The 72,089-nt window shown below is 39.1% G+C and overlaps 1 protein-coding gene across 2 annotated transcripts; it reads left to right on the top strand.

The window, feature by feature from the left end:
• The first annotated feature begins 41,715 nt into the window (after positions 1 to 41,715).
• On the top strand, positions 41,716 to 53,068 carry HS3ST1 (heparan sulfate-glucosamine 3-sulfotransferase 1). 2 transcript variants are annotated; one of them, XM_057426691.1, is made up of 2 exons: positions 41,716 to 41,862; positions 50,346 to 53,068. In XM_057426691.1, exon 2 carries the CDS (start codon positions 50,468 to 50,470, stop codon positions 51,428 to 51,430), a length of 963 nt encoding a protein of 320 aa, XP_057282674.1. In that variant the 5' UTR covers positions 41,716 to 41,862; positions 50,346 to 50,467; the 3' UTR covers positions 51,431 to 53,068. The 2 variants fall into 2 exon arrangements, with proteins under 2 accessions (XP_057282674.1, XP_057282673.1); XM_057426690.1 differs by having other exon boundaries at positions 50,343 to 53,068.
• Positions 53,069 to 72,089: the final 19,021 nt, after the last annotated feature.

Below are 72,089 nucleotides of genomic sequence, written 5' to 3'. Positions count from 1 at the left end.
AAACTTTCAGATTTATCAGAATGGAATTAATATGATGGAATAAATTAAGAAAATCCATTAACTAAATAAATCTAACAACTGTTCTTCTCAAGCTCCCTTTGCTTTTGCTTCTATTCAAGTATTTCTAGTACAGATTACCTTTTAGAGTAGTTTTTATATCAATATTTATGCATATACATGTAGAAACTTATATTTCTAGGAAGATGATATTGAATTTTAAAAAGTGAGTCAAGTGAACAATGTTTTCTGCAATAGAAGGCTGGGTGACAAAAGGTGGAGACTCCCTCTAGAACAATTACTGGGAGTTTATTTGAAATTATTTTAGAATATTTTGGGAAAAAAAGTAAAATAGAAGGAGATGTTTATTATTACTGGCATTTTTCACATCTAAGCTGTGAAGGTGTAAGCTAACTGGTTTCATTACTGGTTAAAGCTTTACTTCAATTATTATGCCAAAAAATACGTTTAGTAGTAGTAAAATACCTTAATATATTCCAAACTATGCTTTCTAGAGTTTTAAAATACTGAGAAGCTAAGAAACTGACCAATTAATAGGTTCTGAAAAGTTATAAAATCTAGAAACTTGAAAATGCTTAACACGTCATAGTAATATGAGCTGATTAGGTCATCAGAAAGAATCCAGTGAGGCTTTGTACCACTAGATATGCCAAATAGAAGGGACAAAAATCCACAAAACCAGCCAGTGGGGTCAGGAAGACAAAATAAATTCAAAGGCTTAGTGATATTGCAGCCTTGCAGGTTAAATCTAACCTCGGAAAAGCACATATAATTTAGCATTAAGCAGAAGATGGGTAAAATACTGGCTAATTAGCAGCCAAGCTGTTGAAACCGCAAGTCCATGAAAGATAGAATTGTGTGCTGAAAGTTTAATTAAGGTTAGAGTTGTAGACATAAAAAATTACAGACCAGAGCCATTGAGAGAACCTTGTTTAAATCTCCTTGATCAATTGCCATGTTCAGAGCTAAAAAAACAAGCATTGCATAGCTCCCTCTAACAGTGGGGGATGTGATCCATGCATGTTGGAGCAAAGCCAGCTCATAACCAAATTAGGCAGAGAGCTGAAGTCACAACAGTGTTGAAACCTGCTGTAGGTGTCATGCTGCCTTACTTGAAAAGCAAGAGTGTCCAGCGAAGGAGCTGCAAACTAAGCCAAAAGCAAGAGTATATAGCAGAAGCGGATGTCTCAGAGGGAACATCCAAGGCTAGAAAGGATTAGCAGATACCACTTAAAAGGAAAAGAACAAGAAGGTAAAACATAATCTGATTCATCAGTTTAACACAGTGTGGGAGTCACAGCAGCACAGTGTACCATGATCAGTAAAAATGCACTAAACGCAACCTGAAAAACTAACAAAAAAAAAAGCACAGCCTTGTTACAAACAGGTATCTGAGACAGGACATAAAAAGAATTCTTTCGAGGAAGCAGCATAAGTTTGTAATTGTAAAAAGCTGCATAGATCCGAATTTTCAGCTGGTTTAAAATAGTCCCTGTTCAGGGGTTTTAATTTTCTTAGTCTGGATGAGATTTAATTAGATCAATCTGAGAATCAGGTGGGTGGGTTGTAGTTGTTTTTTTTTGATTGGTTGGTTCTTTACAATAAGGGTGGTGAGGCACTGGAATGGGTTGCCCAAAGACGTTGTGAATGCTCCATCCCTGGTGGTGTTTAAGGCCAGGTTGGACAAAGCCTTGGGTGAGATGGTTTAGTGTGAGATGTCCCTGTCCATGGCAGGGGGGTTGGAACTAGGTGATCTTAAGGTCCTTTCCAACCCTAACTATTCTATGATTCCATGATTCTAAAATGCTGAGTTCACATTTCCCTAATAGGAAGAGATGACAATGAAAAAAATAGAGCCCTTGTTGATGCTAAGCATTGGTATATGTTGCAAAGTCCTGTGAGATCCTTGTCCCTAGCTGTCCAGATTAAGGACTGAGTTAAAGTGAGCCATGGTTATTTCTGGCATATGCATACAGGTTTCCTTTCTGTGGAAACAGGTTCACTTCTCATCCCTGTTTGAGGCTGGAAAGAGATCAGAGTGCGTATCCATGTCCTAACCAGCACTTCAGGAACATTCCCAGGTCAAATGGTTTAGTTAGTGACAAAGTCATACTGGGTTTACACTAATGTAATGGAAATCAGAATATGTCTTTTCTTAGTTCCTTTTTCCATGATTAACTCAAACCCCAAATTCAGTACCTGCAAGAGAAGAAAATATAGTCACCCTCTGGCTAGTTCTTCATAATTACCCACTCAGTCTATAAAGACTCATTTTATTGAGATCTGACTGTCATTCAGCTCTGCGTTTACACAGCAAAAGAGTGTTACATTCATATATATACAGCTTTTCCTGCAACTGAAAGAGGAATTTGCATCTTTCCCTCATAACTCCTCACCAGCACAGCCTTTTCCCTGTGCCATGTGTCAACATCTTATTGCTGTGTGACTTTCAGCTGGCCATATTCCAACTGTGCTGGCATGAGTCCAGTAATCTGCTGATCTAACAAATAAAAGTTGCAGCAGAATTCAACCTCAAACAGTTCTTGGTACTTCTCAAATGTGCCCATTAACATTTATTTTTCCAATCATTCAACTCCCTTGTCAGTAAAGCACTTTGGAAGTTTCCCTACTTTTTCTTAAGGCATAACTTCCTTCTTCGTCTGAATTCTTTCTCCATGATTAAAACCACAACTATTTACTTATTTACCTGGCTTATTCACAGAGAACAATAGATTCGGTATTATCCACTTCCTGCTCAAAGTCAGGGAAACACATCCCAAGTATGAGCAGCTCTCCCACTTTAGTGACATCAACAGAAAAGAATTGATTCTGTCCAAAGTTCTGCTGATGTGCAAAATCTGACCCCAGCAGCAAAATGCATTATAAGAACAACTATGAAAGTGAACACTCTTTTCAATGTTATCAAAAGTGCTGAAAAATGTATTCGTTAAATTATAACCTTTCCTGCTTTCTTTCCCCCACTACCTCCCCACTCTGGTAGAACAGGCTATAGTGAAAGAATACTGGCGGGTAATTAGTTTTGGCTGTTTTCAATGAATTATAATGTGGTACAGTTCAACTCTTAAATTAGTCACTCTCAGATAACTGATACAGAAACTCACAGACTCACCACGTTCTTCCCTACAGAGGTAATAACACTCATCTGTTAAGATGACCACTACAATCAGAGGCAAAGAGAAGACAAAGATGCAGATCAGTTGTAGCTGTCTGTGCCTTTCAAACTTTTGTCTTTAACTGATAAAAGAGAAATCTGAAATCAAGCAGCTACTGGCCATGGAAGTACAAGCTGTGGGTTATTTTCCCTCCTAAAAAAATACATTTTTAACTGTTCTAAGGTACGCTGTTTCACTAATTTTACCTGCATACCAATTTCAAAAGCATGGCCTGTACTTAATCTTTCTATGTGCAGTGCTCTGTAAATGACCTGTTATAGTAATTTACATCTAAGTCTGCCTATGCCAATGAGTTCCTGAGGCATTGCCGCGCCATTATTGCAGTTCTCCTATTTATTTATTATGGCTTGGCCTGCATGCGGTACTAATTCTCCACCTTAAAATATGCCTACTTTGCTATTGCAGTTAGCATAGATCAATTGTATGACATACGGTATATTACTTATCTGCGTACAGATCTGTAGTACATAAACCAGCAAGACAGAACTACAAAGCCTACACTTGCAGTCTCATGCCAGATTTTGGTTAGTTCTGGTGGCAGACTTAGCTTTTCTTACCTGTGCTACTGCAAAGAAAAAAAAACAACTCTAAAATGATAGCGTATGCAAACCTATGGTGTCTCTGTACCTAAATTTCCTACAGCAAGGTTGACAGACAAAGGCAGAATCTGAATTTAAGCAAAAAGAAGTAAATCCATTTTCTGCTCCAGCCTAAGGATACAAAAAAGTAAATAAGGCTACCATAAAAAAAAAACAAAAGAAGACTGAAAGATTTTCATTCAGTGCTGCCACATTCTTACTTACTTAGACTCAAAGATCTGGGCCTTTTTGCACAGTTTCATACAAAGACGGGGAGACCGGCTTGTCTCGAGTGTAGCATCCAGGCTGCAGTTGGTGTCTTTTTAATGACTTCAACAGCAGGGATTGAGACCTCAGACAACATTAGTATGAACTTAGAGTAACTCCACTAAAGTCAGTGGAAGAGTCTGGAATGCTTCTGGAAGCAAGCCAACATCTGGCACTCCAGGATCAAAACAGAAAATGAGTCTTCTCATCAAGTGCTGGTAGACCACAATCGCTTTAATTTACAAGTGATATAAGCTTGGTGAAGTTGTCGGCAGGTTTGGCTCTGAGAGTGCTGTGCAGAGGCTTCTCAGCTACCATCATCCACTTTGCAGAGGCTTTGTTGAATTGTGCCTGTTAGCTGAAAAGGTTTACAGAGTACTTGTGTTTACACTGTGGCCAATGCAGTGTTTACCAGCATGAAACCCCTGGAGATTTATTAATTCTTATCTCTGAAAAAAGTTCCTTATTTCTTCTGTAACAAAAGGATTTGTTGTATGCCATAAAGGCTTTCAGAATTACAGAGAAAACTCAATTCTGGGAAACTGCAAAGACGTAAATATAAAGTAAATACACAAATATATGTTATCATAAATAAAACCCTATTTATTCTTTGTTTTTCCTGAGAAAGTGCAACTAATGCAGATTAAATATTGTGGCATGTAATACTGCAATGTACCAAAAAACCTGAACATTCCACTATTTACATTACACCCACACAGAGACAATGGTAAAAAAAATAAGCCACTCATGTAAGGCTGTAAGGTAAGGCTGTGCAGTCAAGTAATGCAAAAAAATGCAATTTGAGCATTTTGCTAAATTATTCACATCCTTTACGATACAGTGTTTAGTGACATGATCACAGACTGTATTCTGAAAGACCTGCTTCATACAAGAAACCCAGGAAATGCTGGTGCTCCTTCAGAGGGCTTGTGCTTTGCCCATTTTTATTTGCACAGCAGTGAACAAACACCAACCTTCTCCCCTGGTGTCCATCAGCAGGTAGGTGGGGATTGCCCTGTTCTTAACTGCGCTGAATGGAGAATTATTATTTTCCTCCATAGCTTGTTATCTGTTCTCACCATATTTTAGACCTGTTTTGAAGTATATTAAGAAAAAATCTGTTCTGCTCTAGGGGCGTCACATATCCTATCCAGTGACTATGCAGGAGTTATATGACCTTAAAGAGTGCTCAGTCTAGGGGAATCTTCAGAACATCCCACTACCCCCCTGTCCTGGACTCTGCTCAGCGTGTAAGAAATCAAACTCTTTTTAGATTCTCGGAAACCAAGACAACTTTTCACAGATGGCAAACACATCTGTCTACTGTAATGACAACAAATATCCTGAATAATTAAACTGATTGACAGCACTTCTCAGCAAACAAGTTCAGAGACTTTTTTGTCTTATGCGAAGGAGAAACAATGATATTTTCCCTTAACTTCTTCCTTAGTAATGGCAAACCATTAAAAAAATAATTTCTGGAGTCAAACATTCAGGATGACAAATGTGTGCCTAAACACTTTTAAATTTAACAAAGTTAGACCTATAAACATGCCCTTGCAGCATAAATGCATTTATTTTGATAAATATGTTTACACTGCTGGATATAAAAGGGCTAAGATATGGATTGGATTTGGAATTATCTACAAAACTCGTAAACAGCATTGAAAAGAAATAATTTTTTATGTATGCTTATTATATTATACCTAATCTCTGACTATAATTTTACCTACAGAAAATAGCCTATTTTATATCTATGACACAGATAGATATACCTGTGTGGTTTAAGGACCAACTTAATCTTTGTATGGAAGGGTACCCAACATCACACAGTCCCATCTGATGTTCTTGGATTCCCCTCCTTCCCCCCCCCCCCCCCAGTCTGGGACTAAGAAAAGAAAGGGGGACAGTTGCAGTATTTCTTTTCCAAGTGGTGATACTTCCATCTGGTGTGACAGGTAGATGATGTCTAGCTCTTCCTAAAGAGAATATCTTCTGATAGGCAGTGATGTAGTAGCACAAGAGAGGAGCTGCTCAAAGAAAAGGAAGGCATGGAAAAAAAGGAGAGCAGATGCTAGCAGTGGATAAACACTTTTTCCCTGATAAGCTTTTTCTTAAGTCAGTACATCAAAATCTCCATTCAGGACAAATCTCTTATTATATTTTTAAAATTCAACATATAGTACTAGCTTTAGAACTTAGGTATGTTTAGATAAATGTCACCTCTTCACATTCCTTGAAGATATTTGGGTTTAAATTATTGTGCTGATTTCTAATTCTGCATGGAGTTTTCTAACTCTTGCATTGGTAGGTTTCGAACTTCCAAAAAATTGCTGAGAGTGGAAAAGAAGTCAAACTCCTGTAATTGCCAGATGGCACCATCCTGCCCTTGTGAGGTTAAAGCAAGACAACATGTCTTCTTTTTTTTCTTACCCTTTTCCAACACATGAGCCAGGAGCAGACAGTCAGTCGAAACACTGATGATTACAAATGACAACTTGTAGCATGTGTTATCACAGCCACTGTATAAAGTAATTCCGCTAACAATGTACTTTGCTAACAACCATAGGGATTCAAGGAAAATAGTTTTTTTTCTGGAGGAAAGTAGCTGCAGACACATTATTACAGTTTGCCTTTCCCAGGATCTGTATTGAACAAGCAGACTAGATGCAAGGTTACTTTGAAAGGACATTGGCAGACATTGGGTGAAAACCTGGCCCCTTTGAAGTTAGTCACTGAATGTGTGTAGATACTAGCGAGGCTGTTGTAATTAATCACACAACTATTGGACTGTCAAATATTTTAGGTTCAATTCTGCCTGTTCCTAGTCTAAGAGAAGCCTTTTCTCTCAATGGTCTTCTCAGTTATTCAAATCAAATAAATTACTTTGCGGGCTTACAGTCAGGCAGGGATGTGGCACGTCCTTGAAGGTGTCGGGCATGAACCTTGCTGAGCTTGAAGTTTTGCTGAGGTAACTGTAAATTCTAAAATCATCTCTTGAAGGACACAGTTTTCCCCTGGATGACACTTCAAACTTATTAACTGAGGGTCATTAAGGAACAGCTGCACTTGACGGGCTTGTAGGAAGAAAGTGATTAGGTGGAATTACCCAGTTTAAAGTATGCCTGGACTAAAGCTTTAGACATGTTTGGACAAAGGCATAGCACGACCACATAAGCTGAAATTTAAGGGACTGTGATTAGATAAAATCAACATTCCCATACAGAATATTAAAGAATGAGGAAATAAGAAGCCATGGGACAACTCTGCCTATGTCTTAGTGGCAGCCTTCTCCTGAGAGTGACAGACAACATAGCAAGGACTTTCAGCAGCTACCGCAACAGGGGATAAAATGGCTGTCCTACAGTCTGCTCTGACACCTTAATGACAGCTTCAGCCAAATTACCGTCCAGTCAAAATAGCCTAGGTTCACAGGTTAAGTGTGCTAGTGTCATTAAGCTAAGTATAAGGAATAAACATAATCAAACTCCATAAATAACAAATGCTGAGCAGGAAGCAGCTTTTGAAAACCAGAAAATGGAAACACAGTGAAAAAATCAAAGAGGGGAGTAATTTATGTTACTGTGAAAGCTGAAGGCATAGTTCAGAAGAAAAGGTATACATTTACAGCTTGAAGACTTCTAACAATATTTTTACCTATTAGGGAAGAATTTTAAAATCTTTGGGTCAGATTCTTCAGGTTCACTGATGCAAATCCTTTTGGAGTAGTTTGATGATTTTTCATTATTGTCGTGTTCTGCAGTTACTTAAAATCTATTCAACTAAGCACTCAAAGATGCCTTTCCCAGCATGTCAGGTACTTCTCCACCCTGTAGAAGCAATGCCAAAGACAAAAAGCACCAAAAATTTCAAAAGCACTACATTTTCTCTTTACATTGGTAAATATGTTCCTAAGTTTATCAAACTATGTGGTATCAGCTCACAAAAGATGAAGTCACAGCTGTCCCATCATGCCTCAGCCTGTGAAATGAATAAAAAGCACTTTCAGCAAGTAGCAGAAGAAAAAAATCTCTGTTATTCAATGTCCAGAAGAATATTTAACTGTACACTTAAGAGTGCAACCTCATTTCAGTGGGATGTCCATTCATGTGAACAGAATGCCAGGAAGTGACAAATCCCACCTGCTGCTTTGGATAACCAAATCAGCTGCCAATATTTTTATATGAACAAATAATGCAACAAAATTTTACTAATATAATATTCTCAGCAATCTCAATTAGATAATTAATAGCAGAAAATTCACCTTTCATTATAAGCTCCTCAGCCTGCAGAACAGGGAGTGTGTTTGCATTGTCAGGATAATAGGAACAATCAGGGAGCCCAGAGAGCTTTTTTTGCTGGTCCTCTCTGCCTCTTTCCCCTTCTCTGGTTGCACATAGAATTGTGAAGCCATGAGAAGAAAAATCCTGATTCCTTGTATCTCCACATAACTCTACTGCCCAGCCACTTCTCTCAGAGTCTAATGTCATTTATCTGGGAAAATGGTATATTTCAGTATCATTCACTGAGACAGAGATGACAGAATATCCTGGCAATTATCATTTATATTTTCCAATTCATCAGCAGTTTTTCTTGCAAATATTTTAAACAACTTCTAAAAAATAGTGTCATGGAAACCCCACGAATCTGGAAACCCATCATGCAGTACTTCTCAGACACTTGTGAAGATGCAGTCCTCTTGACACTGGCTGTTACATGTTCTCCCCCAAATTAGGGACATTAAAAAGAAATATAAAGCCAGAAAGGTCAGAACTGGAGACTCTCTGATGCAGACCCAAGCAGACTCACACCAGGGAAATCAGGGCATGAATGGTAGGGTTACCAAATCTGAACAATAGCACTTCAGATCTCTTTGCAAGAGTGTTAATGACTGTGCAAGGTTGCAAAAGGAGAGGATAATCAGATCTAAAATTGGAAACTCTCTTCCTCACATTCAAATTTTCCCCTTATTCCCAGAGGAAGGCCACTCTCATTTCCTTGAAATGCAAAAATGCATTTCTTATTTTTAACCTACCCATTGTCATCTAGGTCATTATATAGTGATAATTATTCAAAAATTTCCTCTTACTTTAGTGACCTGAAATTAATTTAGCTCTCTGTGCTGCACATGAACTCAGTGTAGCACACCCAGTGACAGGACATTTTCAAACAGCCTTCAGTTGTATGATTCATTTCCCTATGGTTATTTTACGGGTGTACTAATATACTCAGAACTTCCCCGCCAACAAGGATTGGCTTCTTGACTTACTTGTTTGGTGAAGGTACCTTCCCTTAGGCATTTATCTCATTATATCCAATTAGCAGTTACCATTTTGCCATTGGAGTTCACTGCCTAACTGTGCTGTGCCAAGTGATATGCTCTTTCTCCCCTGCACAGATACTACTGGCCTTTTCTGGCACTCCATCGCAAGTTTGGTCCTTGTATCAGGATCATATGTACAGACTTGATGTAGCCCTTAGGCCCTTCATGGTGGACATGACAGTGTTAAGGGTTGGACTTGATGATCTTAAAGGTCTTTTGCAACCCAACTGACTCTATGATTCTGTGATTCTGTGATTCTGTGATTCTGTGATTCTATGATTCTGTGATTCTGTGTATAGCTGTATAGAGAAACACTTAACAAGATTCATTGTTCCTGCCCGTGGCAGGGGGGGTTGGAGCTAGACGATCTAGTCTAGAAGGTCCTTTCCAACCCTAACTATTCTATGATCAGGCAAGTACCAGAGACAACCATACAATCCCCCATATGCCCCTGCTTTCCACAATTCTTGTGTTCAAATCCAATTTAGTTGTGAAGCCAAACAATACTTGTCCTGATAGTAGAAAGACTAGTATCAGGCAATTCAAAAAGGACAAAGGGAGCCAATACACCCCATACACTGTGCAAGTTGACAAGTATATACACAAGATTGCAGTGTTCCTGTTCCAGTCCTCAGAGACAAGACAGCAGTCCCAGCATAGGGAGATCTTGCTTGAATTAGTGGCTTAGCACTTAGCTGGCTCTTTGCTAACATCTCCTGAGACTGAGAGAGTTACACTGTTGTTGGACATGTTCTAGTTGAGAAATGAGCAGCTAGAAGCACTGTTCCATATGTGCACTGGCAGAGTTGGGAGATGACTTTACAGGTCAGCTGTTTTCCTCTGAACAGGTGGATACAAGTCAGAGCAAGATGATACCATCACACAGCATCTGCTATGTGGCACTGATTAACACTGACCATAACTTGCCAGAAATGATTAGCACTGTAGAATGAGTCAATTTACCTCAACATATTACAAGGATAAAGAAGCCAACCTTATCTTAAGGTACCTACGTCAGGTTGAAATGAGTTAGTTTAATCTGCAAAGGTAGCCATGTTAGCACAGTATGACAGTTGCCTCTCGATAGAGCTAATTAATCTGTACAAAGTGCAGCAATAATGCAGCTGTATTGTTTCTGGCAGCAACACAACATGGGCTTTCGCACATATCTTTCCTTAAGGAACATCAGCCCCACATAGCCACCACTTCCCAAGAACTAGTTTCACTAAAGTGGAAGCAAGTTCTACTGCCTATTGGGAAATACAATAGATTTTTTTAAACGTGAAAAACAGAAATATAACACTCAAGTACACTTTCCATGTCACAGTCCCTCTGAGAAAACTCCTCTGCAGAATCACAAGCTGAGTATTGCAGCACAAAACAATGGGTGAAGAGGAGAACTTAGAAGAAAGAGGTATTAGGAGATAGTTTAGTGTCATCCATGGCAGGGAAAGAAGAGGATTCTTTGTAATCTACACCTTCTCCTGAACACTGAGACATCCATCTGATAGTAGTGGTAACATTTCAATTGATTGCCATGGAAATAATTCATTTGATATAAATCAAATTTTCTTTATATGGGAAAAAATATATATACATTTTATCAGTAAAATATTTTGTATGCTTCAGAAGCATCTATTTGATAAGCTCAATGGGTGTTGATTTCATTAGTTTATATGCTAGATAAAACAATGCTTCTCAAGTAAGAAGATTTTGTTTGTTATTTTTCTGTTACATGTATTCATGTCTTTAAATTTCTACTATTACTTCTAAAAACACTGCTGTGAATTCCATGTTGATCAGAACTAACTTTAAATGGATTCCTCCAAGAGGTACCTGCTCTCCAGGCTGATTATTAATCTTCAGTTGGTTAATGAATTACCCTAGAATAAAATTAAAAAGCCCATATATGTCTTAACATCAGGGTATGGGCACAATTACCTACACATATATATACACCTCTTTTTATTTTATTTTTTTTTAAAAAAAGCTATTAAGGCATTGAAATATCTTACAAATGTGTTGTCAGGTTTGTTTTAACATCTATCCTTTGAGTAACAAGGCTAAGGGCAGACCTTGTGCAATGAGTCAGTACCAGCCCAGTTCTGATGATACAGGAAGTATCCCATCAGCTGTCACAAAAATGGATGGAGACTTTGCATATGATGGCTAGAAGTTCCAACACCTGAAGGATCTTGTGAGGCACGCTGACAGCTCCTTGTGTCCCCTCCCTTTTATAGCAGCTTGCTCATATGTGGCCGATTCATTGTGAGGCTTGACACAACATTTGCAAAATGTATAGAGGTGCTCTGATAAAAAGCCATCCATGAATTCTATCATCACTATTTGCATTTATCTTACTACTGAGTGCTGTAATAGACTTTACTGTCATACACCACCAGCAACCTATGAATCACTGCTGCCTAACTCAGCGGGGCATGAACTAGCTGTGGAAAAATTTCACTTGAATGTAATTCCTTTTTGCTCAGAAGTATTCAGACAGAATTCATCCTTCAGCTGAGAGAAGACATCAGTTCCACAGAAATTCTTGATGAGCCACATCCTCCAAGGCCTTACTACTTGCATGAGCCAATAATACTCACAAGTGTAAAAGACTTTGTAAAACTTGTCCCTAGCACTTTGTCAAGGCTTCCACAGGGTGAGAATAGCACGGACAAGGTCATTACAACAATCTTACCAGTTCTCAGAGACTTCAATATTATTAGAAAATGTCTCATGGAAGGAAAAAGTAATAACAATTTTCTGCATCAACTACAGGCTCCAGTGTGCTTACAGATACCTGAAACAGGCCTCTATTGAAGTAAAACTGCATATGCAGTAGATTAAATGTAATTATGTCTACAGTTACCAGCTGAAGTTCTAATCTTTAAGTGAATATTTGGCATCTAGACCATGGACTACTTAATACAAGGGTTTTTTTTGCAATCAAGTGATTGATATAGGCTAAAGAGGTGTAAAATGATTTTGCATTGACCTGTAAAGGCTTTGCTGCTATAGAAGGATTTTGTGTTCAGATAGAAAAAACATACCAGGAGTACAGGACGTTTGTTTGTAGAACTGCTTTTCATGCATATCTTGTCTCTTAACAGCCTCCATTCCTGAAAAGAATTATTTTTTTTTCAATATACTTGAAACATTCAGGTATTTAGTGCACTCCAACAGCACATGACTCATAATAAATTGCAACAGCAGTATGCTTTTTCAGCCATATCTTTAAGTCTAGCTGTAATTTGGTCTAGAGCTATGCAATTTAATAACAAAGCTAATGTATCCATTCAATGAAGGACCCATAAACTAAGCTGCTTTAAAACAAAAACAAAAGCAAAAAGAAAAACAAAAAACCCCTAAGAGTCCATGAAAGGATCTCAGCAAATGAGAACCCTGGAGCAAGATTTGCTACACCTGAGAGGCATGACCCAGGACCTACACAGAGATCAATAACAAGTGGAAAATTCTGTGTAGAACACCTGTTTGTGTTATTTTTCTTCCCTTTTGAACCTCGGAAGCATCTAAGAAGAAGGCTCCATTGTGTCTCCCATGTTGACTGAATGCTCAAAAGTCTTAGTAAGTTGTAAGGCATGGAGAAGATATTATGTCACACATACTTTTCTTTTGGGAAGCTTGACACACGATTTGCTAGGCATGGCATTCGTTTCTATTGGCATTAAAAAGAAAGTTCAGAAAACTGATTAATGCTCTGTTCCTTCTTCACAGTGAGACTTTTCGAGTTGACTGACTCTCTTGCTTTTCAACACCACAACGTCACACTGTATCTGACCATGACAATTACTGACATAGGCAGTGCAGTCTTCTCTTGTATGAATATACTTTTATGACAGCAGAGGAATGAATACAACTCAAGGAGATCATGAAAAGTAAAGTCACAGGCATCCTGTAATAATAGTCCTATTACTGTCAATAAAACTAGGCTTAACCATATCTTAAGCAAACAGAAGGTTTTAGTGCTTTTATTAATGTCTGAAGATGTTCCTGTGTCCATATTTTCTTAGAAAATTAATTGTTCACCTGAACACTTTCATTTATCAGTCTCCATTTTAGAATGCCCTACAATTATTTTTAGAAGTGCTAACCCTTCACAAACATAGGAAAAAGAAAAGGCAGCTCTGAAACGGAAGACAAACTCTTCACTTAGTGGCAATTCTGATGCATTTTCCTCTCAACAATAAGCCAATAAAAAGAAACAGAGCAGATACTCATATAGCCACTGGAGCACTGATGATATAAGCATAGCTTATGAATGCTGTTTTTCTATGTACATCTTTCTGAAGCAAAGCTTGAGAGCAAAAAAGATCATGATGTCATGCGCACCCAATTTAAGATTAATACTGTGCCTGAGGAAAAAAGAGGTATAGCCTTGGAGCTAGCAGTTACATTCAAAACCTAGATTCCTTGGATTAATAACCTCCAGCATTAATCACAGCTACTGGAAATTAATTTCACTGAGAAAACTAGTATTCTGAATTTTTTTTCTAAGAACAGGTTTGTTTCAATCACATGTTTAATAGGAAGAAGTTAACAAAAATATCTCTCAAAGCACTCAGAAATGGGAAATTATTTCATTCTGACAATGTTGAAAATATTTCATTCTTATTTCATTGTTAATTTATATCAGGCTGCACTGCATTTCATTGAAAATCAGGTAAGCAGAGAAAAAAGTTGAACTGAAATATTTTAACCATATTAAAATAAATTAGACCTTCTTGAAATGAAAGCAGGTGATCAACAGAAATTAAATCCTTCAGTGATCCCAAATCACAGAAAATCAGATCTTTTTTTTTATTTATAATTTCACTGAAAGATACTAAACTACCAGATCCTCTCTCTTCCACAAACATAAATTCAGTTTCTGACCAGCTTTACTATACTCATTGTTTGTAAAGATTATTTTATTACCTCCCTATGAGCTAAATTGCTCCTGTTTGGCACAGACTACTGGAAAAAATCAATGCAGACCCATACTACCATGGAAGGAGTAACAGGAAACACTGGGGTTTCTCAGAACTCCCTGACTGTCCTGGGAGATAATCAAACAATTTAAGGTACCCTTTTAGTGAGGTACAGTATATTCACCACTATTAATCTCACTGTGCTGGTAACAATAAAGCTCAATAGCTACTGATTATTTTTAGAAGTTGCAGTGGGGGGAAGGAATGGGGATGAGCACTTTAATACCCAGCATGTAAAGCAGAGGAAGGCACAAAATTTGCTTAAGGGAAGACTGAGAGATCAAGGTAGCATTAATAAGCTTACTACACACACACACACACACACACACACACACACACGCAGTAGGAATAGCTATGTAAGTATTTAGTTTAGGAGAGAGAAAAATATAGTTTGATATAAATGAAGTTATGTTATTTCATGCAGTATCTGAGCCCACAGGTTGACATACGAGAGCTCGCTTTGCAAGCAATAAGACAACAGATCAGACACACAGAAGCAGAGAAAAGAAGGGAGACAAAAAAATACTCATGCATCACACATCTCAACTCTATACAACCTTAGGGTCTCATGAATCATCACTACTAAGCAAACATTATTCAACTTTACAATAGGAATTGACGTGCAATCTACGGTTTGCTTTTTCCTTCTCGCACACTGACACAAAAACTTAGCTCTTCACATTCATTTAACATTGCTGTTAGGTGTTAGTTTTCATTATTTCATAAGTGCCTGAAACTGTGTCACTTATAAAGCAAACAGATTGCTCTTTGTTCATGTGAGGATTATTCATTCAGTCATCAGGTGAGATACTGGAAAATAAATACTGATAGCTCAGTTTTGAATGCTGTATTGCACAAACCATGTAAGGTCCCTCGTGGGAGAAGGCTGAGGGTACATTGGTTTTATTCTTCTTTAATTCTCAATTAAAAAAATAAAATTAGCTTCCCTGTGTTCATGCCCTACCTTTTTGCCTGCATTTTTATGAATTCCATAGAAGAAAATTAAGATAAACAACAACAACAACAAAATCCACTCATAAAATATGTGCTAACAAAGGGCTTAAAACTAGTAAGTGTATTTCACTAATACATTGTAATTTGTATCATTTGGTAGTAGACAGCTGATGGTTACTTTTGAATCAAGTGACTGCCAGCCAATCGTGATTACCTTGCAAGGTGCTGAAGCTAAACTGGAATGAACCTGAGGAAATAAAGTTCCAAAGATGGTTTAGGAGGAAATAGTTTTAGTGGCGGACACCATAATCCACCTTGTGAATGAAAATGGTGGTTGTGTCATAGCTGGTGCTGTCCTACAAATATGAAAATGCAATTCCCATGAAACAGGTGCTCCATCTGACTCCAGTATTGATCTAAAGCCTATAGGAAACAAGCCAGAATATTCATTACCTTCAGGTTGGGTAATGATTCAAAAAAGGCAAGGCTGAGCACAGAGCTCACCCCTAACCCCTGAGCTGAAGGAAACTGAAGAGAGTACACAGAGAAGTTTTCTTCCTGTTCTCTATGCTCTCATGACCTATAAAAGCCTCCACTTTGCAGAGCTCACAGTGGGAGTGTCACAGAGTTTTTCCAATGCTATATATTTAATTTCAAGAAAGAAAAAAAGCTTGGTTTATAGTCAAGGGAGAAAAATCGATAGAATTCAGGTTGGCAATTCTCCCTGTTTTGTCCCTTCCAACATTATTGGCTAAAATATAAAATATTAACATGACTCTTGTTTTTTTTATTGTACATTTGCTTAAACCTGTAGACCTGAGATTTTCCTGTTGCAAAGATCAACCTTTTTTTTTAATATGATTTCATACAAAAAGCCAGAAGCCCAATTAAAGAATGTAATTCCTCCAGTTCTTCATATATTATAAAATTATCCTCAAGCAATCACAATGAAATGCCAACATTTTCTGCATACACTGAATATACATGCAGATCTCAATTTTTATCCCTGTAATGCTATATTCTTTGAGTGCATAGTTATAATGCAAGAAGACAAAGCAAGATATTGTGGCAGCTCCATTAAAATTAGAATGGAAAATAGTGACAGGCTACATTGGAAAAGCCAAATTCATACATAGTGTGAGTCTGACAATGTCCAATATCAGTGGAATTAAATCAGAAATTAATTTGGGCATGGAATTCCATATACAGATAGACCACCAGAGTATTTCATTGAGCAATTTTTTTCATTATGAAAGAAACTCTGATTGAAATCTAGTCAAACTGTATAGGCTAATCTGAGTCAATGCAAGCTGTAAAATTCACTGTATAATCAACAGTCCTTAGCATTGTTGTATTATTTTTGCTTAAACTGTACAGGAAATGATAAATGCACATGAATCCTGAAGTGCACTGTATCTGTATATTTACATGAAAGATAAATTGTTCAAATCTCTTCCTGGGACTTACGTGAACTACAGGTGAAAAGTGAAAAGTTTAAAGTAATTGCAGATGTTGAAGGTGAGGCACAGAGGGTTTAATTCACTCATGTACCCGAAGTAGCCACATAATTTACCAGATACTCGATTGTTGCATAATGTTGGCTGGCAGGGGGAAAAAGGCAAAGGATTACAACAGGAATGAACAAGTTGTGCTGTGTAGATGAGTAAGAGCAGGTGTTTTATTACAGAGCATACTGACTATTTTACTTGTTAAAAGTTTATGCAAAAGTTTTAAAAGAAAAACTCAACAACAATGTCCGAAAACTTCAAAATTAGGTGATTTGGGGACTACAATTTAAATGTGTCTATGGCACTGTGTTCTGTAAAGTCTCAGGTCTGTACAGTGGTTCTCAGCACTCATGAACTATTGCCATCATGTTACTAGCACACATTAACACAAGTCAGCAAGATCATATCCATATGTCCACAACCAACAGTCTTCTTTCTTCTACAGAACTCAAAGTGGAAAGAAGGAAGAGAATTTCCTTGTATTTATCCAATAGGCATCTAAGCTCAAAACCTTTTATTTCTCCCATTTTTTGTAGTAAATGCAAGCACAGAAACTCTTATCTAAAATGAAAGCCCTTAGTTTTAAGAAGGGATAACAAAGAAAATGAAAGAAGGTCAAGTAGAAGGTTGATAAATATGTATTCATTTCCTAGTAGCGAGTTTTATTCTGAAGTGGAAAGAAAGATAAGTGTGGGTTGTTGTTCCTTTTCTTATAACAAAATTTATGCATCAACCATGCATCGCTGTAATAATTTTTGGCCCAGTTCTGGCATCTTTACTTTGTTAGCTGCACTATATAAGGACATACTTCACTGAAAGGGAGCTACTTGCACTGAGGGCTTTACAGGTCAGAGTTTCCAAATAGAGAATAATTTGCTTATTTTCATTAACCCAGTGTGATGTCCAAGGCCAGATAGTGACTGGCATGCATTATAACAGTATCACAAATTTACACCACTTTAAACACTTGCTTTAAATGTATAAACACAGGTGATGTGTAGACTGCACCCTGATATTCCTGCTCAATCACCTTTTTAAAGAAGCTGAAATGGGCTTCACCAACAGCCATACAGGAACAGTCAAGCACAAGTGATGTCCTCATACTTCAAGTCCTTTCTCTCAATTCCCAAGTACCCATGCCCTATAATCTTTCTCATAATTTCCCATAACCAAATACAATTAGCTATTTTTGGCACCTATTATTCAAGGCTTTTCTTTATCTGATGGTTACAAACTTTCTTACTTATAGACTAAATGGCTATTCATGACAATCCAGACCCATTAGTTTTAATGCTAAAATTTGCCCTTTTACTCAATTCACCTCCCTTCCTGCATTAACCTCTTCTCCTAGTCCTGGTATATTTAGTCGTGTCCCCTTTCACCTTTAATTTTGCTGTTAAGGGAGGCAATCTCTGTTAACTCTCTTATAGAGTTTCATAGGCCACTTCTGTATATGTTTGGGACTGCATTCACTTCATTGTCCCACACATCTGTCCATAGCAGAGATGTGGACTGGAATAAGCAATTCTCATACTGTTTCATAAAGCGTATATATAAAATAAATACATACTCATTTATATATGTGCCTAAATGCCTTTTGATTGGAAATATTTTTAGCCAGCTTACTAGCAAAACAACTGCAGAATCCAAATTCTCATGCAAGCTCATTACTTTGTCCTATTCTTTGATTATTTTGGGACAAACACTTTGCAAATCCAAAAGATTCCCTGGACACTTCTTAACAGTGCATTTAATTAGCCAGCTGAGCTCTTCTTCAGAAGGTATTACTAGTGCCAGGTATCTAGTCTTAACAAAAATTTAGGAATTGGGCATTTGACTGCATAATTAAATCTCTGACAATTAAATCAGATGGGAAGAAAACAAAAAAGGGATGAAAATACTTACACTCCAGGGAAAACCTTAACTGTTTGATGTTAAGAAGAAATTTTTTTTTAAGTGCATTACTTGCATAACGTTCACTCCAGTATTTCTTTTACATTTTAGTCCATCGTTTGAAGGAGCGGTTGCAGAAGACCAGGAATTTCAGACTAGGGGGCAGTTCTGTAATAGATTTTTGCCATGTGTCAGAATTCTTCACAGACCATAGAAAATTCTCACAGATTGCTGTGAGGCCATAATATCAAATTTTATTGAACATACACTGTGAGAAACACAGTTGGGCTTTTTGAGAAGGTCCTCTCTTGACTAAGGCACCTAAGCTTAGGAATCTCTGAACTAGTTACTTGATGTTCTATGTTGATAGTTATCTTCCTAATTTACAATCCCCCACTTCCCTCTTCTCCTCACATCTGTTGTTGTTTTCACATATGGCAATAAAGAGCTGCTGAGCCAAACCTTGACCCTTGCTCAGGTCTGCCTTGCACAGGAATGCAGACAAACTTTTTCAGACTCAGATTCACAATAGTGAAGTTTGGAACCACTGCTAGAACAGGAACTGGTGCTTGTTAAAAGATGATTTTTATTCATACTTTTGCTATATATACAATGCCATTACAACAGTGGCTAAATTATACAGTGGGTAAATTATATTATCTACATTTTACAGGCAGCTCAGAGTTCAAGCAGGATGCCAAAGTGCTTTTCATTCACACTGTAAGACATTGGCAGGACCACATCAGAGCTGGCAGGCTGGACTATAGCACAACTGCACGACCCAGGGTAGGGTCTGAGTGCTGTCCAAAATGGCAGTCCTACTTTAGATGGGCAAACATCGTCTCCTGCTAAGATCAAGTTGTTAAAAGGAGGCAGTGACATGCAGCATAGTGACAGAGAGCTGTGCCTGGCACCAGTGTCTGCATCTCTGCAAGGAGTAATGCAAACTCACCTCCTGGCTGAAGACTGTCTTTGCACTATGTGCACTATGACCCATGCAACCCTGCTGGATGATTTCTCAAGAAAGATGAAGCCTTCTTTCTTCCTAGGTCTTATCCTCATTAAAAGTGTTACTACAGGCTGCTTCAAATACTGATGTGGAAGGTGTCGTTTCACTTGCTTTTGCTTATCAATGAATAAGTTAATAAGTTTCCTCAAGTAGTGCAAACTGCCTTACCTTCGCCCTTCACTTCTATGTTGTTAGGTGAGAAAAGCTCTAGAGTATTCTGCCTTCTTGTTTACTTTGATTATTTACAGTCCCACTCTTACCTTCACTGCTATAATTGCTTATGAGTTACACAGAATCAGTCACTTGCCTTTATTCATGCTGAATAGCCCCACAGACTACAGTGAAGGCATGCTGAGTGCAGCATACTTCAGTTTATGACACCCATGAATCTCACCAGACTGAAGAACTTTTAACAGGAGAAGTAATTCAGAGTAACTTCCACTGTCTCTGCAAAAGAGGACATGGCTCGTACCTCACCCTTCCTCAGACCCTCTGTCTCTAGAGTTAACCCATTTCTTGATTGTTTCCGGTTTGTCAGGATATTGTGTTGATTCCCAATAAGCAGAATGACTCAAACATAAAAGTTTAATAAATGTCAAAATATGTATGAATCTTCCCTTCTGAATGTAATTTTAAGAAAGCATGTATCTACAAAGAAACAAGTATTTGTATGTAGAGATCTTAGATCGGAGGTCTTTCAGATTTCAGCATTAAGAGAAATTCAAGTGAAAGCCAAGATCCAAAGTTCACCTCCTAGTTATGGCATAGCTCTGACACTTGGGCAAGGCTTATTATTGTGCAAATAAAATTTAAAAAAAATAACCAAACCAAAAACGAACAAAAAACTCCACAAAAAATTGCTGAGAACTACTGAGGAAAACCCAGTACAATCAGAACCCAAAACAATCCTTGAACTCCAGTCTCGGTTCAGCCTTCTATTACAAGCCCATGCACAACTCATCTTAAAATTGACCTAAGGCCAAAGAAATTTGCATCCCACAGACTTTGCATTCTGAGTTTATCACAGTTCTCTGTCCCTTCTCTTCTTCTTCTTTTTTAAATGTGACAAGCAGTGTTTATTTTGAGGGTTGCACTTACATTGAGAATGTAAACTGCAGTGAACCACAGAGAATAAACCAGTGAAATTTATTGCACAAAATTGTAGTTACTTTATAGCAGCCAAAAAATTCCTCTCCAGGTTCTAAGCTTTTCTTACATGAGGCTATACAATTTCTACCTACAAAAAGTGTGATGTGAAAGCTGTTAGATATGGAAGTAGCCAGATAACTATAATTCACCATGGTCATGACAGAGAAAGAGGGTTTTTCCTGGTCTTCTGATACCCTGATCTACTACTTCAAGTATCAAGCCAGAAGAAAAGGACAAACCAATGTGACAGCAGCAGCAGCCATAGAAGTACAGCCTGCTAAAGCAATATTCGACAATAAGAACAACCCAACCATTCCTCTACCCCTCCTAACTTGAATTGTGCCTTGATGCACAATCTGCTATTTTTTCAGCTCTGCTGCACAGCCAACAAAAGGCATATTGCTTGTGTTATTAACAAGACTGAAAATAAGCACTGAGACTGTGAAAAATGTATTCATTCTTGAGATAAGTACTTATTGACACCATAATGCGTTGGCTGCCTCTTCTATTTCATGAGCTATAAGGAGCTTTATTATCAGGGAGTCACCTCATTCTCTCAGAACAAAAGAAATTCAGGTGTGGGGTAAATTGCTCTTTAATGTACTATAGACAGACTATGCTTATATTGTCTTCTGGTTTTGCTGCCTGAGAGATAATTCCCAGCAAACAGAAGCAGTCGGATTTTTCCCCATTACTCTTCGAATCTTTGCTCAGCTGCCACCACGGCATTTGGGACTGCTCAATACAGTTTTCAAAGCACTGCATCTGATATTTATGAACCTATAAACTCGTGCTGTGTTTTGAAGCAGCTCAGGCTGTTGGCAGGGCTTGTTGTCAGTTTTGATTGCAAACAAGTTCTGACTGCATTTCAAGTTCATTCAGAGTGAAACCTTGAAAAATCCAGTAAGAGATACTAAACAACTTCAGGCATGTCTATATGAGCCTTGAGTGTTTCAAATACCTTCTGAGAAAGGGACAGATATGAAGTTCTCCCCACTGACCTTCTCGTTATATGTATGCCTTTCTTCCATCATCATTAACAAATAGCCACCATGGTTTCAAATGAATATTTCCAAGGAAACCCTACTTCCCAGTCTTATGTTTCCTGATTTGTACACTTACTGGGAAAGAACAAAGACTAAAAGGTACACATTTTGTATTGGCTCATCTCTGTGTGGTATGCAGACTATATAATTTCAATAATAGCTTGGCAGCTATATATCTTACTAACATCATCACTGCAACCACTTTATAATGGCTGCAGTCCAGCTCTTATTCATTCCAAGGATCTTTTAAACTAAAGAGGAGCAGAAGCCTGTAAAACACCACAGTTTTCTACCTGCTTTCTTATGATCTCCTCTTCCTTCATCATTGGTGCATCATCATCCAAGAGTGATGGAAGAAGTAACACCACTCATCTTTCTGCTTATCTATCCACTTCTTTAAAGACTATTTTCACATTGTACAGTGGGAAAGCTCCCAGACTGTGGAGCGCCACAAGCTATGCTTAATGACTCCTGGTGCCACAGCAAGGACTGAAGAAAGACTTTCATCAATATCTCACCATTTAGGTGATGCTCATTGGAGTTTTATTTTGTAAATAAGAGGTTCACACAGCTCTACTTGCCAAGGCAAGTATAAACAAACTCCTCTTATTAAAGTACTTATATGTCCTCCACCACCACAGACAACAACCGAATGAGTAAAATAAACAACGCAAGGTGTGATGATTTTGGCTGGGATAGAGTTTATTTTCTTCATGGGAGCTAGTACGGGCTATGTTTTATATTTGTGCTGAAAACAGTGTTGATAACACAGGGATGTTTTCACTACGGCTGAGCAGTGTTTACACAAAATCAAGGCCTCTTCTTCTCCTTACCCCATCAGAAAGCAGGCTGGGAGTGCACAAGCAGTTGGGAAGGGATACAGCCAGGACAGCTTACCCCAGCTGACCCAAGAGATACCCCATACCATATGGTGTTGTGCTCAGCATATAAAGCTGGGGGAAAAAGAAAGCGGTTGACATTTGGAGTGATGGCATTTGTCTTCTTAAGTAACCATTACCCATGATGGAGCCCTGCTTGCCTGGAGATGGCTGAACGCCTGATCATGGGAAGCAGGGGATGAATTCCTTGATTGTTTCTGTGCACGGCTTTTGCTTTACCTGTTAAACTGTCTATATCTTAATCCATGCGTTTTCTCACTTTTACCCTTCTGAATCTCATCCCATCCCACCACAGAGGGAGGCTGTATGTGGCTTAGTTCCTGACTGGGCTTAAACCATGATACCAAGGAGTGTTCTTGACATGAAAATACCATTTTTCATGCCATTCAAATCATCTTTAATATGGGGTTGACTAGGGCAAACTAGCAGTCTCTAAAATAATTCTGAGCAAAGTTTGGGTAGTAACACAAGCCAAGGACCTTTTCCAAAAGTCAGTTTGCCACTCGGTTTAAGAGGAAAAGAGTTTAACCTTAAGCTCATGACCAGATCATATCACTTAGTATAAAAGGCGAAAAATATTCCCTGACAATGTTTAATTTTCCAGTAAAAATGCAGTAACAGTCTCTAAGTGTCACTCAATCTACTGAGCTTCAGCTTAAGGTGGGAGAAAGGCAGTAAATATTGTTGCAAATTATGCTTGTCAAAGGCACAAGGAAAATAATGCTTACTTTCTCAATAGCATTCAGTTATGCAGCTCTCACAGCTTCAAAGATCAAGGTAGGTCTAACTTCTTGGGTAGAAAGGGCTTTGAACCCACAGTAGGAAAGAATCCAAGCAAATGGAACAAATCTTGTTTCTGTGGACCAAGCCTGCAGCTAGTATTAATGCCAAAACTGACCCCATAATTCTGCCACAGTCAGCACAACACTTAATCGACTTCAGGTGGGACTGTCCCATGCTAAGACAGTTATCTAAAGTACGCAAAGTTGCCCTTTAGCAGATCTTCTCTACTAATTATGAAGAGAGCCTTGAGGACTATTTTGATGCATATACTTTACTTTTAGAAGGTTAAAATTATGTGAAATATATCTCAAACTTAATCCATTTTTGAGACTAAAACTATATCTGAATAAAGAGCGCACATTGGGCAATGTATCTTAGGAAGGCTAGATTTAGATATTTAGCTTAATATTTTATGAGAACTTGAAGCAAAAACTTGAAGAATTCACAAGATAAGGTACAATCATTTACTAATAGTTTTGCATAATTTCTAACTTTTTTCCTCTTAATGGTAAATTTTAGGGCTAATTTTTTTTATCATAGACTCAGTGAACTCCAGATAAATCACACTAATTTTATAAAATTCTTATCAGCTCCTTTTATTTCTCAAAACCAAAGGTAAATGTGTAACTGTAGTTAAAGGTTAAGAAGTCAGAAAGATTTATCACTGAAATGACACAGATAAAATCTGCTAAGGAACATCTGCTCTAAGAAATTTATTATTGCAATACTTCCTAAGTGCTCTCTTGATTATCTTGCAAAGGTCTGCATACTAACAAATCTGCTGAATATCAATTTATAGTGAATGAATACTTACTTCTTAACACATCAGAAAAACATAAATACATGAAAATTTCAGGCACAAGTCTATCATGGGACAGCCTTAATTATAAAAGATTAGCTCCAGTGCCACATGCTTTGTCATGTTCTCTATCCCAGATCTGTATTTCCTGTTCTCAGTCTTGAAGCAAACAGTACAGGCAAATTGTGTGCCTAGATACATCTTGGATCCCCAAACAAATGAGAATGAATGTCTTGTTTTCTTTTGGCAAAACCCGTCATTCTTTGTAACGGAGGGACATAAATAAATATACATCAAATTATATAACATGTCACAAAGCAGAAAGTCACAAGATGGATTTGCCTTTTTTAAAGACATAGCCTGTGCATAGATGTTGAGAAAATGAAACCGCTACTGGCGTTATAAGGTACAGCATGGCTCCTTTGACCTGGAGATAAAGGAAGACAAAGCAACAAAGGCATGTCACACTAAAGGACATAAAACCAGAGAAGCCGGAGCACCCTAGTTTTGTGTACAAGTTTTCTTGAAAGACAGAAATATTTCCTTTAGATTTCCTTCTCTGTATCAATATTGCTTTATTCCCAGAAAGCAGCTCTGTATGTTGCTTACAGAGAAATCACTCATCATTAATGGAAAAACAAATCAACAATATATTTACTTCACTAATGCACTTCCTTAAGTCACATTATACTGGAAAGCTTTTAAAAATCATTTCTTTGACTGGTCATACTATGGTCTGAACTGTTAGCTACTCAGAGTTGGAGACCTCATTTTAATGCAAGGACTTTAAAGGTACAGTTCAGATGTGTTCACATATGGAAGGAAGGAACCACTCTGTTGCAAACCAGCTGTATGTATGGCAGATGGAATGTGTCAGGAAAAAACAAACTCTTTTAGCATCAGCTCCCAGAAACTGTGCTGCAGATTCGGCTCATGATCGTGCTGTAAGAAGGGACAATCCCAGCCCGCTAGCAGATCTCCTACTGCCTTTCTGGGTTGGTGTGCCAGAAAGCTGAGATTTTTCTTGGGCATTTGGGTAAACTTAACTACCATGACATGGGATAGCAAGGGGGCATTTCATGATGTACGGTATGTTCCAGCACAATTTACCACAGGAAATATGGCCACAGTAAACTCATCCACCTTCACTTCTTGCAACTCTCAAAACCAGATTTTTATAAAGACAGTTACTGTCAAACTTGCACCTGCGCATGCATGCACACAGTGCATATGCAAATATGGCATTACTCTTCTAGCGATCTGTTAATTGCAATCACTCTTGAAAAGAGAAGGTACATAAATGGAGGTATATCCACCCTCACCAAGAGAAACAGTCTCTTTAAGGTCTCCCCAGAGTCTTCTCCAGGCTGAAAAACTCCAACCCTCTCAGCCTGTCAAGCTACTTCATCTGTTTCTACTACAGAAATTTTTCCCTTTGCAACATTTTATACTCCAGAAACTGTTTTCTGTAACAATTCAGTACCAACAGCTGACTAAACCAGATACATCATTAATTCCGTGGAATGCAAACACAAGCCAATGTCAAATGAAGACAGGAGAGCGGGCAGGAGAGAGGGCTATATGTTACCCAGAGGAATTATGCATTACCCAGCCTATTGCTGTATTCTTTCTCTGTCTGACTAGTTCTCATTCACCATTTTAGTCTTAGGAGTTTTTTCAAGGAGTGTGATTATTATTATTTCATATCAGTCAAAAGAAGCTGATGTAGGCTATATAAAAATAGCTAGTAAGTAACTTCAGGTCATAAAAACACCTCTTTTCTGACTCAGAAGTTAAAAAAAGTTGAAATTTTTAAGTTGAAGTGTCAAGGTCAGAAATAAATCTGGTTTAGTTATTTGATTTTATACTTTACATTGAGAAGTACAAAAGACAAACTTCCGAATGGAAATATATATGACACTATTTATGTCTCAAAACAAAATGGAAGATAACAATTCCTTCTGTGAGAATTTCTCTTATTTGAAAAAATATATCCTAACTCTGTATTAATTTACAGCCTGTAGTGCAATCTTTGGTAATGCTTTGTATTATATGGTAATGCTACCATCTTTCAAAATCTGTTCTGAGTGGCTGAGAAGTTATAGCCCATCTAAATGTATCTTGATTATTGTGCATCCACTTCATGGAAAACCTCTAGAATTTTTGTTTTGGGAAGGCTGCAATAGGGAAAGTATATCACCATCTGCTTGCTCCATTCATGTCTCTAACATCCTAAATTGACCACTACTGCACATGCACAGCAGTCTAAACAGACCTTTGGTTTGACTCATTATGAATGTTCTTATGTTCTCAGAATTGCTTTAGAAAAGGAAGTATATGGCTTCCTGATAAATTTTGTGTTTCATTTTGTTTCATAAAGCAATAGCAGTGTCATTCTCTTTTTTAATCTGTTTTGCATTGCTTAGCACTGATATTTTGCTCTCCCAATGTAAACAGATTGCCCTTTGATGTCAAGACTAATTCCTTGCATGTTGATGGAGCAGAATATCAGAGATGAAATCAATCATATGGCTCTGAGACAAGAATCCATCTGTATCATCACACTAATTTGAGAACATATTTGGAGCCAAGATAAAATATAGTGCTGCATGGAGCTAAATATCATGCTGATCAGCAGAGACACAACTAAATGCCACTAAAGTCCAAGGAAAATAAAATCAGTGGGCAAATTGAATCAAGTTATTCAACTGTATTTCTTTACAGAAATGCAAATACGTGTGGTGCCCGTATATGCACATATATTAGTAAATACTTGCAGATATAGCATTTAGATTTGCTGTACCCTGGTAGATAGAGTTTTAGTGCAAGTACTGAAGGATGTTAGATTTTGGCACTTTCTTTGGATCAAAGGAACCTCTCTCACCAACTTCAGCATAAAATAAGGCAAGCATAAGAAGTTGCTCCTTGTGGCAGTTGTCATAGGGTAGACTTAGCTGACAAGAACTGCCAGCATATGAACTCTAGCTAACCCTATATGATAAAGGAGTAACTTAGTTCCAAAAATAGAAGAGTACATTGAGAGTAAACAACCTGTCAAGCAGTGTGAGAGAGCCTTTGAGATGGGCTGATTGTGAGCACAAGCACCAGCTAGCTCTTGGGTACTGAGGGAATTTGAACAAACCAACCAAGAATTAATTTTTCTCTGCCCAATACTATAACAATTGGCATCCAGAGCCATTCAAGAATGGAAAGGGACTTCACAACCCTCCCCCATGTCTAGGTACCACACAGCTGGAATCACTACATGGCCTCCCTCCTGACTTCTAGATTGTGTTGGCTCTCCCATGGGGCAGGGAAGTCATGTAATTTGTAAAATTGCTTACATCTGTGATTAAAGTGTTTTGGCATCCAATCCACTTAGTCTCTGAACTGCCAGTCTAGTCTTAAATCACAACACTTCTTCCTCATCAACTATACCTATAGTCTCAGACACCACTTCAGGAAACGTGTCGTTATTACCCAAATGACTGTGATGTAAAGATTAGATGTCATGAATGACCCAGAATAGTGGTGTCCAATTTTTCATGTTAATAAAGCTCTCGTGAAGGTATATGACTCCTGTACACTATGGTTCATCCCTCCCATGTAAGTAAATATGCACCCATTCTGTAATCAAACTGCAAATGCCTGTCATCATTCACGTTTTCAAGTATGCCATTGAACAGTGGCTACATTTATGTACCTGTCACTTTCCCCGAAAGCATGTATTCCATATCATGAGACAGCTATATCCCCATTCATACAATGGGGCATGCAAACATCTTCAGGTCACCTAAACTTACATGCCTTGTCGAGTACCCATCATATTATGAATGATCATATTATGAATACGCAGTTGGCTATATAGCGAAAAGGACTGGTCATACAGGGAAGGATGACAGGTTTCTGAAGACAGAGGGTGTCAACAGTAAGGACAGGCAGGAATAAATTATTGTCTGCGGTGCCCCATCCCATAATCCAGCTGACGGTCCTTCCTAGCCCCTATCCCTGGTCAAACCTTAGTAAATCCTCCCAGAGACAGTTCTCATTGTCTAAAAAGCACATGCACTAACCCATTTTGCTCATATCTGCCCTTCAATGTGAGGAATGTTGTGGAGAAAACACATCTCTGCAACACCTGAATGGATGTGTCCTGTGTCCTCCTTCATGCAGCAGCAGCAGCACTTGGTACAGATGGAGCACAACTTATGTTCTCCTTCTCCAAAGTCTCCTTATTCCTCTGAAAAGAGGGTAGTCCAGATATTGTCTGGTGGACCAGAGCGAGGACTCTCTCTAACCCTGCTTAGATTTGGATCAGCCTGGACTAGGGAGACTAGACAAGATGTGAGAAAAATCGCAACATGATGAATCTTAATGGAATCTGACTTTCAATGAATTGTTCAAATCCGTATGTGATGTCCCCCATCTGTTACAAAAATAAATGTGCAATATTCTTCATGTCACTTAAGTGGTTCTGAACACTGTGTGGGAGAACACAGGAGAAGGATTAAACTAGGCTAGGTTGATTTCATAAAATTTTGTGGCATCTCCTTTCGGTAGGGTATATTGCACTGTCTACTGAAACTCTTAGATTACTCAGTTTTTCATGTGGCATGCCTAAAAAGCCATGAGGAATGACACATCCTTTGGGTCAAATTCACGTTCATACAACACATTCATACAGATAGTAGCAGAAATCACAGGAAGCTTTTCCACTGGTACTCAAGGTAATCTGCAGGTACTGGGAACTGGGGAATAGGGAAAGAGAACTCCAAGTCAGATGCAGTCAGATGAAAAAGAAGGACCTATACTTCTTCACTAATGAATCGTATTAGTTCATAATTACAAATTTAAGTGTTGGCTGGACATCATGATTCCTTGAATCTAGCTAAGGAGGTGCCGATAAAGAATCAGATCAATGATTCTTTGATGATCAATGATCAGGTTATGATTCAATTCATTTTATCCTGCTTTGGGCATTAGAGCTGAACTACTCCTTTTCCTTTTGTGCTGTACCCTCAAAGCTGTATTTCCTTCATCTCACAGGCAGCTAAGAAGATCACTTTGGGTACAGGTAAAACTCACTTTGAATTCTTTTGAGTGGCCAGCCTACAGCCACAAGTGGGTAGAGTACTCTCCACCTTTTGTGGAGCTCAACTTGTCCAGCAAAGGGAATGCTAAAAGCAGAACAAAAGTAACGTCTTGTGTTAGGGTCCTGAGTATTAGGCAGAATAAGACAGTACTATAGACTTCTTTTGTAGGTTCATGCTACAGCCAAAGGGCAATTCCTCTCTACAAGCGCATGCTTTTGGTGCAGAAAGAAGAGTCCTCTCCTTCAGGAGTGTCTATTTTTGCATTGACTGTTACTGGCTTATACTAGGTTTCCAACATTTAAATACTTAAGTTTCAGTGAGACTTCTCCTAGCCAGTCTGCAAGGTTCCTCTCTCCCATCTACTCTAGTACTATCCTAGGGAGTGGAAACATGACAAACAGAGGGCTTTTAACACACAAACCTCTCCCACCACTTTATAAGCCCCTTGGCCTTCACAGAGAACCTATGGACTGCTGGTCACCTACATCCGTAGTAGCTAACCAAGGAGGGATACGAAATTGTTTAGTTTCAGGTAGTCATGAACTTGCATAAGTGCATGAGTATATATAAAACTGGAGTTGAAGGAGAAACATATGTGAAGGTCGTGTGTTAGACCTGTTCTCTGTGATGTGGGCGTAAGGAGGAAAATGAGAGCATTGGCAGGTATTTGTAGAAGAAAAGGATTGCAATATTCTATTTGGTTATTTTCTCATTCTTTAGAAAGGTTTAAGAAAATGCTTTCTCTGTCTTTCCTTAGATGTGGGTTGACTCAACAAAACCTGAAACTCTGCTATCTTCAGCACTGTTTAAAGATGGGAAATGCAAGGAACATGTCAGCGTGAGGGCAACAGTAGATGCAGAGCATAAATTGAGCCCCCCCCCCAAAAAAAACAAAACCAAAGCAAACCAAAACAAAAAAGACTGAAACCAGCATTTTTCTATGCCTTCCCACAAGTGAGCAAGGAGGTGCTTACAAAGTACCCGTTATGTGGCCTCAGCAGGTCAAAGCACTGCCAGCAGGTGGAGGGAGCAGTACTTGTAAGGCCACACCTGGAGTCCAGTTCTGGGCTCCCCAGTACTAGAGAGACATGGATGTACTGGAGAGAGTCCAGAGAGGAACCACTAAGATGATGCAGGGGCTGAAGCATCTCTCCAATAAGGAAAGACTGAGAGGGCTGGGACTGTTCAGCTCAGAGAAGAGAAGGCTCAGGGGGATCTTATCAGTGTATATAAATACCTGAAGGCAACGTGCAAAGAAAATGGAGATAGATTCTTTTCAGTGGTGCCCAGTGACATGAACAGAGGCAATAGACACAAATTCATATAGGGGAGGTTCACAGGAGGTTACCTTCAAACATCAGAAAACACTTTTTTACTTGAGGGTGACTGAGTACAGGTTGCCAAGAGGGGTTGTGGGGTCTCCATTCTTGAAGACACTCAAAAGCTACCTGGCCATGGTCCGGGGGAGTTACCTGTTGGGGAGGTGGACCAGATGACCTCCAGAGGTCCCTTCAAACCTCAAGCATTCTGTGATTCTGTGTCAAATTAGAAAGAAAACTGTTTCTGAACCCTTCAGTTGAAAATCTTGGCTTGGTGGAGCATGTCAGAAAGACCAGGGCCCAGCTAGAATTTAATTTGGTTATCACTATAAAAGAAAATAAAAATGTTTCCATAAATACATTAAAAAAGTGAATGACATGGGCAAAGAGACCAGAACTGGGCTGTAGGCTGTTGTTCCATTATCCTAGACTGATAGACAAGTTGAAAAAATTAAAAATAAAAATTGTAAAGCAATTGCTTGAGTGACTCACCAAGGATATTTGCGCATTTTTAAGTCAGATATCACAAATGCAAGAAATTGTTTTCTTCCTCTCTGAATAGCGACAGTGTTAAAAGAAATGTACTGGGAGTCTTTCCACCCCTCCAATATAAATACAGAATGTTCTCTGGTGCTGCTCCTCTTCTGTGTGTGTTTCATAACATAGAAGCTTATTTCTATCCAAAGGAGCTGAATTCCACTAGAACTGGAAAAAGGAACAAATCTGAGTGGACAGATCAACCTTTTCTGCACAGCAGGTGTATAGTCACCACAGATTAGTTCTGCTTCACTCCAGGACTGATTGAGCAATGCTGCCCAGAGACCAGTGACATCCCAAGAGGACAGGTGGGGTATTTAGCCTATGCACTGAGACAAGGATTTAGTCCCAAAGGCTAATTTTCTTTTCTTGACTTTTAACTAGGCTTCTTTGACCTTCTGTGTCTGAAGAATTTGTATAAAGATCTTTTCTGTAGCTATATCCCCTCTGCACATCTGACAGCCCAGAATTTTACTGCAAATGTTTCCATCTCCTTTTAAAAACAGGTCATTTGTCTAGTTGAATCAGACTTATATAAGGCACAGCTTTACCGGGGTAGCCAATGTGCATTAGCACTCCTTTATTAATGAGTTGTACACAATGAAACTGAACAATTCTTTCTGCTGTTCTCCCCAAGAACTGAAAACAGGCAAGCGGTTTAAAGTGACTGTCTAATCAAGCTGCACCTTATTAACGGAGGCTTTTTTTAATAGCTTTTTATAGTGAGATTGCTTAAAAATACACTTTAATTAACTCCAGCTCATTTTTGCTTACTTCTCTTCATTTGATTTAGAACAAAGACCCTGTCAGATGATGCTTGCAAACAGGAAGAAACATTTTATGATAACTTTTTAAACAAGTGAGATTTAATCTTTTTAATCCAAAACCCCATGTCTTTCTAGTCATATTATTCACTATGAAAATATTTACATAAAATCTAAATGCTTATATGTACAAATATTTATATACAGTTATATTAGCTGGGCACATTTTAGTAATACCAGTACATATGAGTAAACACGGAGAGAAACATCAACCTAGAAAATGTAAATACTAGAATAATACTAGAATATTTAGAATATGTAATACTAGAATAAATACTTATTAGAAATCAGAATCCCAAGAACACAGCTTCCTTACACAACAAGTGCACACCCTAAGGGCACTACTACTTGTAAACAACACAAAACCCATTGAAATCAGTCCCAGTGGGAATCAGATCAAGACCGGAATTAGGCCAGAATGATTAAGTGTTACTCTAAAGTGAGCTTGAAACAGTAGCGGATTTGGGTTCTTCTCCCACTCCATAAAGGAACTGTGCCTTGATGCTTTCCCTAAGGATATCATAAAGCATCTTTCACCCAGTCCAGTACAGTTGCATTTCAGTAAGGACAGCCCTATGAAAGACATACTGCTCCACATAAGGTTCATTTTTTCTGATTACTTTGATATGTCAAACTGAAGTTTCCATGAACTACAGTTCAGCATTTAATAATTCTGAGGGCTGGATTCCTAGGTAATGAACAGTTTTGCAACCAAGGAGCCAGGATGATCTAGAGACACCACAAATGCAAGCAGCCCCCAGGATGCTGAGTAACTGGAGAAACAATCAAGCCCAGAAACGAAGAAGGTCTAGGCAGGATTTCACAAATAAATTTATTTCCTTCATTCTCCAGCAACCCCATTCTTAGTTGAAATACTCTGATTTGACTACATGATTTGGGTAAGTATTTCAGCTGTACCTATCCAACCAGTTTTCATCTGTACCTTCTCAAAAAGCTGACAGCTGGTGTCAGCCCTGTCCCTCAATGTCTAGGCAACCTGATTCCATTCCTATACAACTCAAACAGCCAGACTCAGAAAGGTAATGAGTTTCATTAAAGCTGTATTTTCTAGTAAACAGAAAAAGATTTGCTTTTCATTCTTTCTAACAAGTGAAATAGGGAATAAATGTTCTTCCCCTGTAGCTAAAGAAATCTGAAACAAGTCCAAACAGCCTCTGTATTGAATTTATATGAACAGCAGCTCTAAGCTCATAAAAATATATCACTGTGAAGCCTACAAATATGGCTTCATTTTATTACTCTTACAACGATAATTTGGAGCAATAAATATTTTACACCGAACTTGTATGCTGTCTGCAACGTGGGTCATTTAATTTCTTCGGACTTCACTCTATATCTGGGACTCAGTTTTCACAACCCAGTTGGTCTGTGCCTGGAAATCCTAATGATGTTCACGGCAGCTAGCTGCATGCAACAAAGACAAACACAGACCAGCCCATGTTACATATGAGTGGTATTTAATGAAAGGCTGGATCAAGTTTCTTTTTCTCTGTTAAATGTACCTTTCTCTGCAAGGTCAGTTGATCTCCACGGAGTCACTTGCAAACTTAGGTAATGCTTTGAATCAGAGTGGCAGAGTTCAGACTTAAGGGTTAGAGGCCATCACCGGGGGAAAAAAAAACCCAAAGCTCTTTCAAAAGCTACAGTGCCTTTAAAGGAACGCAGTTATGCTGGGTATTATCCGGTAGGTGAAAGCATTCAACCTTGAACACTCTGTCTAATAAAGACTACAAAGCATCTGTGTGCCTGGGCATGTTCTTTTCATCTAAGTTAACCATACCCCTACTGCAGGTATTGCAAACAGCTTAAATCTTTTTTAAGCGTTAAGAGCAATCATGGCTTGTTTTAGGCTTCCAGCCCATTTAGTGATGCTACCTTCTATATGAAACAAGCAAAGAGCCCACAATCAAAAGAAATTTTTCCTGTAGGGCAAACCCAGGGACAGATGACCATATAATGGGTCCCAGTTTTGGCCCCAAGCAAGTGGACACATCACACTGTCTATGGGGAGGGTGGCTCAGAAGTGTCCTGTCACACCCCAGTGCTTCTGAAAACACATAGTATGCTTCATCTCCTGCTGATCTCATGGAAGTGGGCCATGACCTTACAAACTTTTAATCCATTTAAAGACAGCAGACATCCCAGACAATTCAACTGGGAGCAAAGCGTCCTTCACTGCAACGCACCTAGGCTCTGCCTAGGATTGTGCTACTTACAGCACACATTTCAATTCTCTATCCCCTGCCTATGTCACAGACTAAAGGCTGAGTAAAGTCTAGCCCTCAACAATACACTGCAGTACTAGAAGAAACATATCTGTATTTATTACCTCATGCAGATTTGTATTTGAGTTGCAGACTATAAATTCAACAGAAAGTATTTCCTTCATCTAAGCAAAAAAGCCAGTACACTTCAATTAAAGTATGCAGATTACTTCTTGCCTATTACTATTATGTTCTCACAGACCATGCAGCATTGGCATGCCAGGGATTTGCTTCTAAAGAAAGCAATAATGATACACATTCTCCCCAAAAATCTAGAATAATATATTTCATCAGGTGGCACATACAGGAAAACAAAAGCAGACAGAACATATGCAAAATAGTTTCAACTACAGTGATGCCTGCTAAAAAGTAAGATGCAAACTGTCATTCTGAAGGGCATGAATATCTTTCTCTTAAAATAATCTGGGGCCAGGAAATTTTAATTTGGAGTAGCCAGAAGACTAAGCAAAGAATTAACTTGTCTTATGGAGACTTTTTGGCTATTTCCTTACATTTGTACATGGCTGTGCGTAGAAAAATATCTTCCAGCTCTCAGGTGGAATGTAAAATAAACCTAAATAACACAAAAGTCTTTTTGACGCTGAGAGGTGTCTGAAATGACAAGTCTGGAAGCAAAATAATGCTTGAAGGTGACTCCAGTCAGTCATTTACCCTGCCTTCTTTCACCATCCTCAGTTTTTTTTCTGCATTTGAAACTGCCCAGCAGGGCTCAGATGCATGGATCGCTGTCACCTACACTGAGCGAAAGGGTCTGTGTGCTGCAAGGAACGTCCGAGGGATATAATAGTATTTAACTTTTCCCCCTCCAATTCCAAGTGGCTGAAAGTAGAGATCCTAACCTTTTCTCACCAGCTCCTGGCCACATGCTCTTGTGTTGGGGCAATGCCTTGGTGACACCGCTCCTATGAAACCAAGAGGAAGCGATTCTCTTTGCTGGTGTCACCAGTGGTTTTCTGCTGGTTTAGCAAACACAACTGCCCAATGAATGAGTCCGGCAGCAGAAAGGTGGGGATGGGGAAAGACAGACCTGCTTTTTCTGCACCTGCAAGCTCTGCTGTCCTTGCAAGGAAAACCTGTGCAGCAGCAACACTCTGGACTCAGCTCTGCCTCTCGCCCAGAGCTCTTGTCACCCATGCAGCTGCTTGGGAAGATTACACTGCAACAAATATCCCTTTGTACCTACCCTATTCTACTTATATAGCAATACCTTACCTGAAAGGGGTGCTCTGCATTCTCCAAGGAAAGATCTTAATTACTTGCAAAGCTGTAACGAGTCTGACACATCTTCTGGAACTTGGATCTCATCCATTGTCAATTTACTACTAATCTTTTTTTTCTTTACTTTGTTAAACCAAAAATTCTTCAGATCTATAAAAGCCATCATCCCGAGTCTTGCATCACTAAGTAATAACTTCTGTTGCTTATTACAAGCTTCAGTCACGGAAAAGAAAAGTATTAAATGTTTATACTGAACTACAGGATTTTGACAGGCTTCGTACTTACAGCAGTATAAACCTCAGTGCTCCTCAGTGCTTGACTCCTGGAGCTTAAAGTGCCAGCCTGAGAATCTTTGCCTAAAGAAAACATATTAGAAAGCCATGACATTACCGCATGCTTCACAGAGATCATTTTAAATGAAAATCTAAACTGTGCTATGAGGTGAGGCTGTGAGGAATCTTCAGATTAATCCTTTATTTATTTCTCCAGAAAAGTTCAATATTATCACTTATCATTCATCCTCCATTTCCACTGTAAGGTTCCTCCCTGCATGCCTCCCTTCCATCTAGCTTTCATAAGCTCACCTATACAGCAAGTCTTCACTCACTCTCTGTAGATAAATATTCTCTGAAAATATATTTATGAGATTAGGCTTTTTGGATTTTCATTGCACCTCCTTCAGTATTGTTCCTACACCAGTCTGGTCCCTCTCACACAGTTGCTTTCCATCTGCTACATTTTGTTTGTTTTCCCTGCTTTTATTGCTTAATCTAAGATGTGAATTTAATTTAAAAATATTGGACCGTAAAAAGAATATATGGTAAATATGGCTCCCAGCCACTACTTGTCCTCAGTATTGCCATTACTAAATCTGCCATCACTGCTTTTGAGATAGCAAAGCTTGTTATCTGCAGCACTGGATACCTGACAAAAACAAACACAACTTTCAAAAGGTTTAGTTTAGCCTGTTATATATTTGTTCAAATCTGCTACCCATTTGGAATTACTGCCTCATTCCCACAGTTTGTTTTCCTATTTCAGCTGTACCTTCTACCATGAACAATCAAGCTTTTTTTTCCACCCCAGGCACAGCTCTTCTCTGGACAGCTCAGAAAGCCTTAGAATCATAGAACAGTTAGGGCTGGAAAGAACCTTAAGATCATCAAGTTCCAACCCCCCTGCCATGGGCAGGGACACCTCACACTAAACCATGTCACCGAAGGCTCTGTCCAACCCGACCTTAAACACCTTGAACTCTGGCCTTCTCTGCCACAGAATAACCTTTCCCAGACCAGAGACATACAGACCCTTCTACCAGCACTAATCTAACTCAACCCATGGACTGAAAAATCCCAGGCCCTTCTTTCAAATCCAACAGCATCCAACATAACTTGTATGCTTACAAAGTCTCATCACCCAACAGTTCATTTTGGAGCATTTCTGTTAAGGCACGGCTCTATCAAAAGTGACATCAGGCCCAACAAGCAGCACTGCCTTACTCCACTGTGTGGGAGGCAACTGCTTACAGACTGAAAGAATGGCTCCCTGGACTTACATTGACTGTGACTCAAGAGCCACAATGCCTGGTGGCCACACAGTCACAAACCTGGAAACCTCATGCGTCCTTGTCTTTGGGGAGAAAGGAAAACGCCATGTGTAGGAAAGGAGAAAACTTCAAATGTATTTCACCTGAGCGAGGCCAGCTTATAACCTGACACTTCCAGCCACATCCGACTTTCCATACTTTCCTTCCCTTTTCACTTCCTTTGCTTTTCACATCACATTGGTGCATTTCTCATGTCTTTTTATTCTAGCCCCGAATTAGACCCATCTCCTTTACCTTTCAGACATGAAGTAACATATCTCTTATTTCCTGACTTTCAAATAATATTATATCTATTTAAATGTATTTTATAGCTCAACCCCAAATTCCCTTAGCTGACTGGATCACACCACTACTTTCTCCCTGCTTTCCCTTGAGTATTTCCCAGTGACAAATCTAGAAATATGTGAGCCTGAACTGTCCTGAATTGCTTAAGTCATAACTTCAACCTGACAAATGTAAACTTTGCTATGTAACAGGCAGCTCTGACGCTGACCACACAGAGAAAGCTCCAAGAATTTCCTCAATTAAGTAATTCCCATGTCTTTGCTCTTTCAGCTGTGATCCACCTCTGCATTTCCAAAACAGTGGAGTGATGGCACAGGGTTTGAAACAAAGTTTTCCAATCCCGCTGAGCAGGAATTCCCTCCCTGATGCTTACGGCAGCAGGAAACCACTGTTCTCCAGGCTGTGCTGGGAACAGCTCCAGTGCTAAGGCAGCAGCAGAGCCCACCTCCAGTGCTGGTTGAGCTTCACTGTGGTCGGTCCTGGGAGCCACATTGCCACCAGTGAGTCACCACCTCCTCCCTCCCCACCATTCAGGCACTCCACCTCTGCTCCCTTCCTGTCTCCAACATGGGCCCTGTCCTCACATTATCCAACCCTGGCTCTGAATCAGTTGGCATCTCCTCCAGCAGAATTATTTCCTCTGAGCAGGCTCCCATTTCATTTATTGTATGGGCATCCCTCTCCTTAGAGTGTATGACACATGACATGTCATCCAGGATATGCCGGAATTTTGGTAAAACCAGACACTTTTCACATCCTCCTTTTCAGACTAATAGAGGAAGTGTAAATGAATATTGGCAACATTGCATTGATAATTTTAATTTCCTTTCTCATTCTTTTGGCTTTATGAATTCTCATTTCCTCTTTCTAAATTAGTCATCACTCAACCAAATAAAAATAGAGCACGTGTACAGCTAGTGTCACTCTCTCTCACCAATTTTCCCACAGTTGAAGAGACGCTATGACCACCATGTCAAACAAATCTGCTTTGAAACAGTTACAATTTGCTGATAAAAGATGTACACAGGCAGAACAGACTTAGACCTAAGGCACCAGATCTAGTAACTCAGAACATCTGAATTTAAAAAGTAAAGACTACACATCAATAAATGTACTTGAAAGAGCTTAAGAACCGAGTAACCGATAGATCTTGAAACCTTGTTGGCAATTGGGATTCATTACCAAAACACTGTGAAAATGATTCCATTGTGAATGTTAAGATCAGTATTGCACTCACTGATGAAAATTAGTCAAAAGTAAAGAAAAATAATCAAACTTCCTCGACCCTTGTGAAAATGCCTTTCAGTGAGACACTGCAAGAGATCGCTTGGCTTAGCTTATAAAAAAATACTGAGAAGTGACTTAATTAGAATAAGAAAGTATATTTTTGAGAAAATGTTTTGGGAAAGTGATAATACAGAGCAATGGCTTAGAGTTACACTTAGATACATTCAGACTAAAAGATGCACAAACATTACCTGTTATATTTTGACACCAAAGATGGTTCATGATTGGAACAAATTACCTAAAGAAATGGTGAATTTTTCATCTTTCAATTCTTTTATATCAAGACTGAGTATTAAACATGAAATGTTTTTTATAGTAGTTGATCTAAAGATGAAATGGCACAAAAATTAATTCGTATGCCTAAATTTTGTGGTTATTGAAACAGAGGAATATAGGCTGTAGCAGCTGCACAACATCTAAGCTTTTTTGTTTTAACCTCTTCGTAAGAAACCAAAACCCACTGTCATGCCATAAATAGCAGGGTTAAACAGCAAGGCTAATCTCAAACAAAATTATTTCTATACTTGACTCTCTGGGTCTTAAAAATAAATAGACAGTATCATCTTTTTTTTTTTAGTAAACACATGTGTGAAATATTCTATTTTTATCTTAAAAAAAAGTACTCACACATGTCTATTGGTGATAAAGAAATTCCACTGAAATCATCTAGTAATCTCAAATATAGGAAATAAACACGAAATCTGCAAAAACATAAAATAAATGTATAGTTATTACATCCTATTTTTCCTCAAGTAGTTCTTGAAAACCTTTAACAAGATTCTATTTAGAGATACTGCTTTTAAAACATAATTGAATGCTTTTCATTCCTTACATGTTCTACTATGTATTTATTTTACTAATTAATTTAGCCATACAAAAGTATGCCTGTTCAAGGCAAGAAGCAGACAAATAGTTGTAAAAAAAATAACTCCCCACCCCCCCACCCCTTCCTGTAATCCATTTGAAATTGCTGGTAATACTTAAATAAACATAGCATCTTTGCTCTGCATCCCTCAACAGAAGTCATGATTAGTAAACAGGGTTTCATAATTTAGTTCTGTGGCTCCCGGTGCAATATCAGTGCAGGCCAAGGCTGAAGGAAAAGGACTTAAGAAAATAATACACGATGAGAATTTTTGCACAGCATTAGTACACTGCACTGGGCTTTGGCGCAGGAAGCGTATGTGACCTGACATTGCCACACATCTGCACTCAATGCATGAATGAACAGTGAGTAAGTTGCAGCCAATGGCCATAGTATCCTGAAAACCTCTCGTTAGTCCACTTTCAGCTGGAATATTTACCAGCATCCTGTCAAGGTTTGGAGAGGTGATATATGCCTTTCTCATCTGATTCTTATTTAAAGAGCCCACTCTCCGATGCTTAAGTCAAGCTCATGCCAACCAGCCCCCACACAGCAGCCACAGCAAGCTTCTGGTAGAAGGGTGGAAAAAAGCTGGCAGGTGTACATGTACAGTGAGAACTGTGTCCTGCAATGCTCATGCAAACAGCTCCACCAACACGGATGGAAATTCAAACCCTAAATCAATACAATCACGTGCCATCAGAGAACAGCAGCTCTCAAAGCAAGCTGGTGAACAAGCAACTATTCTTTCCAAGCCAAACTACAGAAGTAAAACTACAGAAAAGAAATAAAAGTTTGGAAGAAAATAGGAGAAAAAAAAAACAGGAAATCTTAAACTGACCCTAAGCTGCAGAGGTTCCTGGCTGCCACCCATCAGGTGAGTGCTGACCCAGGATTAAGCAAGTTTCCTCTGTAGGGAGACAGCGCTAAAACCTGTGTACAAACAGTGCCAGTCCACCTTCCTTAGGAATACCTCACTTCTCTCATACGTATCAGACAGTGTGAAACACCCCAGACAGGAGCAGAGCTAAACTGATCAAAATCAACAGAGAAATGAGCTTTTCCACCAGCCCCTGGTGGGTTTTTTTGGTTTTGTTGTGGTGTGGGGTTTTTTTGAGTTTTTTAGTTGCTTGGCCCTGCTCTTTCTTCCTAATAAATTTCAAGGGAAATTTGGCTGTTGCAATAACGTATGAAGATGCAGTATGTTAATGCTGGGTTTGATGCATTTTGTTTCAAAACAACTCCATTGATCAGTTCATGGTAAATATAGACCTATTTCAATAAATTAACCCTATGACTTAAAATCCCCAGAAACCCTTTCCCCACTGCTTTTCATCAACAGTGTTTTTGTCATTCTAGACATCCATGTGGCTTTAGATTCAGGGGGAAAAAAGCATTTCAGGGAGAAAAAAAAAACAACCAACCAACCAATTCAAAACCAAACAAAACCCAAACAAACATAAAAACCCCACAAAACCCCAAAGCCACTTTGTAAAGTTCAGAGACATAAACAAGAAGATTCAAGGCCAGGCTGGATGGGGCTTTGCGCAACCTGGTCTAGTGGAAGGCATCCTGCCCATGGCAGGGGGGCTGGAACTAGATTGTCCTTAAGGGCCTTTCCAGCCTAAACCATTCTACGAAGCACATACAAGTGCTGTCCGTCTCTCATTCAAGGGAACTCCCATTTTTGCAGGTGCAGGAAGGAGGCAGTCACGGGGCGGGGGCTGTTGTCCGTAGCTGGCAGATTATTTCCCCAGGCCCGTAACATTATATGAATCGCCATTCCCGTGCATACGTGTGTGTATGTGTGTGCGCAGACTCGCTGCATACACGGACGGCAGCACACACCGCTCTCTCCCATTCTCCTCCCCGTAGCTCCGCAGCTCTCCGCGCCCCGGTAGGCACCTGCGGCTGCAGGGTGGGCAGGGCGGGGGCGGGGCCTCGCCGTGACGTATGAGGGGCGGGGCGGAGCCATACAAACAAGCTGGCGCCGGGCGCCGGTTGCGCCGCTTCCCGGTGGGTGAGGCGGGCGGCAGAGAGCGGTCCCTCGGCTCCCCCGCGGGCGCCCATGGACCAGCGGGGCGGGCGCTGGCCCACGGCTCCGCGCCCCGGCGGTGAGTGATGCGGAGGGCGCGGCGCGGTGATGCCGCGGCGGGTGCTGCCCGCACGAAGTTTGGGGTGGAAGCGGGGCGATCGTGGAGGGGGTCTGCTGGGACACCCCCGGGGGTGCACAGCGGCTGCCCCCCGCCCCGTACGGCAACCTGCTTCGGGCAGGTGGGAGCCCCGCGCACGCGGGAGGCGAGCGCCGCTCCGGGGCTGAGGAGCGCGTCTGACCGGCTGTGCGCAGCCCGTCCTCCCCCTGGAGGGACGTGTGGCTGCTTCCCCGCACCTTCCGTATCGAGTCAGGCTCTGGGAGACGTCGCTGACGGGGGTGGAGGGAAGGAAGGGAGGAAAGGAAGGAGAGAAAAAAGTGGTCGGAAGCACCTAGATTGCAGGTCTGTCCACCTTTGGCCCCTGGGCACTTTATTCCTTTACCTCCTGGTTTTCCCTGTGGCTAAATAACAAGGGCATGAAACGGCAGCATGGCAGGGGGTGGAAGCAGGGTGACAGAGTGCAGGGCTCCTGCCCGACAGCAGAGCAACTGGCAGAAGCTCTTCTGAGCATCTCTGATCCATTCCCACGCTGAACGCTGGAGACGGCTGGGTGCAGCGTGCCGGGCTAGAACCTGGCAAGATGCACAGGGCTGCAGGGCAAGGTGGTCTCTGGGGGCTGGCAGGAAAGCACAAAGCTTGAACTCCAGTTCGCTTCTGTTTTGAAGGACTGGCTCCCACGGGAAGTACAGGGAAGGCTTGGTTACTGCGGTTCTCGGGGTGCTTTCCGTAGATAAGGCTGTCAGAGGTTCAAATCTTATGGGGACAGAAGGATGCCAGGAGGGAGGGGTGCCGGTCTCCAACTGGAAGAATTCTGGTTTGGTCTTGTCTTGCAGCCATTCAGAGGATCAGGAGAAGGTACGTAGCTAAGTACAGGCATTTCAATCACTTCAGCTGGCTGGGAATTAAAGTATATGACTCTGTCACTGTGTTGGTGCAGTAGGTTGAGGGCTTTCCCTGCTCCAAGACTGTTCTTTGGATACTGAGGAGGAAAAACTATCTGGGAAGTCCTATGACAGAATAGCAGGTTTGAATGTTAGGGATGGAGTATCTGCAAGGATCATCCTTCTGGTGTGAAAGACCCATTCATAGTACTGAGAGCTTCCGCAGTAGATATGGCAAGTGAAATGTTAGTAGAACAGGTTCAGTTTGGTGTATGCCCATGTGTTGCCTGGCTATCAAACTTAATGTATAGCTATAATGACTATTACAATTTACATCTGCCAGCATTTCTTACGCTCTCAAACAAGTGCATTTCCTACATTGCTCAGACATGAGCACCTATCAGTATGAGCACAGTTACTGACATCAGCTTTAGCTATCCCCTGCACATCCACCCTTTCAGTACCCACCCTGCTGGTTTTGATGTTTTTTTTTACCTTTTTGGAAAATGCAGAGGGTTTTGCCATTTCACAGCCAAATGAATGCCTCTAGTAGGTTAGCAGCAAGATTATGCTGCTGCAGTGGGGAGGCACTAATTTGACGTAGCAAATTCTGACCCCAGCATTGCCAGGTTCCTGTCCGTGTCCCCTCTTTGTCAGGATGCTACCTTGCTTATTTTGAATTGGCCATATTCTTCTATAGACGTCACAGAAAAACAGGGTGGGTGTAAAACAGGTTTTAAATATGCATCTATACATATGTATGTATAGATACATGTAACTCATGCTTTTCATTAGGAGAAACCAGAAATGTTTTTATTAGTCTGACTAGCGTGGGATATATCGCTTCCCTCTTCTAGAAATGCCGCCCAGAGCCAAGAAGCTCTCAGAGCCCAAAAATATGTCAAAGATGATGGATTCCCATGAAAAGTTTTGATAGTTAGAAAAAGAAAATTGAAAATATACCTGGGCAGTCCAAAATAGAAGATCCTGCTGGGTCATCTCACTTCTCCCTCTAGAGGGTGAGGGTTCCCTCCAGGTCACCATGTAGTGCCTCACTTAGTAAATTGATTGGTTTAGCTAAGTCTAATACAGTGACGACCTCACCAGTGAACACTCTGCTCCAGTATTATCTTGAACGAAGGAGAGTGGAAGACACAGACATCAGCTTGGAATATGAACTAAAAGATTATTTGGAGGTTTGGATTTTTTTGTTTTTAAATGTCTGTTTTGTATTTGAAGTGGGACTCACAGCTACAGAGTGGTAAGAAATAGCTTGGCAGAGGAAATGAGAATGGGATTGCTTAATCTGCTATGCTCCCTTTTTCAATACATCCAGTTAAGGTGAGCCTTTGTACAGGGAGGGAGCAAGACATGAAAGAGCCATCCTTTTGCACAGGTTTTTCTTGGTGACAGCTTTGATGAATTAAGAAACAACTCTATTAACTGTTCAGTGGATTTCTATTTCCTAATTAAAATGTGACCCATTTTGCTTGGAAAGTGGGATGGGGAGTAATTTCTGGGTTTTGAATTGACCATTTGGGTTTATGGGGTGTAGAGAAGGCAGTGGTAGAGTGTACCCTTTTTGCTTTATTTAAAAGAAGGGTCCTGATAAGTATTATAAAATTGCTAGAAGGTGGCAGAGGCAATTCCATATTAGTGTTCAGTACAAAAATTTCTTGGCATCTTGAGCTTTTCAGGTTTATTTTTATTCTGCTCTAATGTCCCATTTTATTTTTACCTGCAAGAGGTTTTCTGAAATCTAGGGTATTCTCTGTTATAAAAAGATTTATGATCTCTTGGCATGAAAGACTGCAATGGTCGCTTCTGACCTTAAGAAAAAGAGTATATGTTATATATAACTACAGTCTATTATAAATTTGCTACTTTATTGCTCATGCTGGAGCTGAACTTCTTTAATAGTCATGAACTGGTGACCTAGCTAATTTGCATATACTGTATTTATCACTGCAGGTGCAGAGCAGAAATATAGCAGATTTCAGCCAAAAATACTTCCAACAAAGTCAGCCTTTCTCAGCTTGTTAAGTTCCCCTAACCAAAATTTAGGGACTTTTTAAAGTACATTTCTGAAGTCTTAGAACTGGTAGGCAATCTGTCATCTTAACAGCACTGAAATCATGGTTAGATTTCTTAACATGCTGACTATAAAAGTTAAAGCCATGGTTTGATCTCTACTAGTTGTGCACCATTCTTAATATAATTTGGGAAATGTACCTAGACTATTTCACTTAAGCACTGTAATGCAAGGCCATATGGTTACTTATCTCTTCACCTTCCCTCTTAATGCACAGATGGCTTTTTTATATCATGGGGTGATCAATAGTTTATGCCCCTAGAGATCTCTGGCTGCAGTTGTATATAGTTCTGTTTAATTTAATACACTTGTCTCTGTAGCACTTGCTCAGGTAGGCAATTACTTGTTGGTAATTACTGGAAACTAGAATTCAAGCGTTTCATTGGCACATGTTGTTTAAAACTTTTGTTAAAATGTGGTTAAACAGTGTGTGGGGGGAAGTGTGGGAAGCATTCCTTCATGAAGAGGGCATTGTGAGACAGTTTAATAGTTAAAAATAACAAAACGCAGAATACGTTTCCAAGGAAAAAAATGTTTCATAAACTAGATTAGATTAAAAAAAATAAGTGCTCCCTTTCCTTTCCTGCTTTTTACTGAACTTTAAGTGATGGTGGTACTAGAGAGTTTTATTCTAACTGGATACAGTGTGTCACTCCAAAAAGCTCATATAAAAAAACCTAAGGAATATATGCTATGGCAGACACCATCTATTCTTAGAGGATAGGAATATATACTGCTCATATCAATGAGTGCCTGAAGAATTTCAAGCGCAGTACAATTGATCTAGTTCAGTTTTTTTAAACACATTACTGAATACAAGTGTTCAAATTGCTGACTTTCCATCAGTTTAGGAAGTTGTTCATAGACAATGCTTAGCTCAGTTATGGATTTTATTTATTTATCCAGTATAAGAAGCCATCATAGCAAATGTGGGGGTTGTACTGCACAGCAGTATTAAATCTTACATTTTGCAGTATTGTATGGAAATGAGTCCACAAACTGTCCTGAGGTTTTATCACAACTGCAAAACTAAATACACTTTTATAAGAACAGAATGTTTCCCTCAGATTTTCAGATCTAATCTCCCTCTAGAGACTGACTTTAGCAATGGTTCTATGGTTCTTGTTCAGGCCAGACTATGCTTTTTTAGAAGCCTGGGCAAAGATCTCACCAGTGAAGGGCTTCTGTTCTGCAAGGAGACAAAGTGAGGACATTTGAAACAACCTGTTTATCCTTGGTCCCTAGAGAACCATAAAACCACAACTCTTTAAGGAAGGTGGAATTACCTGTATGTTTCATGGAAAGGATGCAGTCTTCCCTCTCCTTGTTGCTGTCCTGGTGGTGACTGTGTCCCACTAGCTCTGCTAAACCTCTTGGTGGCTTTTTTTTTGTGAACAATCCACCAGTCAGATTTGCCAGCAGGCCCTATCTGACATTTACTACAGGCACTCCTTGCATTGCCTCCTACCTGATTTGGCAGCTAACTTGAAGGTTCTTAGGAAAGTTCAGAGCTAAATCCAGCCCCATTCCACCCCCAGCAAAAATGAAGGCTGGGCAAAAACTACCTTTTATTAATAATAATAATCTAGGTAATTTAGGCCATGCCATTGAGTGAGGATAGACATACCAAGGCATACCTTGGTAATGTGGTAAGAAATAATAAAATACTGACACACTGTTCAAAGAGCACTGTAATATGCTTAAAAGTCAGTTAAATATGGTAGCTTTGGCTCCCATACTCCATTTACTAAGGAAAGCTTCCATTTATTTCCAAGTTACGATTACTTCTGAAAGGGTACAAAAGCTGATTTGATTGGCAATATCCACATTGAATCTTGTTGAATAAACAGTATGGCACATTTTGCTAATTAATTGGAGAAAACTGAAGAAAAGATTAAGCAAAAGCAATCAGGCTTTTTGAAAAGTCTTGCTATAATCTTTGAAGCAGCGTTTAACATAAACTGCGTTTCTTTTATCAACTTGCTCGTTTACTTGTAGCAAATACAATGGTAATGACTGTCAGTTAAATTTTTGTACTAATCTGGAATACAGACTCATTGAGTGAAGTCATGTATGCTCTGCATGACTTGTGGAGGCAGTAAAGCACATTCTGAAAGCAGAAAAGTAATTTGGCAGAGGGGCTGCTAAAACTCTTCAGTGCATGCTTATTGTTGTTGAAACAGGTTTTTTGGACCCACAAATTCTGAAGCTATGAAACATGTTTGCATCATTTTATATAAACTGCTGTAATTCTAGCCATCAAACTGCAGATCTGCATAAAGCATTAAAGAGGACATAAGAGAAGAAAGCTGAATGACAACCAATTTATGTGCTGTTTTATTCCTGGACATCACTTTGCCCACGCAACATATGTTTTGTGCTGAATTTGGAGGCACACTCATGTCCATTGTGCTGCATTAGTCTAACACACAAAAAATAATTGATATCAGATACCAAACTTATGCAGTCTAATAGAAACAACAGAGAATGGAAAGACAGAGCTTTACTGCTCATAAGCAAACCAGCAATAACATAGGTACTTTAAATGGCATCATTACTTACATGGTTCACTGACTGTAGATAAAGGCAGTAAATGCTGCAGATACTGTGGCAGTGTTCTGCAGTATAAGAACACCAGTTGTACACCTGAACAAATAGTCAGGGAGGAACAATGAAATTCTGTATGTCTGAAGCAGGAGATACTCCCATGTTATTCTGAGGTCTCATGCTGCACCAGAAAACAGTTGCTTTTGTTTATTTAGAAAAAGCTATCTCCCCAAAATTCTTTGAGTTAAGAATGGAAAGACACTGAGACAGAGCTCCACTGGGGCTCAGAAAGCTATATGAGGTGAGGCCCTAGGCAGCATGCCTGTAATATCCCACAAGTCTGATTTCAAAGAGTAATGCCAGCCAAAACAAGAGTAGAGCTACAGCTAAGAGGCGCCTTGCTGTGTCTTTGGTTTCCCCCCAAACAATTCCATGCTATACTCAGCCATAGGAAGGTCTGAATAAAAAAAGTTGGCAACTGAGTAGTATGCAAACTATGAATTAAAATAAACAGTCCAATAAATTGCTATATATAATTTATTAAAAAATAATAATCCCAGCAAGGTTTTGTCACTAATATTGAAGACCAGCAGCTAAAAGTTAATCTTTCCAGAGACAGCCTCTTGCAGAACTTGGCTATTAGCCTAGCATATTTCAATCTGATTACTAAGAAATAAGGGTTCCTGCCATTAGGCTTTAACTCATTTCAACAACATTACAACCTGTTCCTCAGTGGAATCCTATTATGCTTCTCAAGTAAGGTGTTAAGACAACAACTCAGGCTTACTATTTATGGAGATAGTGACTCTTAAAATATACTCTGAAGTAAGTGGCTATTCCTTTAATCTGTGACCTTAAAATTCAGCATGTGTTAATGTTTTGTTGCTGTTACATACTAAACTATCCATAAGTCCCTGATCCCATCTGGCTGGTTCCATACCATTTGCTCACATTTCTGCTGAACATGGTGGCAACATACATCAGTCAGTGGGGACGTCCACCATGCATTTACTTCAGTTAAATCGTATCACCCAGTGTTTGCCCACCAACATCCCCAGTGTGGGGCTAACAATTAAGATTATTTCCTGTTAAAACAGAAGTAGATTAAGCTAAGATTAACAGGAATGATGAGGACAGGGAGAGAGCAGATTAATGACAGCAGCCAAAATGGAGCTCTTTTAGCCAGATAGAACTTAACGGTGACTGAAAATGGAAGAACAACAAATTCCTCTGCAAAGTTGCCTCAAATCAGACATTATAGAACAGCCCAGGGAATGACCTTCTTCCCAAGGCAGGGCATGCCCATGAGTTCAAAGCCTGCAGGCATATAGGCAAGCACACGCTCTTGACTTCACATGCGTAGTGACACTTTGCTTCCTTTTCCCAGGTTTGATTTCTGCTTCCTAATAGTATCACTGCCTTGTAGCCCTCTAAAAGTGATTAGAAAAAAAAATAGCGTAAAAGTAATAATCTGTAATAAACATCAGGAAGCAGACCTGCCCCATTCAGGATGAAGGCCTGACCTCTGTGAATACAAAGCTATCAAACAGAACTTTCTAGATCACTTAGAAACACATCATTAGTCCTTGTCACACTGGGACTTAGCTTATTGTGGAAAAGTCATTAGTTTCTTTTCAGATTCTCTGGAGAATTTCCAAACCTAGCCCTTGCATTTCCTCAGGTTGTTCGTATGTAATTTCATATTTCAGCCCTTGTTAGCTGGTATAGTACATGCTGTTCCAAGCTTAAATTCATAATTACAGTTCTCCGCAAGTACTACTAAGGCAAAGCAGTCAGGTGCTCTGCCATCGTGGCTTCCGCTTCTAAATGGAGTTGGACAATACCAAAATCACACATACATCAACCCTCCACTGAGGTTATAAAGTCTTCAGAAGGCATCTTAATTTAGGGGGCTGTATACACTGCCTGCTCAATCTTACATCTATGCTATGTGTGAGGCCATTAAAATTTCACTTCAAACACTGCATTAAAAAAGCCCTGACCTTTAATGGAGTTCATCGGTGGTATTTAGTAGTCTTTTGATAAAGTGTGAAGTTAGCTGTTTATATTGCAGCAGATTTCTGGCTAACTTGAAATGACCTTCAGAAGTATCCATTGTGTATTTTCTTTCCTGAATATTATGACTGGACCACAGCTTTTTTAGAATTTTGTTGATGCAGTCATTCTATAGTCTGTGGTTTCATTAGCTTACCTTTTTGCAGGGCCAGAGTGCATACCAGCTGATTCTGTCCTTGGAAACCCTAAACACAAATCAAATGTTAACTTCACTTAAAAATGACACAAAAATTCAGCTTTTCCTTGGTCTCTTACTCACCTAAACTTCTTCCTAACTTCCTCCTAGCAGAATATTGCCTTCCTATGGTTGGGCAGCTCTGTATTGTTTGAGCCTTTCTTCCAGGAGGCTTTACTTCTAAGATTGCTATCACATAATCCTTTAGGAGGGTATGATTACCAGACTTCCTGCAAGACCCTCAGCTTTTAGGAATGCCATTTGGGTCCAGTCCATACCTTTTCCTTTTTTTTTTCCCCTAAGGTAAACCTATTCTTCCAGATAAAAAAAAGCACTTAATTCTCTTGTCATTGTGCTTCAACTCAGATGAAATGAGATTTAAAAAAAAAAAAAAAGTAATTATAAAAAATAATACTCTGTATGAATCTTGGGGGCAAGAGAAAGATTCAGAATTTTCACGTCTCCTGATGTCTGGAAATGATTTTCTGATGGTGTTATTGAATGTGCCTGTCTTATAAAGAATTTCATTATACCGAAAGATCTATGAGCCTAGATTTGGGAAAACTAAACAAGTTTGTACAGTTGTGGAAAGCAAAAGATACTTGCGGTGTAGCTTTAGTAGAGATACATCTGAGTATAAAATAATGTGCTTCTTTTCTTCCTCTTTCAGCAGAGTTTCTGTTTGAGAAATACGCGTTCACGCAGCAAAACAAAAACAACTTTTAAAGGTTGTTCTTGGTGGAAATCGCTCTATGCCCCATTACCTACTTGAGTGAAACCAGACTAAGAACTGTCATGGCAGCTTTTCTGCTGGGAGCTGTGTTGCTTATTGTTCAACCTCAGGTAGTGCCTTCCAGACCAGCTATAAATTCGAAGGCAGAGACTTCTTCTCAGTCTGTTCAGAGAGAGCTTTTAAAGAAAACATCTCAAAAAAATGACTTCAAGGAAAATATTCATTCCAATGGATCGTGCCGGCAGCTGCCACATACTATCATTATTGGAGTGAGAAAAGGTGGAACAAGAGCTTTGTTAGAGATGTTAAGTCTCCATCCAGATATTGCAGCAGCAGAGAGTGAAGTTCACTTCTTTGACTGGGAAGATCATTACAGAAATGGATTGCAGTGGTATATTAATCAGATGCCGTTCTCTTATCCCCATCAGATCACAGTGGAAAAAACTCCAGCATATTTTACATCACCTAAAGTGCCTGAAAGAGTTTATAACATGAACCAATCAATGAGACTACTCCTTATTTTGAGAGACCCGAGTGAGAGAGTACTATCAGATTACACCCAAGTGTTCTATAACCACATGCAGAAGCACAAGCCGTATCCATCCATTGAACAATTCCTGATTAAAGATGGTGAACTCAATGTGGGCTACAAGGCAATAAACAGAAGCTTATACTACATTCACATGCAAAACTGGCTGAAGTATTTTCCCCTTGATCATATCCACATTGTAGATGGGGATAAACTAATCAAAGATCCCTTCCCAGAAATAGAGAAAGTAGAGAGATTTTTGAAGTTATCACCACAGATAAATGCTTCAAACTTTTATTTCAATAAAACTAAAGGTTTCTATTGCCTAAGGGACAGTGGTAGAGAGCGTTGTTTGCACGAGTCAAAAGGAAGAGCACACCCACAAGTAGATACCTGGTTACTTGAGAAACTGCATGAATATTTCCATGAACCCAACAAGAAATTTTTTGAGCTTGTGGGCAGAACATTTGACTGGCACTCATTTGTGGCAAGTTAGTGGTAGCTTCAGAACCTATGTTCCAGTGTACAGTTAGAAATTCTAAAAAGGGCATTTAAGCTATAATTTATTTGTAAAATCCATAAATACTTCTGTACAGTATTAGATTCACAATTGCCATATATACTAGTTATATTTTTCTACTTGTTAAATTTGAAAGCATTTTGTATTGTTTTTCATGGTTGTTAACATTGTGTATGATGTGTCTATATGAAGAAACTAAATTATTTCACTGCAGAAGATGCTTCCTTGAAAATGCATTGTCTTTTTAATACATATGAAATTCATTTCAACAGAGCCCTTCATAATTATTTGAATACTTTGGCCTTTCTGGACTGCTCTGGACTTTTTCCTCTAATTACTAATGAATATGCTAAACTTTACATTTCCATTTCTCTTGCTTTAAAATTTGGTTTAATAATTTCTTTTTCATTTGAAAATATTGTTGTAGTTAGCAAATTGTTCCATTCTGCTTTACAAAATTATTTCCTGATAAAGTGGTGGTACTTGCACATGTTGGGACACGCACACCCGAAGGACAATGGAAGTGTCTGTTTAATATGACACATTAACTGCTGTACTTACCTTTGTATTTACTGTTATAACAAGTGCTTCTCAAATTCTTCAGCAGTGCGGTGCAGGTTTTATAGCAGATTTTTAAAGATTCTGGTGGGGACCAGCTCGTAAAATCCAGAGTTACCTGCAGAAATATGATCAACCTGAATACTTCCTACAGTCTATGAATTTATATACACTTCATGCAGAAGGAGGGTTGAGAGAAGAATTTAGGCAATATAGGGACATTTTCAAGGTTGCTTATGACTGTTCCCTCATTTTATAGCACATTTATGCTTTGCCATCACTGAAAATGAACACTTATGCATAAAAATCAGTTGGTCTAAACTCTAACAAGCAGTAACTTCATTCATACAAATATTGCCACTCTTTAACCCATTTAAGGCTGTTTACTATGAGTTGAGCAGAGGCTTCATGCAACAGAAAATTGCCCATGGTTTATTCTTCATTTAATCTCCTTCCAAGATCCGTGATGCCAGTTCTTGATTAGACTTATGTGTTCTGGGATTAACCCCAACTCCAGAAACTTTTATCATCTTCCCTCTGCTAAAAATGGAAAGTAGATGTTAGTACACTGGTAAAATTTACAGTTCTTCTTGTCTGGTAGTTATGATGTCTTGTTAGCCATCAGTTTCTGGAGTTTAGAGTTAATCCTTTTTCCACACAGAGCATTATATGGTACTTTCATTCTGAGCACCCAATTCTCATTTTATGATCTTGAGTTTAGCTGTTGAATGTGCAGTGGCAGCACCCTGTAAATTTGAACTTGTAACTGATTGTTACAGTCCTTTATAAAATTCAAATGTAGATTCATTAATTTTTTTCCTGGTGAGATGGTGCAAACTTGGGCACAATGACAAGGTACCATCTGGATGGAAATATCCCATATTATGCTGCTTGCATGAAAATTTGAAGATGCTGGCCCTCTCTCTCCCATTCCTTGTGCACCTGCCCAAGCTGTATTCAACCTCAGAGAGGTTGGTTGTGTTTTATAAAGTAGACCTTTGACTAAAGTCTACAATTAAATGGTATTGTACTCAATAAAATATTTTCTGAATTGCATCTCTCCTTTCTCTTTTATTCATCAGTTTCTGGAAGACCAGAATTTAGAATTCAGCTCCAGTTTAGATTCCCATTAAATGTTCCTTAAAACTTTAGCTGTAGCCTTGTGGATTGATTAGAAAGCAATTTTTTGCTGCTGGATTGTGCCTGCATGGTCCATTGCTGACTTAGAATATACAGCAAAGAGGGAAAGTTTCTAGTGGCAATAGTGTCAAATCTTATATGAGGCAGATGCCAAAATCATCAGGATTATAGTGGCATCACACTCCTTTTGACACTTGAGAAAACAGCAATTCAGAGGGTGTTTGTGTAAGGTGGGGCAGTATTTTTTTTCTACCCTGGCTATTATCCCATTTCTTGCTAATGTGATCTGCAGGAGCCATCTGGACCTAATTGATTCTGGCCCAGATGAAAGGCTTCCCACCTTAGTATAGACCTGCCTTCACTAGTGCCTCCCTACAGCCCCAGACTAAGCCTGCCACATTCACATTTTTTGCTGGGAAAGGAAAAACACTATTTGACCAGGAGCCAGAGGAATAAAGGAGGGAAGGGTTGCATCAAGTTCACCTGCAGCAGGTCATATAGGGCAGCATAGGGCATAAGTGCTGAATTGTGAATGCCAGGACAGCATTGACACCTGATGTTGGTACTGAGAATACTTTTAGTTGTGTAGTGCTACTTGATACCAGTATCTTGCCTGTCACACATGAGTATTTCCCCCATACCCAATTTGGTTTGTCTCTGTAGAAAGAGAAGTAGAGCATGAACCACAGGGTCACTCTTACCATGCTACTGCTAGGATCTGATAGCATGTTCTCTATAGTATCAGGAGGTGACGTGACCAGTTCATGCAGACAGCCTCAAGCAGAAGTTCACATGACTCATGCCCTAGACCCTACGTTCAAAGGGGCCCACAGACAACACGTCATACAAAATCTGTATGCTTCATGCAGGGATGGCATGATTGTACAATACCTTATGCTGGAGGTTGCACAGGTAGTTGTGTAGTAGCTGTGCTGGTGATGAACAAGAAATCACACCCACAGTAATAATAATGGTAATATTTACCTGCCATAGGTGCTCTATGTTCAAAAGTTACACTATTTAAAACTTAGGATTCTGAGTGTGAATTTTGAGTTTAATAAGAGAAACATTTACTTCCCACACATGCATTACTATGTTTTAATATATTTGCTAGACTAAAGAAGTGCTAAAGGTTTGCTAGTTTCTAAAGAAGTGCTACACAACACCAAAAGCCAACAAAAGAGAGAGTGAAAGAAGCTGAAGCACATCCCAGTTGGGACTATAGAACATTAGTAGTGAGCTTTGAATTCACACCATATCTATTTGTAAAGGAAAGAAAAACATCCCTGAAAACACCTTTCCAGAGTTATGCAATGAAGGTATTTATTTCTGTAAAACTCTACCCTCTCAAGTTTAAAGTGCAACCACTTGGGTGTTGCTGCAGAGGCCTGTTCTCTCAGGGCAGCTAGCCAGGTCTGCGAGCACTCTTGCAAATATAAAATAAATACAACACTTTATGGGAATCCAATGTCCAGTTCAAAGTCTACCACCCTCACTGAGTACAAAAAGAAATGCCAATCAAGTCATTAATCAGGGTGGCACTGCAGGACTAAGTCCTGCCCTTTGCTTCACAACATGGATTAGTGTGCATCTTTCTTCGAAAGCCAGGTATTGTACCTGCAAAGGACAAAGTTTAAACTATGATTATACCATGAATGCTGCCCAAAGGGTATGAAAAGGGAAAGAAATATCTTAGGAAAAAAACACACAAAAGTTATTATCATCAAGAATATTGCTACATCTACAGTCGGTGCTGTGTGATCCTTTTACATGGGCTTTGCTGTTCCTGGTACCTTTTCCCTGATGTTGTAGGTGAAATAACATCTACTGTGCTTAAATAAATCAACATTGGTTTGGAACATCTCCGGAAAAAAAAAAAATCATCCTTTTTTTAAACTTGCTTGAGCCTGTTTGCATCAGGAATATGGTAGTGCCACACTTATTGATGAGGGTGTGAGACTTACTTAGCCACCAAAGAATATTTTAGATACAAACTTCATTTCTTTGTGGCTTAAAGTTGGTCATTTCCTGTTTCCTTGTCTACAAGCATTTTCAGACCCAGTGTCTGCAGAAAACCAGGATTCTAATTCTGTTGTCATCCACACAGATTTCAAATATCTAAAGAGAAATAAAAGGGGATAAGACATGTTTTCGTTTACCTTTCTTCTGCTTTATCTAGCATGACTGACGAGACATTTAAGAAAGGTTTTTATTGATATGACTCTGCCTAAGTGCCCGGTTATGCTGGAAGAATTGTATGTTCAGTGTTAATTTCTTCATTTTGCAGTTGCATTGGGAAGGCTGGTTACAGATGGAAGCCATGCAAGTATCTTATGAGTGGGAAAAAAAAAACACTTTTATTAATATTTTGCTTACCAAAAATAAATGAAATTGCATTTATCACTCCTAGAATATTAGCAAAGGAGAGCAGTACTCTCTTTTCCTGCAACAGTAACCCATCCACAGTAAATTTTTGCATAACTACTACACAAGAGTTGACACAGTTTTAAGTTAATAGTGCAATAAACTCTACAGTGATGCTGCAGTTTTTAAATGCCTTCTGGGATATATAAAATATGCAAGTCAGGGTGGGGAGCAGCTGGATTCATAGGAACAGCTGGTCTCATTGGTCTGAGAACACTTTTTTGCTTTAATGATAAGGGACATGAAATTTTTGGCTTGGATTATCACTTTGTGTTCTCTATGAAAGCAATGTCTTCAATTAACTTCCAAGTCAATAATCCTAGCATAATGACATCATCTTTTTACTTGCTATTGACATTATGCTCTGCCAAAACACAGCTGAAGAGCCAAACCCCAAACAGCAGATGCATGAGTGATCCCTTAGTATAAAAAAAAAAGATTGTAATACAACTCAGACACATAGCTTCAATTATGAAGTAACATTGGCTTGAACAAAGGACTGTTCTGAAGTGAATACCAAAATTCTTCTTTACTTAATTTGGATGAGGATTGCAGAGACAGAATCAGAGAATCATAGAATAGTTAGGGTTCAAAAGGACCTTAAGATCATCAAGTTCCAACCCCCTTGCCATGGGCAGGGATACCTCACACTAAACCATGCCACCCAAGGCTCTGTCCAACCTGGCCTTGAACACTGCCAGGGATGGAGCATTCACAAATTCCTTGGGCAACCCATTCCAGTGCCTCACCACCCTTACAGTAAAGAACTTCTTCCTTATATCCAATCTAAACTTCCCCTGTTTAAGTTTTAACCCGTTACCCCTTGTCCTGTCACTACAGTCCCTAATGAAGGGTACCTCCCCAGCACCCTTACAGGTCCCCTTCAGATACTGGAAGGCTGCTATAAGGTCTCCACGCAGCCTTCTCTTCTCCAGGATGAACAGACCCAACTTTCTCAGCCTGTCTTCATACAGGAGGTGCTCCAGTCCCCTGATCATCCTCATGGCCCTCCTCTGGACTTGTTCCAACAGTTCCATGTCCTTTTTATGTTGAGGACACCAGAACTGCACACAATACTCCAGGTGAGGTCTCACGAGAGCAGAGCAGAGGGGCAGGATCACCTCCTTCGACCTGCTGGTCACGCTCCTTTTGATGCAGCCCAGGATACGGTTGGCTTTCTGGGTTGCAAGTGCACACTGAAGCTGGCTCATGTTCATTTTCTCATCAACCAGCACCCTCAAGTCCTTCTCCACAGGGCTGCTCTGAATCCCTTCTCTGCCCAACCTGTAGCTGGGCCTGGGATTGCTCCGACCCAGGTGTAGGACCTTGCACTTGGCATGGTTGAACTTCATGAGGTTGGCATCAGCCCACCTCACAAGCGTGTCGAGGTCCCTCTGGATGGCATTCTTTCCCTCCAGGGTATCAACCGAACCACACAGCTTGGTGTCATCGGCAAACTTTCTGAGGGTGCACTCAATCCCACTGTCCATGTCACCAACAAAGATGTTGAACAAGACCGGTCCCAACACCGATCCCTGAGGGACATCACTCATTACTGGTCTCCAGCTGGACATTGAGCCATTGACCACAACTCTTTGCGTGCGGCCATCCAGCCAGTTCTTTATCCACCGAGTGGTCCATCCATCAAATTAATGTCTCTCTAGTTTAGAGACAAGGAGGTCACTCAGGACAGTGTCGAACACTTTGCACAAGTTCAGGTAGAAACAGGAACATGTATGCATTCAACAGTACAAGTAACATGCCCTCTCTTCCTTGGTTTTCAATTCATTCGGCAGTATTTCAACAATGATGATTGGTCCAGCTTCCAGGACTCAGTACAGTTCAATGAAGGCAACAGAAAATTCATGGACCAAACAAACTTCTTGGGATATCTCCTATTGCTGTAATTTGTGAAATTCCTTTTTCCATTCCAGTAAACTGCTGTGTCATTTCTGTTCTATAATTAGCTATTATATTATCACTCTATAAAAAAATAGACCCATGATCTGATTCTATATTTATAAAATACTGTTGTAATGAATGGCAAATCTCAGCATTATGGGGTCCAAAGCATACTTTGTGTGTTTGCTCTGATATATTTTAAACCCTAATTGAATAAAATTCAGCTTATTTGCCCTGTGTCATTGCCTTACAGGAGGAGCTATTGTCACACCATCACATGTGAGTAGTTATGCACTTGGTAAATAGAAATATGTAATTGAAAGAATTTTTTTTTTCTTGTTGCTAGAATAGCAGTTATTGGCAATATTATGAGACTCTTACCCATTCTATGAATGGTAGCAGAATTTCTTTTGAAGTAATGGAAACAGTCTGAGAACCACTCTCTTGATCCATGTAGGAATAGGATCTTTCTTCCCCTTGTTGCTCCAGGTAAAGTACAAAGAGCAGGAATGCAAGTTATGCTATACAGTTAGTTAACAAAAGTTTACTGAAATGTAGCTAAACCAAAGGTAGCATAAGTGTGCATGGGCTGGAAGGAAAGGAATTGGAACTATACCATGTCTTGTCTATTTTAGTGTCTTACCATTTTCTTGCCTGAATATGTGTGTTCCTGTGCATGGGGAATAATAGAGAGAAAAAAAAGAGAAAGACAAAATGCACAGAAACAGAGCACCTGTAGCACTGGCTAGGACCATCACATGAATAGACAAGGGCACTGGCAGAATAAAGGAACACTGGATACAGAGAAACATTTTATGATGGCTTCATTCCCTGTGTTCACATCCTTACCTATGATGAACAAGTACTCTTGCTTCTTACCTGTTCTTGTCTATGCTACCCAAATAGAGAAAAGGTGTCTGAGTATCCAAATCCGAGTATCAGCTGATTCCCATGCCTTAAGGCCTTGTTTAAAAGTTAGTGCAGTATAATGCAATTAGACTTACTATTCACCTAAGTGTCTAATCTTCCCCTTTTTTGTTTTTAAATTTGTACTAGGTTTTCCATCTGCTACAAATAAAAGGGTTTGATGAATAAATGATTTACAGCCTGCAGGAGGAGAAGAGTTCATATTAAACATTTTGCAGACAGGAAACTTGCAAAAGAGGATATTTTCTCATAGAAAAAAAAAGAGCATCTGTGGACCAGTTGGTTTCTTGCTGACTAAGCCAACTGGATATGATACTGCTTTTGGCAGCTTCCTTATTCTTGTGTGGGCTTGTTATATGAATTCCATAAGACATTTATTATTGAATATAGCTATATATTGAATGTCATGCAGATGATATTTTATGATTAGTTTTCGAAGTTAATTGTTTAACATCAAATGATGTTGAAATCCTAGTGCTGTTTTTTCATACTTAATAAACTTGAGTCAGCTTAATGCTCAGACATTCATAAACCGAAAAGAAAATAATGTAAAAGTTTAACTGCTGCAAATGCTCTTTTTTGTGACTCATACAAGAGCTTTTTTTCTGCAGCCTTATGAAAGAAAGTTAAATTTCAAGCATGGTAAATAAAGGAAAGGATTTACTATCCCTTACAAATAAGGTAATGCATGAAAAATGGATTTTAGCAAGTGAATTAACTGTTCATGAAGTTGAACAGGGATTGACAGCTCCGGAAAGTGGAAAAGAAAGCCTTTCCTATTCTTAGAGCAAGGGTAAAATGAGTGTCACTGCCTTTGTGAGGACCTGCAGAGTTCTGGTATGTTCCCTCCACCTTATCACAAGCGTGAGAGTTTTACTGCCTCTCATCTGTCACCAAAAGATGCTTTTTCTTCTCCTGTGCCCCAGGTTACTAGCTTTGAATTGGTCTGTTTAGCTGTGAGTTTACTGGAAAGAACAATTTCAACATAAAGGAGAAAGTAGCTTAGCAGAATCAGCTCTCTTCTCTACCTACATAACTGCTTGCCTTATAAACAGTTATGCTGAACCAGCTGGGAGGACACTGTGCCCAGTGCAGACAGCAGGAATACATTACACTGACATTGCTGCTAAACTCTTCATTACCTTATTCAGGAGACAGTTTTGGCATTATTCCTACTAACTGAAGGACCTCAGCTCTTCAAAATGTGGCCATTTCTTTGGCAGACAGCCCATCATCTCTTGTGTTTGATTGTCTAGTAATAACTACTTGCTGGGGAATGATACCCCTACATTTCTTTTTCCCCAAAACAGTAATTCAGAATGTGATTTCTGCAGATACAAGTCACAGTTGAACACTCAGAGATACTGCTTGATCTGGCCAAAGCTATGCCAGAACAGGAGTAGATTCAGCTCAAAAAGGACCCAAACAAAACCTGGTTTTCAGCTGTATCAGGTCCCTAGTTTGGGTCATCACATGTTTCTGCAAATACAAGCAACCCTGAGCAGACCTGAGTGTGAGACAACCTTTCATTCCAACACTGCCACCAAAAATTAGATTATTAAACTACAGAAGTCTTCAGGTATTACAGCACCTTGAGATATTCCTGCCCTCTGCTTGTACTGCCTTAGGACTGGTACAACTTTGTGGGCAGTTATCCTGTGAATTGGATCAGGGAACTGGTAGGTTTTGCACATTATCTTTAAATCACTGTCATGCAGAGACAACTGGGGAAGTTGCTTGCTGTGGTCATTATGGGGGTTGATAGAATTTTGCCACTGAATGCTTTGTCCTGTGACACCACAGCTCTGGTGCTTATTGCAGCATAACTTGTCTTCACCCAATGAATCTTCTAGTTCAGACCTGCCTGTGAATTGACAAATGCTCTTGATAAAACATTCAAACAAATGAAAGCCCAGAACTTATTTTTACCTCTTGACTGATGATAGACATAGTAGTATTCAAACATTTTAGGTGAGGAGCGGGTGGTAAATGACTCCCAAACATGTCTGTGAGGACACTGAACAGTGAAAGTGAAGAATTTCCCACAGCTCTCAAAGTGTTCATTTTTCAGTGGGTTCTGTTTACTTCTTTGTCCATCTGCCCACAAAAGGTAGAGGTTCTAAGATAAAGTTTTTGAAGGTGACACCTTCAGTTCCACCCTTAGCCAGTTTCACAAAGGATCTGTGCCACAGCTTTGTATTTACACTTAAATATGGATGCAATCAACCAGAAATAGAATGACCAAAAAATATCTTTCCTAATCTAAAAGGATGTACAATTCTTGATCATGTTTAACCAAAATTCTAATAACTGGGAAAATCTTTTTCTAATAATCAGGATTGTTACCTCGTTCTGCTCTCTGATATATTGATTAAACCTAGTGCCCTACAATCATCCGAGGAAAGGGAGACAATACTGTAGGTCCATAGACATAAACCATAGTATGCAATCATATCTTCTGAAGTACTGAGAGAGCAAGAAGGGTACCTTTTCCTCTTGCTGATGAACATGTAATTTCTACTATATTTATAGTCAGGCTTGCTTTATACCTCTGGGAGAATTCTACTCAGAATATTTTAAATACCATTAATAACAGTGATAAATTCCCTTTCTTATCTAAAAAATAATTTCTGAAAACTTGTTCTTAACTTGGCAAGTGGGGAATGTATCTAAAAAACTCTACCAACAAAAGTATCTGTACGACTCTGGTTTCTGCTACAGAGTGACATTGATGGTTCTACAAAACTGGTAGAGTCAGTGGATTCAGAGCTAAAATCGGAAATTCCAGTCTTACTGAAGTTATCTTAGTAGAATAACGCCAAAGTGCTCAAGTCAATTCTTCTATGTCCCATCAGTGGCATGCATGACTCAAGTATTTTAAGGAATACGATCTGCCTTTATGCATTATTCAATTAATGACTACATTCAGCACATTTGATTTTTGAATACAGTATACTAATTTCTAATGCTATGGCAGATATGCCATTACTTGACTATCATCTTTCAAAGTAACAGTGTCACAGTCACTACCATGAAGTGTCTCCAGGCTACCGATAATAATATATACTTACAAATTACAACTTCTTCCAAGAATTTTATAAGACCCCTGAAGAACAGCCAGTGTTACACTGAAGAATGACATTGTTATGTTTAAACATAATGCAAAAGAAAAGCAGACAAATCAGCGTTTTTGAGGAAACCAAATGCAAACCTCTACTCTTAATAGGGACAGCAAAAACTTTAATGTGTATGTAAAACAGGAGCTTCTTTTCAAGCACATCCAGTAGAGCCCTACATGGTAAACCATGCAGTATCAATTTACCTTGCTCTGGAAATGGAAATGCTGAGGAATGAGTAAATGGTCCCAAAAAGAAAGAAAAAGTATTTTAAATCAATGTCTTTAAATAGCGTATTCAGCCAGAAATAGATAAGCTGTAAATTTGCCTAGTAAGAAGTTGGGAGGTAAGAGGCATGTTTTTAAAGGTATTTATATATCTGGAAATGCAGAAAAGTTGGGATTTTTAAGAGCATCTTAATAAATACCAGATTCTTTGAAGGTGTTTAAGTAATGTGGCTCTGGTAGCCATCTCATGGCTTTGTGCATAATGTCACAGGGAGATATGATTTTCTAAAGAAATACAAAAGCAAAAACAACCAAGAAGAAACATGGAGTTAAAAAAAAAAAAAAAAAAAAAAAGGCATCACATTTTAAATATCTACAAACTGAACTGGTGAAAAGAAAATCTTCTAATCTTTAAAGACACATAACACTTAAAGAAATATCATCTCAGTGTAGAAAGTATCATTTTTTGTCTCTGCCATCTCCAGTGATAAGCTCTCTATAGCTTAGCTGATCATTTTCTGAAGTTTTGCTTTCTCCTTAGGCAAAAGTTAAAAATAAAACCAACCAGAAAGCAGAGGGGGTGTACCTCAGCTCTAATTCCTATGGAATAATTGAAATCATATCACAGGGATTTTGCATTATAGGAGCGAAATAATGGAAGAAACCCAAATCATGAAATAAAATACAGAGACATTAGACATACACTAGACTGTTCCAGAGGATAAACAAATTCTCAGTTGATACAGATCAACACAATTTCATTAAAGCCAACAACCTTTGTTATGATATACCTTTAATCATTGGAGAAAGGACTTGAAGAAAACAAAAAAAAATTATCTGTAAGTGTTCCATAATCCCTTGGCACTTCTGAAGCGGTGTAAATGACTTTTTAAAAATGAGACTAAAGTCTTCCCTCCCTAGTTCCGGAAAAGAGCAACATAATTATTTAGCCATTCTTCTTAAAGCAGCCAAACTATGACAGAAGAAAAATAAATCTTTAAAATTCCACAGCAGAGTTGGGTAGTGCAAGGTCTCTTTCAAAGGACAAGAAATCAAGTAGATATTAGCTAGACTCCAAGTGTTCATGAAACAACTCATGTCTCATAAAACCTCCACCCCCCAAATAAGCACAATTCAGGTTTTATTTACTGCCTATCAATCCAATGCATGCTATGTAAACTTACCTTGCACAGATTTGACTTGTTCAGTTTTTCACAGAGCTAATTTAAAACCATGCCTGCTCCTACAGATTTTCCAGCAGGACAGTCAATAAAATCCTAAATTGATTTATTCCTTTACAATTTATCACAAAAAAAGGTAATGAAGTTAAATGCAACAGAAGATTGCAGAGAGTCCCAGCAGTTATGGTTCATTTGTGTTCTGCATTCAAACTAATGATTTGTAGTGGATCAAGTTCTTTTCCTGTCACATCCCTAGAAAAGTCTACTAAATTACCCATATGTTGACACCTGTAAGTGAAGCATAAGTGATAGACAGTTAATGAATGAAAAAAGATTTTTATTCTGGCTTTCTGGGAGCTTGTCTATCAGTAAAGAAGTTACCAGGTCTTTTTGCCTTTTCTAGTATATTAAGTGAATGTGTTTTGTGAAGGAAATGCCAGTTTCCTCCTCTCCATTTCACACTTCAAAACAAATCAAAAAGAATATGCAGTAGTTGTTACTGAGGCATGTGCAAATTTGCTCATGCAGGCACATGAGACAGTAAGACAAAGCAGACAATTGCTTATGAGATGTGGACCGTAAAAACATCATTCCTTTGAAAGGCACCTATTAATCATCTCCTAACACATTTTTAGCCTCCATGGCCAATCTCTCAGAAAAAGCAGTGACTTCTATTCTGACTGTCCAGGTTCATATGCTAATCTGAAAAGCAGAAGCAACCACAGCCACTGCCCTTTATTGGATGAAACGTGCCTGAAGCATCATGCTGATCTGACAAGAGAAGTCTCTCACATGACTGATGTGGTGAACAGAGAAAGACTTTTGTAATCTACAGAGAAAGGCCATGACTATTCTCAGATGCCAGTTGTAGTTTAGATAAGAGAACATAGAAATGTGGAGTTGCTAAGTATTTTTTTGTCTTTTTTTCTTATTATATAATTCATATAGATGTTCATGGAAGAGAGAGAACTAGCTCTGTCTATAACATCCCCAGAGGAATACTGTGGAATCTCTAGCTCTTTTCCCTCAATTTGGTTTAGAACAAGAGATGTCCTCAAAAGGGCTCTTGCTTGACACATGAAACCTACATCAAATGTAGGTTAGCTCAAGGGGAAAAAGTGGACATCAACACAAACTTCAGAACTGGTCATTAGTATCTATCCCACAACAAACTGACATTTTAATTCACAATGGCTTCATTTATTGCATGCCACAGTAGAGGCTTTCTTTCCAAATCATGGGGATATGGTCTCAGTGAGACATGGTGATGCTGTCCTTACTCTTGATTGAGAGCAGGGAAAAAAAATATTGAGGAAAGCAAAATGTAGCTTTAGGTGAACCTTGATGTAAGGACAAAAGGGGCTGCTTCTGCCTGCTTCTGTAGAAATCGTGAAGAGAATAAAATAATAGTCAGGAAGGAAAAGGTGCTGCAACAGTGAGGTCAATGGCTATTTTTATGAGATTTATAGATTCAGCTAAGTTAAGCTAAAGATAGCACTACATTCTTTTCTAATAAAAACAACAGAAAGCAAATAGATACATAAAATATAGCAGTATAAATAGTTTGTAAATGAAATAATAAACTGCTGAAAGGACCAAGCTTTTCAATATTTTTGAAATGCTTATATTGATATTTCATTTGCAGGAGGTAACAACATTCCTTTAAATCATTTAGAATAATTGAACAGATCTGGCTGTAGATTGTTTGTTCTTCTGAGGATTAAATATAGGAAATGTAAATCACCATTCTATAGTTAATGGTCCCATAAAATAAACAAAGTCTTATTCTGCTTGACTTGTGTGGGTGAGTATCAGAATGCAAATTAATTTTTCACCTAAGTAAACTGGCATCAAGTCATTTAAAAGCCAGCAATATGTGCCTCATATCATCTTACAAAAAGTAAGCAATGCAACATGCCAAACCTTTTACTGTACGGTTGGCAAAAATTACTTTCCATTGCTGTTTTCCCTGGTTGGCTGTAAAAAACATGTACAAGATTCAAACAACATCTGAAAGTCCTTGACAACATTCAGGTGTCCAGATGATGTATAATGAAAATCTTCACAGCTTTAGGTGCAAAATCAGCCACGCAATGCTGAATTTTTTTTGTGCTATGCTTTCTGCTAAGTATAATTTAGAACATGCTTGCATTAATGTTGTCAGGTGAGATTCCAAAACAGAATTAAAAAAATACAGGTTCTTTAAAATTTCACAAGTACTTAAGTATGAAGTCAGTTTGGGATTCTCGAAAGGAGACGTAATAAGATTTCCCCTAAGGATCCCTATGAAGACATTTTGGGAAACAAACAGCTTTTCTCCAGATCTTCTAAATTAGACCATTTAAATCATACTACTCTAGCATTTATCACCACTCCAGTTTACTCTAAATGCCTTTCAAATCAGTGATTTTTGAAGCAATGTAACTGGAGTTAAAGAATCCAGATGAGCTTCTTGCTAAAGACGTAGAAGGGACTCTACTCAAATGCTAAAACTCATATTCAGTGGTTTATGTGTTCTGAATTTCTCCACTATTCTCAGTTTGCCTATAATGCCTACAGTTTCAAGAGCACTGAAATTGTTTCAAAGAACAAAGAGACTAAGGTAGCATATTTAAAGCAAAACAAATACTGGCTTAGTAGATTTAATACAGAATCATAGAACTCTAGAATCATAGAATAGTTAGGGTTGGAAAGGACCTTAAGATCATCCAGTTCCAACCTCCCTGCCGTGGGCAGGGACACACCTCACACCAGACCATGTTGGCCATCTGTTCAACCTGGCCTTGAACACTGTCAGGGATGGAGTATTCACAACTTTGGGCAACCTGTTCCAGTGCCTCACCACCCTCACAGTAAAGAGCTTCTTCCTTATATCTAACCTGAACTTTCCCTGTTTAACTTTAAACCCATTCCGCCTTGTCCTATCACTACAGACCTATTTTATTCTGACTGCACATTTCTGAATGTAGCAACCTGGTCTAACATTTATTGCCCCTACAACTCTTCCTTTACTCGAAGTTAAGGGAGCCAAAAAAGTCACAAGTGTTCATCTAAAGGCATCTGTGCCTCCTAGAAGCTGATCGGCAGTAAATACTGTTAACAATGTAAACAGAGTTCAGAACTAATACTTATGCATTTGTGAATACAAAGCAGAAAAGGATGCGGAAGAATAGCTTTGCAAGAAACCCTCTGACTTGGTACAGAACAAATAAAAATTAAATTTAATAGAGAACAGATAACAAAGTTTAAAAGGTACAATGTTTTATGTTTCAGTTTTCTGTGTTCTTGAACATAGATAACTTTTGTACAAGGCCACTTGGGACATACAGCCACAATCTAATAAATTGTCTATCATCATCTTGCCAGTCCTTAATCTGCCTTTTTAGAGTCTGAACCCTGGAAGAATCCAGGTTTATGTGTGCTTTTATTTTTGTTTTTAAAGAAGAAATTATGAAGGTCAGTGTCACAGCTAGTAGATATCGGAAACCCTTTATCATTTGGATCATCCTGAATATACACCAAAGTTGATAGACCTTAATTCCATCTCTCTTGGGTGGGATTCCACAGCTCCCAGGCTTGACCTGACTCCCAATAAGACATTGGTCGTGACTATTTTCTCAAACATATCTACAGGTTTATAACTAGATGATGACACAGTGATCACACCTGCAAAACAAGCAGCAAAACATGAATTCCTGAAAGGTAGGAAGACCTACAGAACTGTTTGGAAGCTTTGCTTTTCCCCTGAACTGAGCTAACCTCATTCCTGGACGTAAAGAGAAATGAAGCAAAACCAAAAAACACTCAGCTCACCATACATGATGTTTCCCCATGTCTCTCAAAGACTGATTGTCAGCTTTCCATTGATTTATCCCTCATAGCCTTTCCTAATCTATTCATGCTCCCTCCCCTTTTCTAAAGTCTTTGAAGTTTCAGATCAGTGCTGAACCCAGGCACAGCCCTAGGAAGAGTACCCCATTCCAGCCTAGATGGAGCCAGTTTGTCTCCCTGTAGCCCAGCAGCCACTCATATCTAAAATTCTTTGAAGTTGTATACCTTAGGCTGCCTTATCTCTGTCATTGCTCTATATTCTCACTCCTTTAACAACCTTGTTGCCATTTCCTACGATTAACTCTATGCATTCAGGTTGGCAACAGAAAAAAAACTGAACAGAGAAAGAGTCATAACACATTCACAGCTTTATAGCTTGGATAAAAGAAAAACACATTCTGTGAATGCTAATTTATTTTTTTTTTTAATTCTAAATAATTTCTTAAATTGTAATAAAAAAAGCAGGGCAACATTAATGTTAAAAACAAGATGCTTTCTGACTCAAATTTGTTGACAATAAGTGATGCTTATAGCCCTGAGAATATTTTCTGGCAACTGTGAAAAGCCAGGCCTGCTTCAGATGTAAATGCTTTCCTCAATTCTCAGAACAGAACTCACACCAGAATTTGGGCCCCTACATTACCTGTCTAATGCACAAGACTTAGGTCTCTCAGAAGGGTTACCCTGCACTATTAGTAGGAAGTTTCTTCGAATACACACCAGAAAATGTTGCATTATGGAGTACTCACTTCTATGACTCTGAGGAGGGTCCTTGCAGCTCTCCTGGAAGCAAGGTCCAGAACACCTTTCATAAAACTGAGGAGGATTTGTTCACTGTTAGAACAAAGGTGTGATATGAAGGTGTTCCTATGAATATCAGTGGGTAGCATTCCTTTCACACAGCTTTAAATTGCTGTGGCTCAGCTAATTATGTCAGAGTGCCTTTCCAGCTGATGGAAATATTTGGAGGGGTTCACTGACCTGACATTCTTTAGGCATTTATTCTTGGATAAGACAAATCACATCCTGAATGTGCTATCCATTTATTGCTAAGGTAGGTACACAGAGTACAATTAAACTAACCTCCCTACCCTCTCTCCTGGTGATTCAAATACTTTGTGAAGAAGCAGAGGATCCGGTCTAGCCTGTGTTCAAAGCCATGCATTGCTTCTCCAGCTGGCGAATGCTTATCATAATGCTGTGTGACCCCCTATACATTTGACAGAAGCTGTGCTGCCATTCAGAAAAGCACACAATCTGAAAGACTCCAGGGGAAGTAGGTACATACTACACCTTGATCAAAGCATTTGCTTTTATTTTGTTTCTCCTCTTTCTTCCTGCCCCACCCACCCCAAATGTAAACACATAAATAGTCCTAGAATCAACAATTAAACCCAGGACTCCTTTTCTCTTTAAGTAAACATCACCTTCCAAGTAAGTGTATTAACCCCAGGTCTGTAAAATAAAAGATGGTCAGACTGCCACCACTTCTCCTCCAGCAGTATTTAAGGAAAGTATCTAGAAGGCAATGCTGACAGGGACCCAGCTCAGTAGCTTTGTGCTGGAATTACATTTTGTTCCTCCTCTGCCAAACCAAAGTCTTTGGCATCAATTTGCTTCACTTCTGACTTTGATTTCCTAGCATAGGTAAGAACTAGCTTGTCCATTCTGGGCCTACACAAATGACAGGACTTTGTGAACCGCACCTGAGGAACTACCAAAGCGATGAGAAAACATCTACATGCCTCTTGGTTTAAGCAGTTACTGTGCAAGCAGAATTTGTGTCACAATTCAGATTTAAGTGTCAGATCCTGTGGTTAGCCCATTTTAGATGACTGCAATTTTTTTTCGCTAATTTTTCCCAATGACAAACCAATATTTCAAATTAAAGAGGAAAAGGTTTTAAAAGCCTGATTAACTATAAAATCACAGTCCTTTAGGTATCATTTAGAATAATTTTTCTAGGAAATCTCTTCAGACTTTTCTTCTATCTTAATTTACATAAAACTGTCATATGAAAATAGGGCTTGATATGCATCTATCAAATTATTAAACAAACTTTTTCAACTGTTTTTTTTTGTTAGTATTTTGATTATAAAACTGTAAAAGGAGGTAAAAGGTATCTGTAATGGCATTGTTAAAATCAGAATTTAGATCAGATTTTCAACAAACATTTTAAAGTGCAAGCTTCTGGCAAATTTGGGTCATTAAGTAAATTTTGGCCTTAAACTCTTCAGAATTTTACTGTAGGTTTTAATAAGGCAGTCTATGCCAGTAAGAATTTAAGATTAATTTTCATATTGACATTTAACCTAACCAAATCTGGGGAGGTAAAAAATTCACAAAGTGACAGAACATAAAACTCAATACACTTAGTGGAGGGAAGCCAAATTTCTAACCTCTGGAAAAAATCAGTTAGGCACTGCATAGGTTATTTTGTAGAACTGTTTTCAATGTATTTTGGTTCAAAATGAAAAAACTCCATGGATTTTGTTTATATAACTCCACAAATTTGTGAAGCCATGCTTCACAAATAAATGAGACTGGTAAAAATCTTATGACTGCCAAGAAAGAACCCCCTCCTGATTATTGGCATTTCAATGCAATTACAGAATTCAGGTTTAAAAATTAGACTGAATGATAAAAAGCACATTCTTCATAAATATTTAACCTTCTTCAGTATGACAGTAATTATTGTGTGGAGCTCAGTAGCTGCATATTGCATTTAAAAGATCTGTCATGCCTTCCATTCGAAATGCTTCTTTTCAAAGATTTGCAATACCAAGATAAAAAGAAAACTCCCCCAAGGTGGAAACTTAGAATATAGTCTCAGCTTCTAAAAATTATTATTAATGGTAGATTCTGAGGATGAGAGAGACTGTTTGAAATATAGTAAGATTTTACAACCACTGCTTTCTTTTCCTGAGCAAAATGTTTAATAACATTGGATAGTCATTCAATTTTTACATTCTAAAAATATCTGGGAAAAATGCAAAATATTTTCAAAATTCAAACACTGATTTTCATGAAACCTTTTTTTTTTCTTTTTTAAATGTCCTTTGGTCCTGCTAATAACATGTCATCATTTTAAAAAATACTTGGTAAAGAATTTGGTGTTGAATACAATTATTTCAGTTCAAATGAAATGTTCCAGATAACTAAAAAATACCTTATTATTCAATCAGCTTTAGACAAATATAAATAAATTTTGATAGGTAAAACCATGTTTTCACAAAATGGAAATCTAGTGAATAACTTTGAAGAAGGTTTTGATAATGCTTAACTCAAAATTCTAAGTTGTTAAACTAGGGAAAGTTAATTCATCCATTTGAAATCTTATGGTGTGGGAGTGGGGATAAGGTGGGAAGAGGGAAAGTGCTAAATCTCAGCTATGCTCATTAGTTAAGTGATGATAACAAGTCTTGTCTGGAGAGGCTGATATTTGTGTCTGTGCTGGCACCCAGGCATTTGACTTAGGTTTTCACTTCTGAAAGAAGCAGGCAGGATGTATGCGTAAGTCTCTTGCCAGGGCAAAGTCGTGTTTTGCTACTCTGCTGTTGCAGTTAGAGCACCTTAGGAACAATCGAGACTTTCCACTTTCTTGCAAAGAGAGAGCAGGAGTGAGTCCCAGGAGCTATTTTCCCATTCTCTGCCCACACAGTGTGGATAAGCAACCAGGCTAGTTTGTGTGTAGGTGGTTGGCGGGAGGAGGCAAATAAAGACACATATGTTTATACTTCACTTCATCTCTACTGGAAGTCAGTGAGGTTTAGAACACAGCTGCTGCTTATGCATCTTTGAAAAGCTTCTTCTGGGTCCTTGTAGCTGAACTATTATTAGAGGCAAAATTCCTCTCCAGCTTCATGGCTTTATCATTGAACAGTAACTGACAATATCTCTACAAGATGCTACACACTCCTCTTTAAGATTAGTCAAAGACATACAATTGAAACTAGAGTTTCACATCAAATTCTCTTAAGCACTGAAAGATTTAATAAGTTCTTTGTGCTTAACTTCTTTCCTCTTCTAAGCTTTTTCTAGAAGAGTAAGAACTTATCTCTTTCTTTGGTGTTCATAATGGCTTCAGCCCTAATTACCTGTATGCTATCATAGACTATTTTTATTCATTTTCATTGCTTTGCAATTATGACAGTGAATTTCTTTGTCACTCTATCAGTTAGTATGAGGATTTTCTGCAACTCTTGACAGCTTTTGTCTGTTTTAAATAAATTTGAATCATATACAAACTGTATTTCTCTGTTCAGCCCTTTTGCAGATTTTTTGAATATGCTACATAGTACTTGCATCTCACTTCTAACTTTCTTGTACTGTCATAACAAAACATGTGAGAATACTCCTACTCTGTTCCATATCTTTTATACACTTGATGGTCTATGAGGGATTGTTCTTTTTTCCCTGTTACAACTTCATTTCTTCAACAATATTGGCTTGATCCCACTGACATGCTATCAGCTTTGGAAGACCCTTAGTAATGTGTGAAATAGGAGTTTCCTACAGAGTGACTCTTCCTTCAGATAACACGTAATCATTTCTCTAATAACTCGAGTACATAGGAAACCCGTCACTCAATATAAATTGTATTTATTTAGCTGGTTATGAACTTCATATTTCTACATTCTCTCTGGAATTAGGGGAGAGGGACCTGGGGGTACTAGTGGACAACAGGATGACCATGAGCCAACACTGTGCCCTTGTGGCTAAGAAGGCCAATGGCATCCTGGGGTGTATTAGAAGGGCGGTGGTTAGTAGGTCGAGAGAGGTCCTCCTTCCCCTCTACTCTGCCCTGGTGAGACCCCATCTGGAGTATTGTGTCCAGTTCTGGGCCCCTCAGTTCAAGAAGGACAGGGAGCTGCTGGAGAGAGTCCAGCGCAGGGCAACAAAGATGATTAAGGGAGTGGAACATCTCCCTTATGAGGAAAGACTGAGGGAGCTGGGTCTCTATAGTTTGGAGAAGAGGAGACTGAGGGGTGACCTTATCAGTGTCTATAAATATATAAAGGGGGAGTGTCACGAGGACGGAGCCAGGCTCTACTCAGTGGCAAACAATGATAGGACAAGGGGTAATGGGTACAAACTGGAACACAAGAGGTTCCACTTAAACTTGAGAAGAAACTTCTTCTCAGTGAGGGTGACGGAACACTGGAACAGGCTGCCCAGGGAGGTTGTGGAGTCTCCTTCCCTGGAGACATTCAAAACCCGCCTGGACGCATTCCTGTGTAACATTATCTAGGTGTTCCTGCTCCGGCAGGGGGATCGGACTAGATGATCTTTCGAGGTCCCTTCCAATCTCTAACATACTGTGATACTG

This window comes from Pezoporus wallicus, unplaced genomic scaffold (genome assembly GCF_028554395.1).
Source record: "Pezoporus wallicus isolate ANWC-B61680 ecotype Strahan unplaced genomic scaffold, APGP_CSIRO_Pwel_v1 scaffold_13239, whole genome shotgun sequence".
In the NCBI taxonomy this organism is placed as follows: domain Eukaryota; kingdom Metazoa; phylum Chordata; class Aves; order Psittaciformes; family Psittacidae; genus Pezoporus; species Pezoporus wallicus.
The sequence above is the reverse complement of the archived record's forward strand: the minus strand, read 5'-3'. Positions and strand labels throughout refer to the sequence as shown.

Coding starts and splice junctions, on each gene's coding strand:
- HS3ST1 (XM_057426691.1), top strand. CDS start 50,468: ATGGCAGCTTTTCTGCTGGGAGCTGTGTTGCTTATTGTTCAACCTCAG.